The sequence below is a fragment of the Pollicipes pollicipes genome, unplaced genomic scaffold (assembly GCF_011947565.3).
Source record: "Pollicipes pollicipes isolate AB1234 unplaced genomic scaffold, Ppol_2.1 Scaffold_4740;HRSCAF=5597_pilon_pilon_pilon, whole genome shotgun sequence".
Classification (NCBI taxonomy): domain Eukaryota; kingdom Metazoa; phylum Arthropoda; class Thecostraca; order Pollicipedomorpha; family Pollicipedidae; genus Pollicipes; species Pollicipes pollicipes.
Window position 1 is genome coordinate 31,340,359 of NW_023596545.1, and position 69,844 is coordinate 31,410,202.

Here is a 69,844-nt window from a genome sequence, read left to right on the forward strand (position 1 = left end):
ATGAGGATAGAACATTTGAACCAAGCTCATTGCACACACGGTCTGGAGAAGGTATGTACCATGGCAAGAACAGGCACGTCGACAACTGTAATTTTGCCACAACGACATTTTAATAGTCCCAGTTACGTATTTTGCTCTGTATGTCAAACGCACATTCGGTAAAATTCGTCATGAATCAAGTCCAGCGAATACCATGGACGGACCTGCATCCCATGTCTGGAAGACCACTGGCAGCGACTCGACCCCCCCGCATCACGCCTCGGACCCCCCCACCTCCGCCCGTAATCCGCAGCACCAGAGAGGCGAGCCCTGGGAATGCTGGGGCGCCGGACGTTTTCGGAGCATAAGTTTGTTCAAACGCGGACGCCTGGCATTCTGCTCATACGTCCGCGCTTCTGCTTCCTTCATGTAGCTTGGTTTGATCAATAACCGTCGTCTGTTAAGGCCCCACTAACCATCGATGAGTGTCTTAATTGATAACGTTGCCCATTTCTTATAACAAAGCAAAGATCAATCAACACTCCTGGTGTAGTGTCGGACTGAATTGAAGAGTGGGAAACGAAACAGAACTGCAATCAACTCAATTCCAGTAAGCTTTAAGACTTTCGTGACAGTCTGAGTGGGAAATGTCGCACTGCTGCCAAAGCCGCTCGCAATCAACGTACTGTCTGTTCGAGACTTAAAACAATTTTAGAACTCATACCTTCGCCGCCTTTATAAGTGGACGCAACCGACACAATCCAACGCACTTCAGGTACGTTGGCATGTGCCGAAATAACCTGCTTTAAGAATTCAGGCTGCCAACTTTCCGACTGGCTGGTTTTCTGGGTTCGGCCACCCGCGCTGTGCAAGGGATGTGTACGCGTCCCGTGACCTCACATCCGATCACAAAATGCCGGGCCAACGGCAAAACTTCGAGACCAAAGCCTAACGTACCCCGAACGCCCCGCCCTCTGACATCACCTGAACTTTAGCTTGACCACTGCCCCCGGGCTATAGCCCACTCCAGTCAAGGGCGAGAAGCGAGCGCCAAAGCGGCTCGAAGCAACCTCGCCGCCCACGGCTGGGTGCATCGGACAGCGGGCGCACCAACTGACCGAAGACCGACAAAAAACCGCCTATTTTCCTCGCAAAGGAGCTTCTGTGCCACACATTGCTAGCATTGCACATTACCGAGCGGGATTGTGTTTGACTCCATTGCAGACCACGGGATCGATTCCGTTTTGAGCGGAGCGAGATTCGAGTTCAGTTTCGTTTGCACTCAGCTCCATCGGATGCGAAATCGATCCGATTCCTTTGTGACAGGAGCAGAAGTGAATCGCCTTCACTTGACAAATCACAGACTCGCGAACGGATGCAGCCACAATATCTGGGCTGTTTGCATAACAAGTTTGACACGTCATAGGCTGTGGGGTGATGGCTAATGCTTCTGTTGGTGGGAAGCTTGGGGGAGGGGTGGACATCGGAGGCGTCATAGCCTGATCACCTCACAATTTTAGACGTAGATTGGCTTGTTCGATAATCCTGCACCTGACCATGTCTTTGATCTATTTTAAGTACATCATCAACCACGGACCAAGATATTTACTTTTAAAACATCTGTGTGCGCAATCATTGTATATCTACTCTTGAAACAGCTATGTGTAAGGTAATTAATAATACACGAAGGCTTCCGATGCATTGAGAGCCGTGCTTTTCCCATTGTCCTTTGTGAGAACTTTACAAAATGCCGCGACAGTTGGTGCTTTGAAAACATCATATCGCCGGAAGTCGGCTGAAATTGTTGTGAGTTCTGTTTTGGCAGAAGTGACGTTTCGCAAACAGACGTTTCACAAACATAAAGACCACTTTATCGCCCGTGCCAGCGGCGCTTGAGTTGGAGTCCTTCGCGCCATGTTAGTCCAGCAATGACGTCATCACTTCAGCTGCGTCGACAGACAAGGATTTCTGTTTCGCTACTCACGCAATAACGAGACGCCGGCCCCGCTACAGTACAACTGACTGTCAGATTTCAATCGCTGCCAATGTTTGGGATAAAAGCGATTGTCAGGGACGTTGGCACAGCCCGGGTTTTCTGAGGAAACCTTGGATAACAATATCTTACAATAGTGTACAGAGGGCAAATACGGACATATCAATTTGCGGCCAGATGATAACCTGCTGCTGAGCAGTTAAAAAGTCGAAATTGCCAGCGATGCAGCATATGTTCGATTGCTAGCGTTGACCAGTCAAACCTGATACCTGTCTCGCGGTCGTTCGCTGCAGCGAGGACCAATAATCACCTTCCGTATTCCCTTTGTTTGTACGAGCTGTTAGTTCTTTGATGCATGAGCGTATTTGGGCATAATTTGGCTATATATAGGATGTATGGTATGCCTTGCGTCGGCTGGAGGTGGCTGCTGATTCATTGACCAATGTAAGCGTAGTGGCATGCCAAACCATTGTCGCACAGCTGATGTGGGATGACTGTGCTGCGCAGTGCTTCACAATGCATGGGCAGCTGCGTGATGTTTTCCATGCCTGTGATGAGATAGACATGCGCGCGATGGCTGTGAGAAACCTGATGTGCTAAGTGTTTGTCGGCTGGGCAATATTCTGAGTAGAGAGGCTGGAAACGGAATCATAGCGGGCAGTCGATCGAATGCCATTTCCAGAGGAACCAGCAGGACGGGCATCGTCCGTGCTTCATATTTCCTCTGGTGACAAACGTGGTGCACTTGTGTGCGCTTTAAGTCCACGAAGGTTGGGGCTTCAAGTGTTTTGCATTTTTGGGGTAATTTTGCAATTCAATCGTCAAGCATGCGGCTCCAAAATTTCCATTAGAATCATAATCGGAACCATAATCGTAAATCATTGGAGAAAGGCAAGTAATTTCGTTTCCCACATTAAACCCCGCGCTCAATAACTTATCACGGCAAAGCACATTTAGCCATTAGCAATAATGCTAATACGAGACTACATTGCATGCCAGCATGACCATTATTCTGCGTAAGCCTCAGTAGCAGAAAATATGTTTTCTGATTGCCAACATAGTCGCGGTGGTAATGTCCTGCTTCACATAGCATGCCACTCCGTCTCCGTCAGTGACTCTAACTGAAGTGCCGTTGACGTGGGCCATAAAGACAACTGCCTGGCAGCCAAGCAAGCACACGCCAAACCGTGGCACCGAAAGGACATCTAGAATATACAGAAATAATCACCAATTTTCGGCAGGGTGACAGCCGTTCAAGATATCGACTATCGCGTCATTTTGGAAATGTGTACTAAAGGCAATGGAAAAACACGGTTTCCACCATCTCGGAGATTCTAAATGCCCTTCGGACCATCATAATGCACGTGCATAGCATCAGGCCGACAATGCTGCCTGTTACAACCATCTGAGAGGCGAATGCCTGGATGTGCTTACTGAGTTCTCTATCCTGAAAACCCTGATTCAGACTAGAAGCAAACGTTTTGAGCATTTATAAGCTATAAATGCGTCGGAGTAAAACTGATTGGCTTGTATTTTTCAGCAGTAATCTTGAATCACACTCGGGTTTAGCTCCATTCACCTTGACGCGGATTCGGAACCAAGTGGAATCAACCCCAAGCCCATTCCACCCCAGGCATCATTATGAGTTACGCTGTCAGTCGAGGGGAGGACGTCACCCCTACACAAACGCAGCAGCTCACACCTGCCACCCTGGTGCCGGCGGGCTCACCTGGAGACCTCGCGCAGGTAGACGGTCTTCAGGGCGGCCTTGAGGTGGGGCTCCACGTGGCGCCAGAGGCGGCGGGCGTCGCCGGCGTCCACCTCCCCCGCCAGCACCGGCTCTCTGTAGCGGGCGAAGTTGGCGCGGGCCTGCGGTCGACCGGCGACGCCATGAGCACACACGGCACATCGCCATCGGTAGACATCAGCGGAACAACAGCTTACTATCAAGGCTAGTTGAAGCAAAGCAGACGAGGGCGAGACATACCGCCCATGACGTACATTCAAATCTTATGTGTTCTATCTGCTCGCGCTCCCTTCAGTCAGACTACGGCCATTCAGACCAGACACGAGCGCTGCGAAATGGTAACTGTCTTAACACGCGAGGCGAGCAGGCGGACCCCGGCGGGCGGCGCCCCAGGCAGCACACCGCCGGTAGGGGCAGCGGCGTACCGAGGTACAGCAGTACTGGCGGCGCGAGCAGGGGCGGACTCAGGCGCACGCCAGTAACATCACGATGCAATGTATAATACTGAATATAACAGACGTACATGCATTTGTTTTCCCCCAAATTCGGTCAGTTCAATACATGATAGTGAAAAATGAGACACATGTACCATGTTCTCGACTCTCGCCCAGCTCGTCAGTATGATGCGGATCGGTTATCACCTGATGTTCAAGACAGAGCACGGAACAGTGAGCTAAATATGCCGTTAGCTCCCACCTCGCGGGGGACCGACGACGCGAGCCGGGGCGCGTGGTCGCATCGTGGCCTAAATACGAGGAGAGGAACTACTCGCGTAGCACGGCTGAGAAAATCGCAGCACATCCCGCTTGCGTGAGCCGAGCTCTCTCGGCCCGGTGATTAAATGGAAACCAAAGCCGACTGAAATATGGCAGAGAACTACGAAATGTAACCAAGTGTGCGATGTAGTGTGTCTATGGATCATCATACAAGATGGTAGCAGACGATACGCGACAGGCGTTTTCTTTTCATGTGCATTTCTAACTGACGTTATTTGTTACGACAGGCACCGAATGCGACGGAATAATTGCAGTGATTCGCACGAGAAGTTTGGTTAGGTGGTCAAATAAACAGAGCGCAGCAATTGCGCCTCATGCGGATGTGTTCGCCTTCTGAAGCCATATCATTTGCTCAATCGTCAAAGACGTCAGCGTAGTCTGAACGCCACACTTTAATGGCAATGATTTGCTGTGAACTTGTAAAATTCTACGTACTTTTAATAGGGAAGTTTCAATAACTCTCGCGCCGTCCGTCCACCTGTGGATATCCTGCGCGGGCACCGCATGGGTCTATGTGGGGCGCGGGCGTTCAGACTGACCAGGTAGCGCAGCTCGCGCAGGTTGCGACAGGGTGCCAGAAACACGGCCAGTAGCAGGCTGAGGAAACCACGGTAGAAATGTTCATCCACCTCAGCCGGCCGGTCCAGCGCCAGGATCTCCAGCAGCGCCCCTGGCGGCGATACGGCGAACCAGGTCACCACGACCGCCACGACCGCCGCTCCTCCCGGGGACAGCGCGGACCGGTCGGCACACAGTCGGCGGCACGGGGCGCTAGATCACGCCCTCCACAAGTCTCGACCGGGCTCCGAGCGGCGATAGACTGAGAGTTACGGCACTGGGATCGTGCCGTCGAACAGGGCCAGGAAGACTCGCGCGTCCCGCACGAGGCCCGCGTGACAGAGCACATGTCGCCATTGTCACTGGCCCACCAGCAACCGGCTTCCTCCGGTGAGCCTACCGCCCCATTGGCCATTACCGTATTTATGCAGTCTCTGTCCCTAGACCGTCGTATACACAGGCCTCCTCGCCCCCCCCCCCCCCCCCCCGAATGCTGACTGCAGTCCAACCCGCGCCCGCGTGCCGGTAAACCAAGGGGTGTCACGCGCAGGGGGAGGGGGGTGTCACACGCAGGGGGAGGGGGGGGGCACACGTGACGTGACGGTCCTCACCGCGGCTGTACTGCGGGAAATGCACCAGCAGCGGCTGCGGCAGGCCGCCCGGTGTCAGGAACTTGTCCCAGATGATGTTGGAGACGAGCACGAGGCACACGGGGCGGGCGGCCAGCTCCTGCAGCCGCAGCAGGGTCGGCAGCAGCGACGCGTCCTGGTCCCGCAGCCGCTCAGCGTCCTTCAGCACCTGACCGTCCGGCCGAACGGCGAGCACACAGGTCACAAACAGGTGGGTAGAGATCACACGCGATGGGTAGAGGTCACACGCGGCGAGTGTAGAGGTCAAAAGGGATGGGTGTAGAGGTCACAAGAGCCGAGCAGACGTCACAGACAGCGGGAGGAAGACGGGCGAATAGGTCACAAGCGGCGGGCAGAGGGGATCGAAAGCCACGGGCAGTACACTTGCCAGATGCACACTAGGTGCGTGGGGCGTAGCAGGCTCGTGGGCACTCACAGCTGACCCGATGAATGGTAGCAGAGTTATGTCTAGGATGGTAGCAAAGTTATGTTCAACTCCAGATGAGCAGAGCGGACTCTCACCCACAGTATGCATAGATTATTACACCTCGGACTCCACGTCATTTAGAGGCTGAACTTGATTTTACACCTGACACCGGCTGTCAAAAGCGAAGGTATTCGACTCCGACTCTGTTTCACAAATATCCTGCGCGGATTCGAATCTGACGTTAGTAGAATCGGATCCAATAGTCTGTTTTACGAATTGTCTGACTACATCACTTTACATTGTTAAGCAAGTGCGTCAAGTAGTTGGATACCTGAAAGCAGAGTAAAAACACACGGGTATGATCACCATCAGCTTGAGTGAAGCACGCTTCCAAAAGTTTGCTACCATTGGAGAGTGAGCATCTAGCACTTAAGATGTGCGATCACCAGGAGTGAGTGAATCCGAACACCGGTCCACTAACCAAACGAGCTCCCGGAACAGACGGCACACAGTTTAGAAGAATCACATCAGCACAATACCAAAGACAAAACAAAGCCACTCACAATGGCGATATTTTCTTCAGGGTGTTCATCCGCAATGCGCTGCAGTGTTGATACAAAACTGCTCACACTGTCACACCTTTGATCCTCGCCTGGAATGTAAAACATGTGGCATTACACAACAGGTACGCTGCTTAACCGAAAATATATCGGATGCTAGCCTGGATACTACCAAAGGGGAAGACAAAAATAGGATAGGACAAGGAATAAAGAGATAGACAAGGACAAGAGATAAAGTAAGCATGAGATGAAGTGATTAACTTAACAAGACAACCATGCACTAAAACACCATGACACCAAATATCGCTCAAACCACGCTGGCATCATCCAAAGCTCATTTCATCTGCAGAAGTACTGAAATGTTGACGATGCCCGAAGAGGAGGATGTTAGACAAAATACCACGTTTTGGGTCCGCGGAATCAAACCATAAATGTGTCATCTGCATAAATTGTGGTGTTAAACGTGTTTAACACGGCTAACCGATCACGAAACCGTACTAAGGAAACCCCTACAGTAGTCACTGACGGCGATTATCAGCCTGCCTTAGAACGACCATATCGACAACGTATCTGGAACGAAACGTTCGTAATAGCTTGCCAACACAAGCGCCGACGCGCTACAGAAGCGCCACGAAGAGACTGCAACTAAAACAATCACAAGAAAAGATCCACGTGACTGACGGGCCAGCTCTCCGAAGCTAAAAAAAACAAACAAGCGAATCATTCGCAAACCAACAGGAAGCGCTTGACCTCAGCGTCCAACATACCAACACCCAGCCTGGCCGGCGCCGCTGAGTTTCTCTCCACCGCACGCCTCTCTCCCCGCCCCGCGTGTCGCGATGGGCCGGTGTCGCAAGCGGGGCCGGCGCGGTGCGTGCCTCTGCCCGGGCGGCTGCTGCGACTGCTGCGCGCGCGACCCGTGCGGCGAGCCCGAGCCCGTCGATCCGTGCACGCCGGCCGGCCGCTGGTCCGAGTGGCTCTGGCCCGGCCCCGGTGGCGGCGCCTGCGACGACGACAGCAGCTGCGACTCGGAGGCGCAGGCCGGCCGCCTGGCCTGCGCCCTCTCCGAGTTCAAGCGCTGCGTGCTGGGCACAGTGCCGGCGCGGATCGTGCTCTGCGTGGCCGGCGCCCGCTTCATCCTCTGGCTGTTCGACATCGATGTGTTCGTGGTGCAGGTGTGACGGCGTGGTAATATAAAGCGTCGTTGGTGTGTTGTGGCACTCGGTAACGGCCACAGAAACGAACGGCCAAGATGAGGCGAGGAATGCAGATGTCACGTCATATGCCCGCGAAGTTTTGAAATGATGGGCACCAGGTAACGTTTGTGGTCCCAAAGATCGACCTGCGTATCAGTCCACTGTCCTTGGGATCAAAGACGAAATGGTTTGCGTACCACTAGTCTACAGCTTTTGGATGTTTTTCGAGCTCTTACCAAAAATGTATTGCACTGGTCACGGAAAAGGAAAATCGGAACAAATCAGACAAGACCAATTACAGGCAAAGGTCAAAGCAAATGTACAAGAAATATCCGTAAGACTGAAACCGCTACCGCTTTTTCGGAGAACAGATTCGTCTACTACCACTCTTGCATCGCACTCTTCTTTTACGCCATATCATGCGTCTTGGAGCGACATTCAATCCAAGTATACTGAAAGACGAATTTGGCGGAACATATCTACCCAATTCATGCATATAAAACACCACATTGAAGACTTTGTCACCATATTCATAGATAACTTGTTTATGAGTAATAGTTGATGGTTGGATTAGCCTGTTCACGTACGGAGCTCCGCCATAAAGCAGCTTTAGATAAACTATAGACACCACACTAGATATCTCACAGAATTAGACGAACCTACAGCATACCGATCTACCCCGAAAAGTAAGATTAGTTGCTGAACCTCGCTCTGTTTCAGAACTTGGCTTTTGTCTCACATAATGGACACGAACATCAAGTACTTTGTCACATACACACACGCACGTACGCACGCACGCACGCACGCACACACGCACGCGCGCGCGCACACCCACCCACACCCACACCCACACGCACGCGCACGCACGCACGCACGCACGCACACACACACACACACACACACACACACACACACACACACACACACACACACACACACACACACACACACACACACACACACACACACACATCAAGCGCAGCACTTCAGGGGACAATTGCCCGTCGTGAAACACCATTCACAGATATAGCACCTCTAATATCCAGAGCAAAGCTGTTTTGCCTCGCGCGAGAGGCACGCGTTTGTACGTCTACCGGCACGATTGTCCGAGCTCACATGGCATGTCTTTTACATCGGCCAGCGGCCATCGTGGGCAGACCGGGGAATGATCTTCGTCATGACTGCACGCGTACTGCAGTCGTCGCGTCCGTCCGCGACGCTCAGGCGTCGTATGCTACGGACAAGCAGTCTGAGGAGCCCGGACGGCGGGTCGGGTGCTCTGGAGCGGCCGACCGAGCCTGGTCCCCGCGCGCACCACGGGCGAAGCCACGGCTGGTCGGCGAGGACAAGCAAGCCAGCGAAGCGGCGGGCAAGGCCGGGCACAGGGCGCCAGCGGCAGTCGCATCGTATCCAGCTACACCGGCCCGGCCGGAGTGTGGGTGCAGTCTCCCCCGCTCCTTCCCTCGCCCCCCCCCCCCCCCGCTCCCCCCAAAAGCCGTAGAAAGGCGTCACGTCAAGCTCGTCGTGCCGGTGCCGGTCCAACTCCAGCTGGCCGGCAGGAGGACCAGGCCGCAGCTGTATTTGCCATCCGCCGGCTGGTCAGTACCATCGCGGCCCGAGCCGCCACTTCCAGCCCGCCCACGCCACGAGCAGGTCAGCACGCGACGCAGTCCGCAAAGGCGGCACCTTGTGCGGGTCACGGACCACGTCGCATCATGCAAGAGAGGACGCACACCGCGCTGTCGCCACACGCAAGACACAGCCGCTACGGTCCCGCCACCTGGCGCAGGACGCGGACAACACAGCGACTGACCGACCGTCACACGCAAGACGCGAAGCTGCAGAGCAGCCCGAGGCGGGGCGCGCGCACGACAGCAACTGACCGGCCAGCTGGCGCAGGACGAGCTGGAAGAGCAGCGCGGGCGTGTAACACTCCACGCAGCTGACCACGGCGCTGAGGCCGGCGAACTGGGACAGCACGTGGGTGAGAGCCGTCGTCTTGCCCGTGCTCGGGTGGCCGTACAGGAACACGGCCGGAGGTACGCACTCATATGGCTGCAAGGCAAACAGCATATGCTCGGTCACTGGTGTCCAATGGACTGGGGGGCACAAACCTTGGGTTATGTGTGGTTTGATGGGACATGAAACTGTGCACTCTGAGTTAAGTATGCCACGTGTGCAAAAACGCATTCCAACACATCGCACTCCCGCAACACACCATGGTAAACTGCACATGTCAGGCCTTGAACATACATGCCATTGCAGCCAATGATGCAATATGAATGTGTTATCATAGCTCTCACAGTCCGGACTCCAGGCAACGTGAGGGTGGCAAGCTCTATTTCAGTTGATACCAAAGCACTGAATGTAAATTACCAGCATCTGCATGAAACTGCAGGATACTAACACTGATAAAAACTCAAAATTGGCAGTCAGATTTACTGTGTCAAAGAAAGAGGCACAGCAATAAAAAGTCTGCTTACCACCAACAGAAGGCTCTTGATTGTGTTGATCTGTTCCTCCAACAGCTCCATGTGGAACTCTTGAGAAAACTGAACAGCTTAGAAAGATCAAAGTTTAGGGAAATGGCAGTCTAGTACAGCTTGCCTGGATGGGATGGTGACAACATGTGAGAAAGCAACTGACAGCTGACATTTTGGTCATGTTCAGACTTATGTCCTAAAACCTAAAACTTTAAACATCTGCAAAGAAATGCATCAAACTTTCATATAATCAGCTTGATTGCAGCACATACCCAAAATTTCCACTAATCATGGTGATATTCCCTCAATCTGTGGATCCAGTCAACATTTCTGTACCTAAGAGGAGTGTCAGCAACTTGATGCATATTCCTGAAATAAATTCAAAAGCAATTCTTTTAAGAAACAAATTGACTGCAGCAAATAAAGTTCATGCCTAAACATACAACAATTGGCTATAAGACTCATGAAAAGGTAACATTTCACTGAAAAGACTTCTAGATGCAACTCCATGTAATTTTGAAGGATTGGCTCTCATTCCAGTGTGATAAGGACCACTGCCAGCTTTCCCAGCAGCACCCTGCTGAGTTATCATATCACTAGCATGTTGGTCTCCTTTATCATTTTGCTTTGATCTGGGGTCCTGCCGTGTATTACACTGCAAGCACCATAAAGGTATACAAAGTAATTTCCACTCCAGACATGGTTCTCAAGTATTAAACTAAAGAAGATCCTTTAGCAGGGTTAATTCAAGAATGGCAAAAGCAGGGTTAATTCAAGAATGCTTGAATTTCCAGGCATGGATATCAAAGCATGTTTAACTTGTCACACTCATGAGGAATCTTCATGTTCATCATAACTCTGAGGGTTGATAAAACACTTGTGACTGCTCTTTAGCACTTGCACTATAAATTGCTTGCATACATAGCAATGAGGTGGTAGTATCAAACCATGCACCCACCCACCTAAATAAAACACAACAGTGACTTCTTGTTCTCCTAGATTCCTTGTTCCATAATCCCCCATTAATAGTGACCAGGCCACTTATCTTCAAAACAAAGTTCTAGATAAAACTGCGCTTCAGTGAAAAAATGAGGGCATGGCCACTGTTAAGGAGAATACAACAAGTAGGCTGCACCATTCTGAGACAGTGCACATTCAATTTAGCTGGTGGCATCCAGGTCACTTGCCGAAAGCCCCCTACAAGTTTCAGCGCACTCCTATTTTTTCGATTTTCTTCAAGTACTGCCCATCCTTTTAAGAGCAAGAAAAATCGCCCCCGAGAGCATCATACGCACATACCGTAGCAAAGACAGCCACAACATGCAACACAGGCACAGCGGGTCTTTACAGGGTTTTGTACTGGCGCCGAAAACAATGTATTGGCTGCGTACAGACCGCAAATCGCTCTGCATGATGGCGCACATGAGCCAATGCGTCACTATACCGAAACAGCTGATCAGCTATAGCAGCTGATAGGGCAAGAATCGTGTGAAATTTGGGGATTCGCTGCAGACAGGGCCATGTGCTGAAGGTGTGTTACAAACTTGTTAGCCCGGCTGCTGCAATTGCTTTTCGCGTGACGTTCGGTCCATATTCCATACGGCGCGAATGAAACAAGTCAGGCTCATCAGGCCGGATTTTAGAGTCCTGTACAGTCCATGATTATTCAACTGTGCTGTGCGGTAGGGTGCTACCTTCGATCCAAGGTGCCGTCGGTAATTGAGAGGAAATAGTAAGGCAAACCTAATAATGTTGACAGTGGTCTGCTTAGGGACGTTTTTCGCGCCTGCTTCTTCGATGGAAGGGCAGCCATCATTTTTTTATTTTTGCACAATCACTCCTGAAATTGTATTTTTCTCTACTTTATTTCAGCCCCTGAACAAAATGGCAGATCACAATGCTGTGGTCAGCCCCCAATCATATAGTTACTTGCAGTATTTGACAGAGGCATTGGAGCTGTTGTGAATGTATATTAGCTGTTAGTAAATAGGGGAAGTAAAACCATGCCACTGAAAACTACATATTAAGTCCATCATAATTCAGCGACAAATGAGTTCATTCAAGGTCAGCTGTTAGGTAACAACAACAATATGAAGAAATGTTTGTCACACTAAAGCATAACTAAATCATAGTATATAAACAAAAGATGGCACATTTAACAAGTGGGAATTTATGTGGCCTATCAAATACTTGCAGTTCATTTATCTGACATGCTTGGAGCCAAAAACTTATTTTATTTTATCAAAAATTGGTGTGCAAAAAGGTACTAAAAGTATACAAATACCACACACCATTCAGGACCTTTTGAAATATCACAGAGTTGGTTACTTGCCATGTGCACCACTGAGTGTGAGGATAGGCATCGAGTTTTTTGGCAGGATGACATTGCTCACAATCAAAATATGAGCTACTAAAGGAAAATAATCATTGTTTTGCAATGTTCTTGGGTATGGTCATCTTTGGCTAAATTTTGCCATCATGATAGAAGTTTTCATACACTTTATTGGATGTTTTATAAGGATAGCTGTTCTTGTGTTTGGTTGTGGAAGAGGATGGGAGTTTGTCCTGGCAGTCATTTCTTGTTCAAGTCCTGGCAGTGCCTTTTCTTGTGGCTGGCAATGTTTTTGATGTTGGTCTTATGTAGAAGTTTTCAGTTAGCATTATTACACAGCCAGCATGTTGTGCTATACCAGGCCTAATCTCACACATATTGCAGTCAGATACCTGTGACAGCATTGAATGCCCATGCTGTGCTCACATCTTGTGGGCTCTACATGGTGCATGGCAACTGATAGCAAGGTAGATTTGGGATCTGCAGTGGCTTGATAAGGTTCATAGAAAAGTCATGAGCACAAGCTCATTTTCTAAACTCTCATGTTTTTTGGTTGTGCAAAAAATGGTCTGAACCCTCTAGCAATATAGTGCACCCCTAATGTCACAAAAGCATTAGAACTTCATTTAAACAACTCCACCAAATTGTACATGTGAGAGGAGTATGAAAGACCAGTTGAGCTTGATATATTATTACTCATAGGAAAATGTGCTCTTGTAAGGCTGTAGCACTCAAACATGCTTAAGGATGTCATGACTGCTGTTCATGCTTGCCTTCATAGCAAGCATTGTTGGTGCATGCTTAACACCCAGCATGCATGTCAGTTTCCAGATCAATCACATTTTGACACATGTCATGGCCAGACCACTGTGTTTGTCCCACCAGGTGGTGTGCTTGAGCGTCGTCGCCTGGTGAGACGAGAGCTGAGCAGCCGCCCCTGCAGCCATGGGCCGGCTTGACACCAAGGCAGCCATTGCCCGGCTGGCCGCCCAGCCAGACCGGGACCAGCTGCTGGCCACCCTGGCCGAGGTGCGACGCCGCGTGATCGCCACCAGGCCCGGCCTGGAGCGGTTCGTGGAGCTCGGCGGCCTGGCGGAGCTGACGCGGCTGCTGCGCGAGCCGCAGCCGGCGGACGTCTTCAACTTGGTGCTCAGCATACTGGGCAACTGCACCACCAGACCGGCCGGGCGACAGCACTTCGTTCGTCACGGCGGACTCCACGCTGTCCTCAATGTGGTACGGCCTGCGAACTGTGGTAGCATGCTGTCGGGAGGTGCCGGCACAGGGCACATTTATTTATTTTATTTATTCAACAGTCATGCATTCGGACACAGGCTATCAGGGAAGAAGGATGAGCATAGTTGTTTGCACCTCACATGCATTGGTAAGAAAGTCAATACATTGGGTGTGGGCATACCAGCGTTGATATAGTGGCTCGATGTGTTGAGGAGTATTTGTATTGTTTCGATGCAAGCGCATGTGGGCTGCGCCGCCACGGAAGAGAGCCAACGTCCGTGCGGCGTCGGACAGTCATGTGACGCGTCCGTGCGGCGTCGGGCAGTCGTGTGACGCGTCCGTGCGGCGTCGGGCAGTCGCGTGACGCGTCCGTGCAGCGTCGGGCAGTTGCGTGACGCGTCCGTCGGCGTCGAGCAGTCGTGTGACGCGTCCGTGTGGCGTCGGGCAGTCGCGTGACGCCTCGGCGCTACGGCCTCGCTGTGCTGCAGATCCAGATCGTGGCCGACCCGCACGTAGCCAACCGTGGCTGCCGGACACTGGCAAACCTGGCGCAGGAGCCATCGCTGTGCCGCACGCTGCACCAGGAGGACACGCTGGATGTGGTGGCGGCGCTGCTGGCGGCCGAGCCGGGTCAGGCACCACCCTCCGACCATCTACGCATCACTATATTCCGCCTGTGGAGGTGCGGCCGGGGGCTGGCCACCGCGTCAAGCCGGCCAGCGAGTCCTCGCGTCCAGGCGGGCGTTCTCCCGTAGACGGATCCTCACTGAAGGCTCTGCGGTGGGATCCGAGATTTCCTTTGGGATCCAGGAGTATCACTGTCGGGATCTATGACGAAGTAACGCTCGGGCATGCTGTCTTGCCGTAGGCGACACATGTATAATCGGCAGGTGTTGAATGTTTCCCCACACACGCCTGGTTCGGTTCACTAAACATGCGGCAACAACTTGTGTGTCCTGGCGGCGCGCGTCCGTCGCGGCAGGAACCTGACGGCGTCGTGGCGTGCCACCCCTACTGACCCGCCGACTGCCTGCGCCTGCTGACCGGGCGATGTGTTCCGGCAGGAACATGGCGGACACGAGCAGCCACCAGCGCCGGCTGCTGCGCACCGAGTGCCTGGTGACGGTGGCGGCCGGTCTCGGCTCCGGCAACGGCCAGCTGGCGCGCGAAGCTCTCAAGACGCTGGCACACTTCGCCGACCAGGCCGCCCGCGAGACCGGTGCTCAGGTGAGCTCGCGGCCGTTTGTGGCGCCAGTGTTTTGTTCCCGTGCAGGTATGCTATCGCATCGCCCTCAGAAGCAGTCATACCCGGGCGCGGCGACGAATGGCGGCGGTGTCTATGTCTGGCCGGCAGATGCGGCCGTGTTTGCGTGTGACCGGCAGATGCAGCAGGGTTTGTGTATGACCGAGAGATGCAGCAATGTGCGTGTGATCGACGTGTGCAGTAGTGTTTGTGTGTGACCGACAGATACAGCAGTGTTTGTGTGATCGGCGGGAGCAGCAGTGTTTGTGTGTGACCGACGGATGCAGCAGTGTTTGTGTGTGACCGACGGGTGCAGCAGTGCTTGTGTGTGATCGACAGATACAGCAGTGTTTGTGTGTGTTGGGCGCTGCATGACCTTCAGCAGTCGATACGCCCTAAAACCCCAAATCATCATCATCATCAGCAGCAGTGTTTGTGTGATCGGCGGGTGCAGCAGTGTTTGTGTGTGACCGACGGATGCAGCAGTGTTTGTGTGTGACCGACAGATACAGCAGTGTTTGTGTGATCGGCGGGTGCAGCAGTGTTTGTGTGCGCCCGACGGGTGCAGCAGTGTTTGTGTGTGACCGACGGATGCAGCAGTGTTTGTGTGTGACCGACGGATGCAGCGGTGTTTGTGTGTGACCGACGGATGCAGCAGTGTTTGTGTGTGACCGACGGGTGTAGCAGCGTTTGTGTGTGACCGACGGGTGCAGCAGTATTTGTGTGACTGACGGATGCAGCAGTGTTTGTGTGTGACCGACGGGTGCAGCAGTGTTTGTGTGTGACCGACGGATGCAGCAGTGTTTGTGTGTGACCGACGGATGCAGCAGTGTGTATGTGTGATCGGCGGGTGCAGCGGTGTTTGTGTGTGACCGACAGATGCAGCAGGGTGTATGTGTGACCGACGGATGCAGCAGTGTTTGTGTGTGACCGGCAGATGCAGCAGTGCAGCGAGGCGCTACCGGCGCTGCTGCGGCTGTGCGGAGCCGGCGCGTCGCCGGACCCTCAGCTGGGGTCGGCCGCGCTCCGCCTGGTGCTGGTGCTAGCCCGCGAGTCGTCGCTGCGGCCGCCGCTCGGCCAGCTGGGCTTGCTCCAGATGCTGTACGACGGCGCCCGACGGCGGGACGAGAGACCAGGCCAGGGCGGGGGCCAGGAGGCAGGCCAGGGCACAGACGAGAAGCCGGGCCAAGGTGCGGACCAGCAGCCGGACCAGGGTGCGGACCAGAAGTCGAGCCAAGTCCGGCAGCCAGCGGCCGGGACGGTACCAGATTCTGACTTAGAAGACGGCGCGTCGGAGGTGGTCAGCGTTAGCTCCCTTGCTAGTGCGTGGAGTAAGGGGCGAAAACGAGAGGCGCGGTGCATAACGTAACGCTATGAATGTGCGCGAAGCAAAGGTCGCTGTTCCATGGTCAATTATGTTGGGACGCGAAACGGTACGGCGGTTATGTTGCGTAAGATTGCAACGGACCCGACAACAGCCGTTTGTCGCCTCTCGGATCCCTTTGACTGCTCCCCCCTCCCCCCCCCCTCCCCCTCCTCCCCTTCTCCGGAAGGGTGGCAAAGCAATACTGTCATGAGCTATGCATAATCTCCGCCTGTCCTTGTGCGTTAATGTTGCTGCTGTAATCTACTCACAGGTGTAATTTCATGGTGTCAGTGCTTTGACCACTGGCTGACAGAAGCACCACCTGTTCCATTCAGGCGCTGCCGTCACTCCAGCACGTCTGTGTGACGCACGGCGTGCATGTTTCAGACCGTAGCTGCCTGGTCAGCGCGCTGTGTCTGTTCTGCTGGGAGTCGGTGAACCGGGCGAGGCTGCGCGCGCTGGGCTGCCTGCCCTGGCTGGTGTCGCTGCTCGGCTCGGAGCGCGAGCCGGAGCCGCTCCGGCGCCGCGTGCTGCACGCCCTCTTCCAGTTCGTGTACGACGAGGCGGGCTTCGCGCAGATGAAGGCGGCCGGCCTGCTGGAGGTGTTGGTGCGCCGGCTGCAGGCGCTCGTGTCGGGCTGGCGCGACGGCTCTCCCGAGCGGGCCGAGCGGCCCAGCTCGCCGGGCACGTTCCGCGCCGACAGCCCCACCTACCAGCAAGTGGAGCGCGAGATCGCGGCCTACCTGCGCCAGGTGCGCGCCGCCGGCGAGCCGCCCGAGCGCCTGTACAAGTCGTTCAGTCCCACCGACAGCCTGGCGAGCTCGCCGCAGTGCTCGCCCGATGGCAGCCCGCCCTCGTGGGCCGGTCCCGGCTCGCCTGCCTCGTCCTTGGCCAGCTCGCGTCTCTCGGCGTCAACCTCGCCCGACGGCTCGCGATTCTCGCCATTCGCGTTATCCGGAGGCTCGGAGTTCTCACCGTCAGCCTCTCCCGGAAGCTCACAATTCTCGCCGCCCGCCATGCCCGGCGGGTCCCGGCTCTCACCGGACGCTTCGCTCGGAGGCTCGCAGTTCTCACCTCCAGTCTGGCCAGGTGGGTCGCGGTGGTCGCCGCCTGCCCCGAGGAAAGGACCCCGGTACTCCCCAGCCGCCTCTCCGCCGGCCGAATCGCCCGGCGGAGCGGCCAAACGGTGCCCGAGCGCCGAGTCTGCCGACGGTGCGTCACGCTCGCCGCCGCGCTCGCCGCCCGGCAAGCGATGCCGCGGCTCGCCGGACGGCCGGCGGCGCGGCGGCGACGAGGAGACCTGGCTGCTGCTGCTGCTGTCGCGCGAGTCGCAGGCTGAGCGGCCCGACCGCCAGCTGAGCGCGCCGCCCAGCTGCGCTGCACTTCTCGACTACCTGCGCCACGCGCCGCGGCCGCAGGCGCGCGCCTCGCGCATTCTAGCACGCCTCTGCAGGTGAGAGGGAAGGCGTAGAGCAGCACTCTCCGCTCTTTGCTACTGCGCTGCAGCCACGGGACTGGCGTGAATTCAATCTGCGATGGTACTTGACGCGTCAGTTATTTTTGAGGTGGCCCGCGGCGTCATGAGAAATCTCTGTTACCGGCGACCCATTTCGTTCGCCAGCATTGGCTTTATGGTTAGGAGCGCCATCGCTGTGTGCCTCAGCCCAACTGTGCCGTTAGTGACCAGAACTACTTGGCCCTGCGCCGCGCGCTCTGTCAGTGGCAAGTTCTTTGTGCTAGGGCCGCTCGCGTCGCCAGGGGTGTACTCTGTGTGCCGGCCCGGCTGGCGGCGAGTCAGGAGGCTGTGAGTGCGCCAGCGCCGCCTGTGCCGGCAGGAACCCGTCCTGCTTCCGCTCGCTGGTGAGGCAGCGGTTGGCGTGGCTGTGCGTCAGCCGACTGTCCGCGGCGCAGGCCGAACTGCCGCTGGACGCGCTGCGCGCCGTGGCCGAGACCGGGTACGGGCAGGGCGTGCTCGAGTCACTGCTGGAGCTGGGCGACGCCGAGGCCATGGCAGCCGTCACCACCGCCGCCATCGTCGTCCGGTGAGGGGACGCCCGGCCGGGTTTTCGTGTGCGCTGGTGCTGATGTCCACGTGAGCCGGTCATGGCAGTCGTGCGCAAGTGCTCGTTGTGCTGTTAGTCTTTCCCTAAGCTGTATTTGCTCTTTGGTGAGCTCGACATCGACGCGTTTAAGAGAAACACGTCAAGCACTGCGCAGGACTGAAGATTTCCACCGCTTTGCTTTTCGTCCCGTCGGTGTACTCCATGGTGTCGTAGTCCGGTCAGTCCCCGCTAATAGTCGGCGTCTTACAGCCTGCAGACGAGCCTGCGTCGGCTGTTACTGCGCCGGCGCGGTCTGGAGCTGCTGCTGACCGCAGCCGGCGGCGGCGGCGAGTGGGCCGAGCCGGCGGCCGGCGCGCTGCTGGCGCTGGGCGAGCACTTGGTGCCAGCCTGGCCAGCGGCACCGCCAGCCGCGCCACCCCAGCCGTGCCTCTACCTCGCCGACCCGGGCCCGACCGACTTGACACTGGTGCTGTCCGACGGCGAGGTGGCGGCGCGCCGCGCGCCGCTGGCCGCCGGCGGGCCAGTGCTGGCCGCCCTGCTGACCGGCGGCTTCCGCGAGGCCAGCAGCCGACGCGTGCCGCTGGGCGAGCTGGAGCGCGCTGTGGCGGCGCCGCTGGTGCACCTGGCGTACGGCTGCCGCGGCGGCTGTCGCCTGCTGGACCACTTGCCGCCACGGCTGTGGCTGCCGCTGCTGGCCGCCGCCGACCGCTTCATGCTGACCGAGCCCGCCGAGCTGCTGGGCGGCCGCGTGCTGACGGCGCGGCAGGCGGCGCCACTGGCTGCGCTGTACCGCAGCGCCCGGCAGCTGCCGCTGCAGCTGGAGGGCACCGGACGGCTGGATCTGCTGCTGCTGGGCCGGCTGCTGGCCGCCGGGCCGCACCAGGCCGACGACGAGCTGCGCCACCTGCTGCAGGAGGAGGGCGACACGTTGCGTGCCGACCTCCGTGCCGCCGTCACGCAGCTGTTGGAGCCGGGCGGCTGCTGAAGCGGCTGCCGAGGCTGGTGGCGTCCTGTGGCTGCCGAGGCTGGTGGCGTCCTGTGGCTGCCGAGATTGCGTCTCGTGGCTGCTGAGGCTGATGGCGTCCTGTGGCTACCGAGACTGGTGGCGTCCTGTGGCTACCGAGACTGGCGGTGTCCTGTGGCTGCCGAGTCGGCTTCGAGGCTGATAGTGTCAGGCGCTGCTGAAGTGATGGAGGACTACCAACGGCTGCATTCCACGCGTGATTGCACTTCGTCGCACACCTAATTGAACCAATTGGTAGATAGTAAATGGTAATCTTCAGGGATTTGTAATCGCTTGGACGCGGTATTTCTTTGGTGGCTGCATTTGTGTTCACTTACCAGACTATGCCACTAGTGTATTGAGGTTTCACAATGTGTGGAATTATCTGTCTCGGTTGTGTTTTCCGTGCGTGTGATATTGACCTGGTGTCTTGAAGAGCTGTATCATACTCAGTCTCTTGAGCTTGACGAATGGCGCACGTTCGTCGATTGTGGGCTATCGTATAAAAAGCGTTTTCAATACCACGTTATTGAATGACTTGATTTCTCCTTTGCTGGGTTTGCATGGGTCGATGTGCAGGGTGTCAAAAGCGTCGTTTACGCTTGCTATTACGCTAAAAGCACTCAGGTAATCCACTCCCCTATGCATCAGAAGAGGAGACACGCCGTCCGGACTTTCAGAGGATGCTGTGTGATGTTTTCCGAGGCCAGCGTATTGTTCACGCTCGTTACGGATCATAAAAGGCTGATGGTAGCGAAGCCGGGCGCAGGCTTCTACTTGGCCCAATACAATAAGCTGAAGATAACTGCATGGCCGAATATGTTCGGATAAGCGGCGTTGGCTGGGGGCATTTGCAGTTGGAAGCGGGCCAAATTTTCGGAGTGTGTCAATATGCGGTATTTGTTGCATATTGTAATTGTATAACAGCTGAAGGTGTCGCACGCGCTGTTCCCTGTGCTAGATGCCAGACGTCAGCTGGAGAGAAGGCTTGCTACAGGCACTTTGTGATGTGGCACGGTCAAAAAGGTGTATAGCAAGTCATACATCCGCCCACATTCTAAAATGATGTGTTGCTTTACGTTCATATCGTCTCAGGGCCGTTGCATAGCGCACGCGTGTGAACCAGTTGTGACGCGCTGCGGCAACACATTTAGGCATGCAAAAGCCTAGCATGCGTTGTGTGCATCCCTCCTCGGATCTCTGGGTATGAGGCATGTAAATTATGATGTTAGCGAGAATGACTGCACACCCTGTGACTGAGGACAATAAAATGTGTGCGGGGACTCGCTGTTTTCCGGCACGGAGCTCACAATGTTCAAAATGGCGGCCGGAACCTTCACCGTCGGGCGGCCGGGCCAGACCGGGTGCTGAAAAGGCAGGCATACGGGGCCAGGTTTTATTAGCAAAGGTGTATTTCACCGAAAACTTCATTTTTGAAACATTTCTAGCGGTACCTTGGTGTCGTTCCTGCGAACGGGAACCCGACGCCCGGACCAAGAGGACCACAGTTCGCGCAATGGCCTCTCGACTGATTCAAGCCGCTTCCATCGTTAAGTTGAAGTATTGGGAGGACGGTGCCGCTTTACAATAGGCGGCCACCCGTATATCGTCATCATGTGGCAAAACATCGAAGGCCCCAGGGAAAGGGTTGATGTGTTACAACGCGCGGCAGGTGTTTTCTTCTACTATTTTATCGGTGCGGCGTTTTAAAATGCGAGGCGTGGAAGAGAAAGGCTCCTGTAGAAGATCCGGAACAACGGCGTTCAGCGGCGTGTAGCTTCACATGAAGGTTGCAGTGGGGTGGGGGTGAGAACGGGGCCAAGCAGTAAAAGATGGCGAAACTACTCCTGAAATACGTCAACAGATGGATTTTTCTCCGGATTCAGCCTATTGTCTTCCCAAGCATGAGCAGGGAGCCCGCCCTGCCCCTTCCGATTGAAAAGAAACTTATGCTCTAACCTAACTGTTCAAACCTGACTATCCATATCTATTTCTTCCGGAACATTGGCAATGAAGGTGGCATCCAGGTCTGGCCGCGCATATTTGAATAGAACCAATAAACGGAGGCTGAAGATTTGGAATAATTGTTTGCGAGCCCGATGTATAATTTCGCAAGTTGAGAAAAACCTTGAAGATCTGTCGTAGGCGCTGCGCTGGCAGCTACAAACCGCCAGGAAGCCTTGCAGCAAAAGAGCGGAGTACCAAACAGGGGTGTAGTCTTATATTAAACTAGGGGGGTTAACCCCCGAGCACCCTGCCGCCCCCCTCCCCCCCACTTGGCCGTCAGCCCCTTGCCCCAACTTTGAGAAGGAAGTGGGCAAATTCCGGGGAGAAATCTGCTTGTTGGCATGTTTTCAGCGCTGGTTGGGTCATTTTTACCGTTCAGTCCCAAACTCGCATTGCAAAACTACGCCTCTGCTGCCAGAGCCTCCTGTTAAGATAAGATATTGGCCTCTATAGGCTTTTTATGCGGCACATAATTCTACTGTTTTTGCGCTGGATTTTCCATAGCGATGGATGGCAGCACCGTTGCTAAGCAATCTTCAACAACAAATTTTGCGGCGAACTCGATGCGCTGAACATACGCGAAGCGCGCAAGGCAAAATCCAAGCCATGTAATTAGGCATAATGGGGCTAAGCGGCGGGGTGCGAATAACGACGTTGATGCATAGCGCAGCGGGATAATCTGTCAGTCGGCACCTTTGAAACGGATGAAGGTTGCATCAACGGTATATGATTGGGTCTTGAGGTATTTTGTGGATTCCAGCTTTGTTTAAATGTGTGCTATTGGCTGGATGTAGATATTTAGTGGATTTCGGCGTTGCCTATGTCTGGTATAATTAAACTATAGGTGGTGCTAAATGCCTGTTAGCGATTTCTCATAGGTCTGTGGGTGGCTGACTGAAGATAATAATAAGACACTCACAGGTGAATGGATGGGTGGACTGTGACCCAACTGATTTCCATGGAAATTTAATATTGAAATGGATACACACACAGACAAGACTACCTTTTTCTGTAGTATGAGCCAGAAACTGTGATTCGAAAAGGCAGCTTCCAAACCATAACCAATTTTGAACAAGGTAAATATGGTTAGTTTTGTTTGTTTTGCTGCTTTACATACTTTTTGGAAATACCTTGAGCAGCAATGCAACTGTCCATGCTCTGCCATGATGCACTGCCCCGTTATCATGTAAGGCAATGTGAAGACCAACAAAAAATTATACGAGGACTAGAAGTATAAAAAAGACTCCAAGGAAGGTGATGTGGCACCCTCCAAAATGTGGCACCCTTGGCACCCTCCAAAAGGAGGGTGCCAAGGAATTGATTCAATGTGCTCAAACATTTCACATAGATATTCTAGGGGCAGTGGAGCCCACCTACCTTTGCTTGTAAGTTTGAAAGTGGCTTTTGACTCAGGTGTCAATTTCTCATGATGATTGTGGGGCCAGTCTTGGGAGTCACCATAAAAGGAGTTGTTGCTGATTGGAGTTTTAGGGCATGCAGACTACTGTGGTCATTTTGCTCCCCTGTAAAAGGAGTTGCCATAAGGGTATGTTTATATGCACATCATATAAATGTACATGCATATATATGTATATATATATATATATATATATATATATATATATATATATATATATATGCAAAATGTGCTTACTACATATTTTTAATGTTGATGTATGTAACCATGGCAATCACATATGGCAGCTTGGCAGTTTGCGTGAGCTTTCTACAGACACACTTGATTTGTGAAGCCGAATGGCTGCGGTTGCATCTCTCTCTTGTATACTGGAAAGGGAAATCTGTTCACATTCAGCTGTGTGTTACTTCAATATTTTTGTGTATTTATCACTGTATTTGTCAGAAAAGGGTCTACAATATGTCTGGCATCACATGCCATCTCCTCAAAGGTTACTATCAAACCAAAATTTAATCAGCAGAGCACATGCCTTTTAGTTCTTGTAAAACAAGACATCCGTACTTCTCTACACATCATTTTAAAAGATGATTCTCGATCTTTTCCCAAAATGCCCTATGCCCTCCACTTGAGAATACCTTTCCCCCTCATTTCATCACACGCACTGCGAGCAAGCTGTAGTTCTGGGAGGCACCGTTCCAAGCTACTGTGCCACTGAAGGGGAAAGCGACCCCAACTCGCTTTGGTTCAAATGCCAATTAAAATGAACGGCAATGGAAAAATACGATAACACAGCTTTGACCATGCGAGCTCTCAGTCCCCGATACCCGGCGTAGTCTCCGTGGGCCACGCGTCGTCGGCCCCTTGCTGGTATAAGACGGTGATCATTAAAAAGTAGTGCTGGAACATGGTCCACCATCGCAATCTGTATATTTATAAAAAGAACGGATTAGCATTCACAGCACTGCGAACAGAGCCCGGACTGCGGGGCCGTTAGACATTCAGAGATAGAATCCCCTTTTTCGTGTTGCTGGTGTTTTTTTTATCATTTCATCATTATCATCATAACATTTGATCGGTCAGTAAATATGGTCCTTGATACGTCTGCTTGATTACGGCATCATACCTTGCACAACATTGATTGAGAACCAATTGACGGGCGTCGCATCTGGAAATCGTACTCACAAACGCTAGCCATGAACGACTCGACAGACATATTTATGTTGGTCTCGATCGCCGCATCTCTAGTGGAATGGTAAGATTTGAATGGCATTATTATGTCGTCATGGATACCTGGGTGACCTTGAAATAGTTCGCGCATCTTCGTGGACGTATAGCTCAGAAACTAGAGTGGTTACGGTCTTAAGAAGGTCAGGGGTTTGAACCACACCGAATGATATTCACCACTGCTATTTCAGTTCAAAGCTCCATACAAATGTTGAGCACTCCCTTAAAAGAGAGTGCCCCGTTGCACCCCCCGGATTTTAGAAAGTTTTCGCTACCGCTTGTTTAGAATGTTCTGATATTTCCAAACAAAATGTATCATGAGACGTAGTTTTTTTCTTGAGCATCGTAGTTATTGAGTTCATAAGTGATTTTCATGCGGTCATAATCAACAGTACTAATCTAGTAATGATTCTGACTACTTTGATATTTGTGTGTTCGTAAGTCTTGACCATAAGCATTTGACGTTGTTACCTGGGAAGTGGCTGTTCACCCACTCAGCTTGGATATCACACTGCCTCCCAGAATTGTCAGTTGTATCCCCTTGGCCAAAAGTACGGTGGCAACTTGTGTGTCATCTTCACGTGAGTGGTTTTCTTGTCCGTTCCGCCGTATCGCCAGGTGTGAAGTCCAGCTGCCGGCCGGGATGCAGCGCTGACATGGTGCCTCCGCGCCGTGCCAATGAGGAGGAGAAAGAGGACGCGGCCGATGGTCCGCGACTGGTGCACATCACGGCCGCCACCGAGCTGAGCGAGCTGCAGCGCCAGCTGGGCACGGCGCGGCTGGAGGCGGTGCGTGCCGTCTCGCTGACCAGCGAGCCCGAGTCGGCCGGCGGCCTCAGCTGGGCGCTGCAGCGGCTGCCGCGGCTGCAGGAGCTGCGCCTGCTGCGCACCGCGCTGCCCGGCGGCCTGCGAGCCTTCGGGTCGGGCTTGTTCCAGCTGCGCGTGCTCTGGATGGTCGGCTGCCAGCTGACCACGCTGGACGGCGTGTGTGCGCTGCCGCGGCTGCGCGAGCTGTACGTGGCCAGGAACCAGCTTGACGACGTGTCCGTCTGCAGCTGTCTGGAGCAGCTGCAGGTGAGGTCTGGCCGGGAGCGGGCAGCGGCCGTCGCCCACCACTGCCCGTCTGTGTTGCCGGACCGCGAGCAATCGCCGCGTTTACTGGCGGCGGATGGTAGTCATGTGTTTTAAAAGGTGGTAGCTCCCCGCGGCCATGTCATAGAGTTGCATCATTCAGTGGAGATCCTTCTGTTTAGTCCGTTTGTGACTGGCCCGTTAGTTTTTTGCGAAATGATAATGTTTTTGGTTTTCTGCGCGCCGATAGGAACGTAGGGTGTCAAAAGTTGATGTTTCTCTGTGCACAAAATAAGCGTGGTTTCCGTTTCTCTCCAGATTGCTGTCCATTACGCATCTAGGTTTGGACAGCCTGGCAGTGTAGAGAGCCTGACCAGAATTTTCGCTGCTTGACAGGTGCTCGATGTCGAGGACAACCAGCTGTCAGAGTCGGTGTCGCTGATGTTCCTGCGCGCCTGTTCCGAGCTGTGCACGCTGGAGCTGCGCGGCAACCCACTGTGCTCGGACCGGACGCAGCTGCAGCAGCTGCCTGACTGGCTGCCACAGCTCCAGACCCTCAACGGCGAGCTGACGGAGACCGGCCGGAAGCTGCTGCGTCGGCTGCAGCGGCCGGCGGCCGACCTGCTGCCGCCGGTGGCGGCGCCACCGTCGCCGTCACGGGCCGCCGCCGCGCCGCCGGCCGTGCCGCGTCTGGTGGCCGTGTCACGGGCTCGGCCCACCCTTCCCGGCGCTGGCCGGGCGGCGCGGCCAGCGGCGCGGCCCACCCTGCCCGGCGCCGGCCCGGCGGCGCGGCCAGCGGGGCGACCAGCGGTGCGACCAGCGGCGGCGGCCGGCGTGACGGCGCCGGCCGCCGGCCGCGCCGCCTCGCACCAGTCGACCAGCAGCGACTCGTCTGCCAGCCTTCCTGCCATTGAGTCGACGGCTGGCTCGGCCGGCGACGTACCGCCTTGGCCGACTCCGGCGCCGGTGCCTTCCCGCCAGCTCAAGGTCAACACGTGGATGGCGGCCGCAGCCGCGGCCAACGCCGGTTTGGAGAGGAAGCGCACTGGAGAGTGCACGTAGTCCATGAACGGTGGGACGACGGCGGCTGAGCGTGGGCCTCCACGCCGAACAACGACACAGGGTTGCAGCCTTCCAGCAGGGGGCGGCGCGCCGTACTGGATGTACTGTATTAACATTGCCGACGTTACACAGGAAATACGACCAAAGCGTTCCATTCTGAAAATATGCATCTATCTCGTTAATATATACAGCGTTGCTGCACAGCAGTTACTTTGACGGAAAGATGGAACGTGGCACAAAGGACGATACGCGCTGCCAAAAACAAGTCACCTGGCACAACACGGCGGTGCTAGGGCGCGTGTCGACAGAGCTGCCGTCCGCACGAGCGAACATACCACTCGTCTGCCGTGCCTTCCTTCCAATGCCATCCCTGCCCAAGCTCTCTGAGACGTTCATTGTGGCGCGCACGGGACAAAAACCAGTCGCGTCATGGCTCATGGTCATAAGTGGTGGCAGTAACATAGCTGCTTCCTGCAGTGCGCACACCTGTTTTGCTTCTAGCTGCTGCCGTCTTTCAGTGATGCGTGTACCCGGCTGGCACGCAGTTTTCTAGCTTCTGCGTCCGGCCCGGATTCCGCCTTATCCCAGCGGCACGCGTCCTGTTAGCTTGCTACTCGGAAGCGTGATGCGACATGCCCTGACTTGGAGAACTGCACTGCGACTGATTAGTTCAGGTGCGGTGGGCTACCAGCCCCAGATGTCTTGCCTCGAATTCGGGGAAGAAAACTTTTGTGGCACATTACGGTTGGGTTTTTCACCTCAGACTCAATGGGGGAAGGGGACATCACCAGAATCGATAACAGCTTGCAAGCGTTTCCGTTCCGTGCTCGGTGTGGGTGGACACCGCTGAGGTGCATCGTTCTTCCTGATGTGGGGCACGGCAACAACGTAAGGTTGCAAATGTATCGCGACCATGTCGGGGGCTTGCACGACTGCTGATAGGCATGGCATGTCGATGAAGCAGCCGTCACCGTGGCAGTGTATGGACTTATCCCAACCTGGTTGTTTCTCGCGCGCGGACGGCATGGGCCATGGGCCATTACAGCCGAAGGCCGAGGCGCGACCACTACGCTTCTTGCACCGACACTGGCGCGTCTCTTGTCGCAGCGACCGGAGCTACACGGAGGCGATGCCTCGAACCTGGCCGATATAGATAGTTTGGCACGCGACTGTGACGTCACGCGGTGGGAGCTATGATCCCCGATGCGGCGATCAGTCACACGTAAAGCGACGCGACGGGCCTGCGGGCGTTCCTGCGTAAACACAAGGCAGGCGACCGTCATGACAGTGAGCAGCGCGCCACACGGCTTCACACCAACTAGTGGAGAACTAGACGGCTTTGCACCAACGAGTAGAGCTCCACATATCACTACACAAGCGAGCATAGCTCCATATATCACTACACCAGCGAGCAGATCTCCAGATAACACTACATTGGCGAGCAGAGCCCCCAGATGGCTATGGTGGCCGGTGGAGCGTCGGACTGCTCTACATCGGCGAGCAGAGCCCTCAGATGACTATGGCGGCTGTTACAGCGTCAGACGGCTCTACATCAGCGAGCAGAACCCCCAGATAACCATGGCGGCCGTTATAGCGTCAGACGGCTCTACATCAGCGAGCAGAGCCCTCAGATGACCATGGCGGTCGTTAGAGCGTCAGACGGCTCTACATCAGCGAGCAGAGCCCCCAGATGACCACGGCGACCGATGGAGCGTCAAACGACTCTACATCAGCGAGCAGAACGCCAGGCCGTCGGTCAGGACGTCTTGCATCAGCATCGGAGTCGCCATCGGCAAGGCGGTATCATCGTTCATCTGCTGGTACAGCTCGCGGTATCGTTCCTGGGGTCGACAAGGCATACCATGAAGAAGGCGCAGCATATTTATACGTAAACGCAACCCTGAAGCTACAAATATCATCATGACACATGTGCGTAGAGAGACGAAGCTCGATCGTAGATCGGTCAGAAATCCCACCCGTGGCAATTTGCGCAATTTGATTAACAATGTTTCAGCTGTGGATTGCTGAGCTCCTATTTCAGAGCCTAAAGGATTTTCTTGGGTGTTTTGCTTACAAGGGCTCTTCCCTAGCATGAACGTTCCTTCTGTTAAACGTTTTTAGCTCCCCAGAAGTGTGTTATTAATATGTAATGGACTTGGATTTATGATTTCTTTCTCGCACTTACCTAGCATCGCCTTTACTGGAGATGTAAATATTGTGTATTCAGTTTTGGCGCTATCGTGTCATACAATTCACGGAATGCAACTCACGAAACATGCCGATAATGGTGCTTGGTGTAGTTAGCTAAAATCGTCAACGGCCAAACGTCTAGAACACATAATTTTGCTGTTCTTTGAGAGAGTGATTCTTGGTGACTGATGGCATATTGGGGGAGGTGGTTAAGGCGAACGTTTGCGGAAGACAAAGTCTCTCAGAAATGGCGATACCTCATCCATGTACAAACTTGCCTAAAACCACGTCGCCCTCATATCACAATTATGTTTTTCATTGTAGCGGCACTTAACACAGCAGACGACATCATATGACACTTTTCCACTGACCTATACATCATGTCCGCTTTGAAACGCATCGTTCACTCAGTTCACTACGCTTTGTCACTCACAATTCGGGGTCACTAGCGCATTCATGTCAATGTAAATAATATTATAGGTCCTGACATTCTGAGCTTGCGATAAGAACTCGAGGAATGTGATTGTTCAATAGGTTTTCGGGATCGCCAAGTCCTCCAATTCTTCAGTCTGTGACAATTTCCAGCGCGGTGAGCATGCCCCGTCAGTATCTAGACCAGCCCATCGGGTTATTCCTGGTGATCGCCGTGTCCTCTCACATGTGACTGTGAGATATTTGCAATTATTCGCTCCCTTTGGAATGAGTCGAGTGTGCGCCTTGTCTGCCAGTTCATCCTTCGAGTGTGACCACGCGTCGTTCGTCCCAACGGTTGAGAAGAGACATCACCAACCCAACGTCGGTGCCATGGCCGTTCGCTTTATCACGTATCGATCCTGTCCCGGCTTGACGGCCGGCAGCCTGGTGGTCGCCAGAACTGCCCGCAACCCTCGCCGCAGCGGCGGAGCAGCAGCTGGTGGAGTGCCGCCAGGCTCCGGCCGCTGTTCAGCTGCAGCGCTCGGTCGCTCCCCCTCCCCCTCCCCCCCCCCCCCCCCCCGTACGCCACGGGCCAGTGGTCGAGTTCACCGCACGCGTGTACTGTTCTAACCTCGCCCAGGGGGCACAGGTCAACTGTATGTACTGGTCGGCGGAGATAGGATCCCAGCTGCAGGTCATCGCAAACCGAGAACTGCGGGGCTAGGCTACGCTGGCCACCCCTCACCCCGCCGTGCCTCATTGGTGGTGAGCGGTGCGATGTGACAATAACGGTGGCTCGGCTCTGCCTGGTGAGAGAACCCGTACGTGGATGTGGGCACCTTGGAAGAGCACCAAGGGCGGAAAAACGTATTTTAGGGGATTTACCGTGTGGATGTCAGTGATAGATTATAGTGGGCATATTCGCTGCATTTCTGTGAATAAGCGATCATATGCTGTTTCCTGGCCTGTCCGATCCAGTCCCGCACACACCGGTGCTACTTGCCATACGGCGCTCATACGTTAACACCCGAATCCGAGGTAAAACACACTACCTGTCGCACTACTCCACTCACCTCATGGACCCCGCTCCCACTGCATAGCTCCCCAAACGATCCCAACTAGCGTCAGGAGCTAACACCAACGAACTATGTAGTGTTACCCGCCAGAACTGGCCGTCCGCCTCACCTGGCACCTAGCGCAAGGGCATATTTGTTCATCGATGCTCTGGTACTGGTCCGCTAGCCGCGCAAAGTCGCGCTGCTCCAGCTCGGCCCGCCCGCAGCCGCAGCTGGGCTCGCAGCCGCGAGATTCGGCGACCGGCGCCGCCGCCAGCGTCGCGCCTGCGGCTGTAGGCTGCGCCGCATGACGGCTCCGGCCCCCGTGAACGTCATCGTAGCTCGGCAGCACGTGCTGTTTAGGAGGAGCTCGGTTAAAATGTGGTGGATTTTATTCCAGATTAAGCTGAACTTAATACAGCCCAAGCCCCAATGAGACCTACGCCTTAAGATCGGGTCGACAATTGCCTGTCTTTGCGAAAAGGCCAAGGGCCATTTTTAAAAAAGAAGATGGTGCGTGTGTAACTACAGGACAGATGAGAATCACGGAACAATGTAAAACAAACAGCTTTACGCAAGTTGTCGCGGCTGCTCACATGGAGATCAAGAGTCATCCTCTGCTTGATAGGCTGAGCACGCATAGCTAGACTAAACAAGCCTTTTTCGCTGCACACTTGCAGCGAAGTATCCAACTCTCTTCCTCACCCCCTAATTGTCTCTCGTCTTACGACGGAGATGCATGTAACTGCGCAGTTTAAGTGGAATCCCTCAACACACAGCACAACGAAAAGCATTGCTTTTTCGACGCCACCACCGTACATGATTCTGATCCATCAACAGAGTGTTGAAGGCCCCTCTCCCGACGACCGGCCGGCGAGCCGGCTCATGGCGGCCAACTGACCGAGCTGCTGACGCTGTGGTAGGACGGCGGCGGGCTGGTGGAGAGGGCGGCCGGGTCCAGGCACTCGGTGCTGGTCTGGCGCTGCACCGGGCGCCGGCAGTACAGCGGCGGCGGCAGGTCTGGGGACCGCGCCGGCTCAGGTCAACCGCCGACGACACCACGACAGGCACGGATCACAGCCACCACACACATGGGTGTGGGAACAGGCGGCCAGGGGAGTCATGCCCCCCACTTCTTGAGATGATGGGGAGCAGTAATGATAACTGCCCCACACTTTTTCAGATTTAATTTGCGTTCAGTTTACTTTTGTGCTACCTCAAACAAACGTGCCGACTTACATGGTTCGGCAGGCATCTTCCCCAAACCGCATTGAACAAAAACGCTTCACTCGGCAGCATATCATAGCAGCATATGATTTTGTCATGTACGGCAAACGGAGATAGTTACGGGGCAAGTCCTAGTACCAAAGGCTCCGTACTGACCTTTTGTATAGGCTTGGTTCCTCTGCCTGACCGTTTAGCACCCTCAGCAAAAGTTCATGGAACTTAAAACGGATTTTTCGTAAGCGTTTGGCGTAGTCCAGCATGTCAGAGAACTAACTCTAGGTTTTTATATTATGTCGGAGCTTCACATAGCTTTCACGAAATTACCGCCATTACGTTCTCTGCCTGAAAATTTTAAGCATCACTTGAATGTCTTGATTTTTTCCATGGGCAACATTGTTACCCTATTTTCCCGAGCCATGGCTCATTTTTAGGCATTTTATGAAACGTTTGAAGAACGTTGAGCGTTTCAAGAGAACCCTGACTAAACCGAGCATGAATTATGTTGTGTTGCTATTTTATGTTTTCTGTTTGATTGGACCGTCCGTATTGTGCATTGTGCCTTCGCCTTACAGGATATAATTAACTACATTAACTCTCACGCACGGGGGCAGCACCACCGGGCGACGGGGGACCGGGAACGCGTTCCTCTCTATCGTCGGAAAGGAAGGGGACAATTCCCTTATCGTAACACATTTCTTGCAAAAGGAAAAATTTTCTTCGCACAGACTTTCGCTAAGGAGCCCCTACTCCCAATTTCACCATACTAAAATTCCTTAAGCAGGAAGGATTGCACTGCTACAAATATAGTGCGATGCTACTATGACTCCAAAAGATCACTCTACGGCATTCCCCTACATGAGCCGAGCATATTAAATGCCTTCCGTGCTTAGAATTTAAAGCAAGATCAGGAGGTGATTGGAGCATCCCTGTCTGCAACTTTTGAATATGAGGCATTCTGGATGAGAACTGGAGGGATAGGTAAAAGCTGATATTGAATTGCAGTGTAGGTGGTGCGATGCATTATTTTGAGCTACACAGATACGAATGCTGTTTTTGTACGCTGTGGGTAAATGATCACGTGTCGTCATTATTTGCACCGGCATGTCTGCCCTGAAGCTCTGGAACACAAATGGATGCGGTCCTGGAATTCTGCGCACCTCTTCCGTTGATCGCCCACCTTGAAACGTTCAGAATATAGGTGGCAGCATGATAGCGAATATAGGTGATAGTCTTGCATGATAGCGTCATGGTATAATATTTTCGTGGGTCATCATTGTACTCCTGGTATGACTATACTAAATGACAATTTGAGGGACAATTGTGATGAATTTGCATGATAAGCTTATTCTACTGCAGGATTATTACTGTCTCCGAACAGTCGTCTCTTCAACAGTTTTGGATCATTGTGTTTCCAAAATGTGTCATGTGAGTTAAGGGCACACAAAAAGATCATACAAGGTCCCTCATTCCTATCCCTCCCCTCTTCCTCTCGGTCGCCGGGTTTGCCCCCAGGTAAAGTTCCTCGATTGTGCCTTGAGCCTGTTCCCCGTTTCATACACACAATTTGAAGCGTTCCTAGGCCCATGACCACACATGCTCGTCAAGCACACGACAGAAACGTGATGAACACGGCAGATACATTATGGGAACACGGAAAACACGATGAGCATAAGACGGACACATGGAAGATACACCGCAGGTACACGGAAGATACATGACAGATACCCTGAAGATGCATTGCAGATAAACGAAAGATAGACCGCGGATACATGGAAGATGCAACGCAAATACATGATGGACACGTAAGATACACCGCACGATAACGTCAAACACCATTTGCAACCGACCGCAGTGCAATTAAAACTGACACACAGGGCAGTGGCAGCACACATTGCGACTAGTTCAAGGAACAGCCTAATATGCAGTGGGACGAGGTGCAGAGCTGCAGCTTTGCATCGATTCCTGTGTGTGCATGTCAGATTAAGACGCCGACAGAGGTAATAACTTACATCAATGACTGGGTCTGAGGCGGGCCTTTTGGTAGTGCGAGTGGAGGATCGAGGCAAGGGACTACTAATGCATCGTTCCAACGCCACCCCTTGGCGCCAGTGACGGCTATATTGTCCCATCGGTTGGCTCCGTAATCTATGGTCTTTGTCTCCTGGGAACCATTTTACTCCCCAGGAATTGGGTTGCCATCCCATGCGTCAAATCATGGCGACGCATCTGGCCTGGAAGGCACCCAAAACGCGGCCATTTTGAAAACACTGCTCATTTGATATCATTGGTGAAACAATAGCGCTGACCACTGGCCCATGTCGACAATGAGAAATGTGTGTGCTGCTACCTGCCAGATAAGAGTCATGGAGCAATATAAATACAAAACTTTACACAAATTGCCGCGACTGCTAACAGGGAGATGAAGACGTCGCAGCGACACGGCCTGCGGCTGATCGATGTAGCCTCTCCGCAGGGCCTACGGAAAACCCATCAGCCGCAGCGTCTGTAGCTGATGGGGTTTCGTCGGCCATGCGGCGTCTCGTCCACTCTTTATGATCCGGCGCGTCTGGACAGCTCTCCGCCGGGCGGGATTGGCCTCCGGGGGAGTAGGCGTTCATGGTGGGCGTGACTTCGATCCCAGTCGTCACGAGTAGGGGATGCGGACTGCGCAGGAGAGGGGGGGGGGGGGCGGGGGGCAGACAGGAGAGAGAAGTGCAGATGGAACCCAAACAGGTATATGATTAGAACCCGCAAGCAAACGATAGATGCACACAGTTTCCATGAAATGTTTCCAAGCGCGTTGGTTGTTTCCGTGACCCACCGCATGTAGCATTTCCCAACCGATTTGTTGGTGAATTGAAGGAAAAAGCGGTAGCGATTTGTGAACAGAGTTGAGTGGGTTACCGCGTACAACTGAACCAAACAGACAATGAGTAGCACTGAACTTTACAGTACTTAGGATGGATATCGGTAAAAGTTGGCTTAAGCCTATGCCGTTTTGACATCCCAGATAATTTCGACTTGGATCACAGCACTTCGCATTTCAGGCCAGTTTCGGAGATAATGGCATTGATATTTCTGACAACATTGAGTTATATTAGGTAACGGCGCACCCGTGGGTCAAACGCTGTTAAGATCGATTACTGAATTGCTTACTGTTCGACTTGAATTAAATTTTTGAAATGGTAACGTTCGCCTGCATTGTACAATTGATTTCACGTCTTTTCCTGATCTAGTTGTCAGGATACAACATCAGTCCTGAAGAACGTCGAAGATGCGCGCACCTGCGGCTTGTGCACCGCTGCGTGTGGAAGTCTGTGTACATATTTGCTCCGTCCATCCACATGTTTGCCGGAGTGATTGGTCTGTCTTTTCCTTCGCCAGTATTGATTGAACCATGGCGCTGCGACGTCTGGTAGCTGAGATCTCGACCCGTTTCCGACCTGTATCCTTCAGCTTTTTGACGAGATGAGCGCTTCACCACCTTTCCTGTTTCAAATCACACGGATAGGTGAAGTAGTGCCGATATTGCACCTTTCGGAGAATTTCGCTGCCTTAATGCCATGAAGCCCTCACAGCAGAGTTCACGAGTTACCCTAAGCCCATGGGTACTATAAAATGGTAATCGGTTGGGTTGGGCGTATATTTTGGGTAATTTGCTGGCGTGGGTGCGTATATGGGTAAGGCGTTGACCAAATGCCGGTTACGTACTTCATGAAATGCTACACACTATTACTGTTGTTGCTTCTGTATGTTATATGTAGCTTCATTCACAGTATGAACGCAAAAAGGAAGGTTTGGGTGTAAACTTTCCTGAAATTTGTATAGTCCATAACTCAAGTTGTGTCAAATAGCACACGAATGGGTACCGGATGGGCACAGCTTATAAGAGATAACTAGTGAGTGGGTGTGGTTACAGCCCTATAAGGAGCGGGTGGATTGGATAAAGGAAATCCTATATGTAAAGGTCTCTATACTACAGCCTGGATTTAAAGAGAGTGTTCTACATTTGTATGGCAGCCCTGACCTCCTCAAAACATAACCCTTCTAATTTCAAGATGTACGCGCTCCAAGATGACCAGACCATGTTGGAAAGACCATTTCAAAGTCACTCGGGCATCAATGACGCCATAGTGGCGTCATTCAAATCCTGTCACTCCACTGGCTATGCGACGATCAAGACAAATAAAAATAAAATTGTCCAGTCGCTCATATCTGGCGTTCGTAGGCGTGATTTCCAGGTATAGCAGCCATTAATCGGCTCTTAATTGATAACAACCGTAAGATAATGCCTCTGAATATTTTTCAAAACCAATTCGTATAGTTCAACGATTACACTGGGCAAATTTTGTAACGACATAGAGGCTGTCCTCTTAACAGATTAAGTTACAGCACCACGAAAATAAAGATTCTACCTTTGCCCTTCCAGTTCCACCACCAGGTTTCAGTACCACTTAGTCGTGCTGTAAAGGCCAATCCGTTATTATCATCAACCTAAGAATCTGAGGTGAAACATATGCCCAAAATATCTCTGAATGTACGATTTTAGGCCTCAAAACATCCAAGGGTGTTTTTCCAGAAGCGTTTTCATCTTCGTTCACCTGTTGGCTACAGATGTGTATTAGCCGCGGGACCGACGATGCGCGACCTATGGAGACTGCAACGTCTGGTGTCGGGTTTTTTGTTGCTAAGATATGCGCGCGCGCATGCTCAAAACTGCGTTATATCAGTTGCATCACTAATCGATTATGACTGAAAGTTGAACATCTTCCGGGCAAACGTGGCATGGTCATGCTAATGCAAGCTGCTGACCCTCTTTGATCTGCAGTTTACATTCGCGAGGTTCTTGATATCTGTGTACAATCCAGATAGAAATTTGACAAAGTATCTGAGTTCTATCAGCTTGAAGGCAGTCCACCGGATCTTTGTTCATTTAAGGGCGCCGGAGATCAATTTCATAAAGTCGTAAACGTACTAATTTTTCAGTTTATTGACTGCTTATTTCAGGCAGAATCGATCTCACGATAGCTTCTGGGTTCTATTCCAGCCATGGGAGAAAAAAATGAAAAAAACATGAAACAACAAACAAACATGAAACAGACAAACAAAAACAAACACGGCTCAATGAAAAAACGTCCTCATCAGCAAATGGGGACCAAAACCAGACTTTCTTACAAGGTGTTTTTACTATCAGAGGCCCTTTGTCAGCGATGTGCCCCCCTCCCCCTCCCTCTTACTCCGTCTCTGGCTGCGCGACTAATATCGGCGGTAATACAGCAGTTTTTAAAAGACCGTGCTATTTGGCTCTGAAAACCATGAAAGCATGTTCCTTGGTTCCACAAATATGACCGCCAAATGCGTTACTGGCCTGGTCGGACCAGATAAACAGCTGAAGCTACAGCATTTTCGGTAAGATGGCATACAGGAGCACTCTACCTGCAGCCACACACATAATCTCTATGTTGCTGAGATAGAAACCTCATTTCCCTGCTTAAATATCCTCTATTCATACTTACCGCTCCCTCTGCAACTCAGGTGTCCTGCCTGCCTCCCTTATTGCCATTAATCCTTCACGCGTCGATCATCGCATTTCAGATAGAATCATGCAATGCATAATGTCGTGATTCAAACCTGGCCTTCAGGGTCAGGAGGGAATTCCACGGTCCTGATTCAAACCCTGAGCATGAAAACGTGACCAAACGACATTACAATGCGATGCAAACAAGTTGAGGTGCCAGGAAAAAGGGCTGCACGTCACCGACATTGCATATGCTGTCAATGCATCCGACATCAATTTTACAGCCGTTGTTTGCTTTGTCAGGTTACTGCGTGCCAGTTTGGGTCTTGTTTACGCTGGTCATTTCGCAAAGCAAAAAGCGGCTATCTGTCTTAGTCTGCGCTGTCGGCTTTCGCCGGAAATGAAAGTGACTCGAGGTGTCGCAAAAACCGACCTCCATTTGATGACAAGTCTCCCCTCTTGGGTTTGATGGTGTCCAGCGGATTTGTGTAGCTAGGTTCGGCCACTGCCAAACGGTGTGTCGTAATTAACGAAATTGAGTCTGTTATCCAATTGTTGAGTTTGCTGCAGTGTTGTGATCTCATTGCTGTGCCGAAACCCTCGATAATCAGAACAACTTGATTCGTGTTGCAACAGCGAAACACGCTCCAACAAGCTTCGCCATTAATGTTACCAACCTTATGCAGATCGAACTAAGACAGTGGTTTATTCTCAACTCCTGCCCTGAGAGCCACCATCTTACTGTCATTGACATGTTGCCACATTCGTCACCTGGAGCCTCCGCTACACGCACGACATTATGCCAGTGAGCCTGCCGCGGTAGCCGACCGATGCACCGATGCGAAGCCTGCTCGAGAAGGCCGTCAGAGATGACGCCCGAGGCTGAACGGCCGCACTCGCCTGCCGCCGGGAGACGCTGCTCGAGATCGGCCGTTAGAGATGATGCCGGGGATGACCGGCCGCGCTCGCCCGCCGCTGGGAGACGCTGCTCGAGACTGGCCGTCAGGGATGATGCCGGGGATGACCGGCCGCACTCGCCCGCCGCCGGGAGACGCTGCTCGAGACTGGCCGTCAGGGATGATGCCGGGGATGACCGGCCGCGCTCGCCCGCCGCCGGGAGACGCTGCTCGAGATCGGCCGTCAGAGATGATGCCGGGGATGACCGGCCGCACTCGCCCGCCGCCGGGGAGCGCTGCTCGAGACTGGCCGCCAGGGATGATGCCGGGGATGACCGGCCGCGCTCGCCCGCCGCCGGGAGACGCTGCTCGAGACTGGCCGTCAGGGATGATGCCGGGGATGACCGGCCGCTCTCGCCCGCCGCCGGGGAGCGCTGCTCGGGACTGGCCGTCAGAGATGACGCCCGAGGCTGACCGGCCCCGCTCGCCCGCCGCCGGGAGACGCTGCTCGAGCTGGCCGCGGGGGATGACGCCCTGGGCTGACCGGCCCCGCTCGCCCGCCGCCGGGTAACGCCGCGCGTCGTCAGCTACCCAGCAATATATGCAGATGGGCTTGGGTCGGGACGATGGCGAGGGTGAGGTGAGACCAAGCGCGGAGGAATGACGTCACGCGGCCGCAGCCAGTCGTGGTGAACAGTGCTGGCGATTCGGGACCGCCGTACAAGCTGCCCAGCGCGCTCGCAGCCAGTCGTGGTGAACAGTGCTGGCGATTCAGGACCGCCGTACAAGCTGCCCAGCGCGCTCGCAGCCAGTCATAATGAACGGTGCTGGCGACTTGGGACCGCTGTACCACCTGCCCAGCCCGGTCGGTTAGGAGGCGCTTCCATATGGGAGCACACCCACCAAGAGAACATATCCACCGAGGTCATGAGTGGGTAGCTGGTGGTAAAATGCCGCGCGAATGAAATGTCACGCAAAATTATTCGGAGCAGCTCGACCTAACAGCTAACGGATGCATCCCAAGCTATTTGACAAACTTAAGAGCCTTCCAAGGAGTAAGGCTTGTCAAAACGCCATTTTTGACTTAAAAAAACAGCACAGTTAAGATTTACTGCACGGCTGGCATATTTTCTTCAGATCCCAGAAGTCCCGGGAAAGACCAAAAATTTGGTACGCCTACACAGCCAAAAGCATGTGTGCCATGTCTCAAAGCAAAGCTGCGAGTAAGCAAGCAGCCAGCGTTCCACATGCTCACGCGTAAGTTTTTCTATGTCGCGGAGAGGTGGTCTGGAAATAGAAGCAATCAAGATCTGAAGCTCATTGCTGCTGAAAAAAAGATTTAACCTCATAAAATAAAGCAAAATTTTCAGCAAGTATGCTTGCATCATATGTAAGAAATACGTATTCATTCATTGATCAAGTATTTGTCGCCGGTGTCAGTGTTCTTTCCAGTGTCAGCGGTGAGAGCAGTGCTCTAACATTTAACAGCGTTTGACACGCACAAGTATTGACCAATGCTGTGGGATGGGGTCGTCGAATTCCCCCTTGTTAATTGGCTAAAAATCTCGCTTCCTGACCAGCGGCTGTGACTAGTGATTGTGTGCTGACTTCTAAAAGCAGATGGTACCAGTGCCCTGACTTGCTGTGAAAGTGAACAGTGTCAGTGTGCTGATCTGCAGCGGTGACCAGTGACGGGGTGCTGACCTGCAGCAGTGACCAGTGGCGGGTGCTGACCTGCAGCAGTGACCAGTGACGGTTGCTGACCCGCAGCGGTGACCAGTGACGGGTGCTGATCTGCAGCAGTGACCAGTGACGCTTGCTGACCTGCAGCAGTGACCAGTGACGGGGTGCTGACCTGCAGCAGTGACCAGTGACGTTTGCTGACCTGCAGCAGTGACCAGTGACGGGTGCTGACCTGCAGCAGTGACCAGTGACGCTTGCTGACCTGCAGCAGTGACCAGTGACGGGGTGCTGACCTGCAGCAGTGACCAGTGGCGGGTGCTGACCTGCAGCAGTGACCAGTGACGCTTGCTGACCTGCAGCAGTGACCAGTGACGGGTGCTGACCTGCAGCAGTGACCAGTGACGCTTGCTGACCTGCAGCAGTGATCAGTGACGCTTGCTGACCTGCAGCAGTGACCAGTGACGGGGTGCTGACCTGCGGCGGGTGCTGACCTGCAGCAGTGACCAGTGACGGGGTGCTGACCTGCAGCAGTGACCAGTGACGGGTGCTGACCTGTGAGTCGGCACCCGTGCAGCCGCTCCTCACTGCGACTCCGGCCGGTGTGCCCCAGTTCCGCCGGTGAGCCTTCTCTGCCCGCTCTGTCGGCTGTGGCCGTGTCGAACGACCCCTGCGGCCTCAGGGGGTATTTGGTCTTGGTGTGACACACCGGACACCGTCCTGAAACCCACCGCACGAGGTAATTCTCAGGCAGTGGCGTGCCAACGGGAATTGTCCCGTTCAGCGTACGTTCATTTAGTTCGCTCAGTTCACTTCTGTTCGGCGCATTTGGCGCACGCTCACGACCCATAGGTCGAATGACGATGCTTTCCGATCCATGATCCGACCAAGAGACTTTCTGTGGTAACACTCAGGGGAAACCAGCGTCCAGCGGAGCAAGGCGTCCAGGACGCGTAGCGACCGGTGGCTCGCCAGGCTGTGGCGGCCCTGAGGCGAATCAAGAGAAACCGTACGTTTAGGGCGTCAATTCTCATGTGATCCAATCAATGTAGCACGTTTTCCAAGCGTTTGCAGCCAGCAAAGGAGGTTCTTAAGCATTCGTCATACCCTAAATCAGTCAATACCTGAAAAACATACACACATCAAAGCACAAAAGCTTGTATTGAATGCCAACTGAATCTTACTATACAACGTGCACATAAGTATTGGTTATTACCATAAAAAAGTGATCCGCACTACTAGTACCGTGGACACCGTAGGCAGTCCACAAATACTGCGTTACTTAATGACCAGTCTCCAGACATCGAGGTAGCCTTGATAGGGCATGAGACTTTCATAGCAGCGCTGATGTCATATCACCACGTGGTGTACATGTAAACAGCATCACGGAAACCAGACAGTGTGAGAACTTTCCCACAGTAAGAGAACCTATCTCTTGTCAATGTCTGCTATCAATTGGTATATCCTACTTGTAAAATACTATCACTTGCAATAAGTACTTCTGTACCTAGATACGTTCCTGCACATCTAGGTAGGTAGAGTCTGTCGGCTCTCACCAAGTTGGTAAACTCATACTCTTTTTCATGCTAACATAGTTGAACTGCATATCAAGTCATGTAAGTTGTTCAGTGCATTAGCGAGGCGCTTTATTCATATAGATAAGACGGTAGTAATAGCCTAATTCCTCGGATAAAAACCAGGAGAACGGAGATATAGCTGGGCTGCTATTTCGGCAACATGCCTTTATCAAAATAATAGCATAAGTGAAGTATGGCATTCACTTATACGATATTTATATTGAATAGAAGTGAATTAATGAAGAATCTACTTCTGCTATTGCTTCCATAAAGTCACGTTGCCGAAATATCAGCCCAACTATGTCTCCAGCCCCCTGGCTTTTCTCCGAGGAATGAGGCTATTACTACTATCTTAAACATAAAGGCTGCGATAGCAGCCGGTATGTTGATTTGAGCATACCTATGCCACCCACCTGCAAACCACTTCCTCTTCTTTTCGTCTTGAGATAGCCCACACGCGCAGCTGTATTTGGGCGAATCCGAGCCCGGCATCGCTGTTGCTGGTAAGCGTCTGAAAACACGCATTTATTATTTGCGTGTTTTATGATATAAACGGGATTTATTTATATACGTTATTATCTTATAATATATATATATATATATATATATATATTATTTATACAATATTATATATATATATGTATTATTTATACAATATTATATATATATATATTTATATACGTTTATAAACGATAAACGTTATTATTATAAACGGGATACAGTTACTGATATCCCAACACCACTCAAACCCATTTTATCATATTGGTCGGACGTGTATCACTGCACTGCACTGGGAAGGCGTCATACAATCGTGGAAGTTTAATGAACTTCCGTGAACCCTATGCTGTCATGTACGGTAACATGTCTGGGCACGGTGTTTTTGACCTGGGGCTAGAAGACCATCATTGCGTCTTCATAAGACATCGGTCGGAACCAAGTTTTCTAAAACTCCAAAAGCAGAACTCCATCCATTCCAAACTCGCGTTTTAACACACTTAGGGCCACACCCAGAACTTGCTGAGTAGGGGATGCCGTCGCGGCTTCAGGAATTGTTCAGGCGATCGCCCTTGTCTGGTATGTTTGTATAGGCATAACGTTTTGTCAAGTTAGTTCTCCATCCATCGTCAGGTGTTCTTGTGCCCTGAGCAGTCCTGGATGGTATTCGATTTTCAGCCATGTACGCGTCGCATTCCCGGTTTGAATCCCAGCACTCACCAGCAATTTCGTGGCGAAAATTCGGATTGTGACGTGTACATGGCTGAAAGTCCGTTTCACCACTCAAGAACACCTGGCGACGACCAGGTAATGAAATGGGTTAAACGTTGCGTGCGTACTAACATACAAGACGCGGACCATGGCATGAACGAGTGTTTCAACCGCACTATTTATGCCTGATCTCAAACGGTTCGTAAAACTATACACCACGCTGCATGGCAGACGCAGACGTGCGGATTGAATTCCAAATTCTGGAAAATCGAAAACTTTACAATTTACCCAATGTGGAAATTGGACAGACAGGGTTCAAATATGTCTGGATTTTTTGGACAGCCGATAAGCCTACTTAATGCCCTCTTTTTCAACATAATTTGATTCTGGAACATAAGCAAGCTGTTGAAAGAGCGAGCCAGAATATACCACATATATTCAGTAGTCCATATCGTGAGATAAGGACTACGTGATGTTAAGTTGTCCACACTTGAGATATGAGATAATGAAACATAATATAACCTGCTGGTGGTTAGGGACAATATGGAACTCCCGTGAGCTCTATCCAATCACTGCGTACCATTAGCACGAAGCAGTGTGCGCAGATTGCAGTTCTGATTGTCGACCACGTTGTCATCGTCGGGCTTAAAGATAATCAAGCTTAGCGGGCATCGATGTAAATGTCTTTTATCCTCACGGCAGCCTGTGACACACTTAACTTACTTAGATTCATTAGAACCTTACCACACCATCCAAACAAGTTGCTGTCATCGAGCTTATCGGACATCCATGCCAATGGCTTCAGGGGGGGGGGGGGGGGGGGGGTGGTTGTAATACTCATGACTTACCTAGATACGATTTGTTTCCACTCACCATCCGACTAAGCTGTCATCGTCGAGCTTAGTGGTATTCAAGCTCAGCGGACGTCGGCGTGAATAGTGAATTGTGGACATCGTCACGAAAGCCTGTGATACCCACCATTATCCTACGATCATTTTCTTTCCTTTCATTTGATTTGAGAGGGCCAATGCAATGACGCTAGTAACTAACTTAGTATTTTCCCGTTTACGCAAGAGATACAATAAAACGGGTCTCATGTTGATGTTCGTGATGTCTGCTTTTCTCACCGAAGCAAAAAGCTAACTCTTAATGTCATAGGTCTAGGTCACACAAAACGCGGCACTCTGACGTTCATAAGTTTACTTAAGAAAAGCAATAAATTGGTATCATAGCTATGCTTATGACGTCCACCCTCGCCACATCTAGAAATAACTCCTTTCAAGGTCAAAGGTCAAGGTCATAAAGCCGCAGTACTCTACTATTTGTTTCTTAAAAAACAATGACAATACAGTCATGCTTTGTTGATGCTCGTGATGTCTGTTCTCGTCACGCGTGAAAAACTAACTCTTAAGGTCGAAAGTCGAGGTCATACACAACGGGTTCCCCGGCATTTATATGGATACTTCAATGATGCCACAAAAAGTAGCATATAATCCTCAGGATGTTCGCTTTCATCGCTCTTGAAAAATATCAAGGCCATAGGTCAAGGCCCCATGAAACGCAGTAACCTGACATTCATTTATTCGCTTAAAAATATGACCAAATTCGTGCCTTACTGATGTCCGTGATGTCTGCTTTCGTCACACTTAAAAACTAACTTTTAAAGTCAAATAGCAAGCTAACAAAAAAGGGCTCCCTAACATTCATTCGTTTCCTGAAGGAAGACAACAAAATGGGTATCAAGTGGTGCTCGTGATCTCTACTTTGACTGATGTAGGAAGCGCAACTAGCGCCCTCCGTAACGAGTTAGCAAACAAGCTGTACCGGCAACCAGGTGGAGGCCGGTCGCTGGCCGGTAGGCGGGCCGACGAAGCGGCGGCAAGCTACACCCGAGCAGGGGCGGAATGCCGTTAACAAAGACACGCTGCGTAAATGAAGAATCTCTGCGGAGAGCAAACGACGCCCGAAAGTCCAAACATAAATAGAGACCAGAGTAGAACCAGTGCTCCCGCAATAGCAGCTGAGACCGTCCTGTCGCGTTGCAGTCTAAACTTCCACTTCTAAACGAGGTCTGAGCAACAGACGGCCGGTCGGTCGATGATTGGCCCAAGTCCAACAGCGGACCTCTCGCCGAGTTAGGTCCAAGACCGCCTAAACTGGTAAAATCGTAGCACGTATCCATGTGTGTGAAAGTGGCAGAGCTGTACAGACCATCTCAACGCTTTTGGGTACGAAATCACCCATTATGAAACCGCAACTTCGCCTTGTGTACTCCAAGTCCAGTCACGGACCTCCCTGCAGCCTAGATGAAATCCAGCCGAAACGACACAGACGTGGCACGTGCGTACGCATGTGAAATATGAAGACATGTATTGATCCAGTGGCGGCGTTAACGGGGTGGGGGATAGGTTCCCCTTCGTCGTTAGGTGGGAGGGGACAATTCCTCTAACCTAATACCCTTCTTGCAGGCGAAAATGTATTGTTCGCGCAGGTTGTTGCTAAGGAGTCACTATTGAAATTTTTACCATAAAGAAGTACAATCACATAGACAGGATATACTGCTGCAAATACTAGTGCGATGCTCCTGGGACTCCAAAAAGCCACTCGGCGATGCTGCCCTATACTAGCCGAGCATATTCAAATATATTCCGTGTCTAGAGCCTGAACCAGATTAGGTGGTTATTGGAGCATTTCGAGCCAGCAAGGTACGAATGTTAGACATTTCTGAAGGGATAGGCGAAAGGTGATATTTAATTGCAGTATATATGATGCAACGCAGGTAGCTTCCCAGGTAGGACAGCTACTTTCGTACGCTCTCGGTCCATGACCACCACGTGTGATCACCATTTCCAGCGTCATGTTTTTGTCATAGCTTTAGAACGTAAATGGATGCGGTCCTGGAATTTGAGCACCCTTTCTGTTGACGGCGCACCTTCAAGCATATGGAATATAGGTGCCCTGCATGGTAGTGTCATTATGTAATATTTTCGTTGCCCATTACTTTGCTACAGCAAATACAAGTTTACGTGAAAATTTGCCGGACAATTGCAATTAATTTTGCCCTAATGAATATATTCCATCGCAGGGTCATTATGTCTTCGAACAATCATCTTTTCAACAGATTTGGCGTGATTAAGCTTCGATTTGAACTAAAGACAGGGTATGAACGGCCTGGACCAGGGGATAAATGTCCGTTCCCTTATGTGTCCGGGGCTTTAAAAAAAGAAACAGTCAAAAGGGTGACGCGAAACACAGGACGTTTTTCTGCACCATTTTGTGCCCGGATAAACTGCAAGGTTTTAAGCAGGTCGCTGCGCTGGACAATGTCAGCCTAAGCTCAACGTCTAAAAATTAGAGGCCTCATTTTGTGTTTTGATATGGACGTTTTGCTGAATATTGCAGAAGTGTCCTGTTGCGTACTAAATGTGCATTTACTGGCTTAGTTTAATCTTTCAGCATTCTGTGGTTTTGCAACTTGTAGCGGAATGGCTCTCAACGCTATTCCAGCACTGGCTGGCCGAGCTGGCAGAAACCGTCTTCAGAGTTATTGCCACTGATTGACTGGGACCATATTCTCTGCATCACTGTCCATCAAACTCATTCGTAATTCATTTTATATATTTTGGTTATGAAACTTTTTTACTTTACTTAGTATCGGTAGTTGGTTATCATAGTTGAAATAAACGATGAGATAAAGTTCAGCACATCAATTTATAAGTGAACATTTTTTATTACACCACTTGACCTAGCTTATGTCAATGATTTCACCAGTAATGATGGTTAAAATTGAGGACAATATGGAAAGCATATGGAAGAAAATTTCGGGGCTTAGCCAGGGATGGACCTAAGGGGAACATACCATCCTGAGCCAAAGGGTTTACGCTAAACAAAAGACAATTGACAATTTTTTATCTTCAAATTTGCAGAATTTTGGAGGACATTTGACATTTCGCGCAGCGAGAAAGATTTTAAATACGTGCCGGCAAGAATGCTACTTAAAATTTATCATGCATCGTTTCTTTTCATTTTCACGGTGCGCTGGAAGTGGTCATGCATGGCCCCAGCCGGTCACGCACGAGTATGAACCTCGCACAGCATACGAGAGTATAACACTTAAGATGCATGTTGCTTTGAGTCGGGTACGTTATAACATGGCTCATGCAGCCTGAAGAGACCCCCTTTCACTCACTTCTTTCCTTTTTCGAGCTCGTAGCATTTCTATTCCTGGCCGCGCAGAAGCTGCGTATACCAACACTTCGGAGACGCTCAGGGACAGCGTCACCAGAGCCGGGGAGGGCAACCGTCCTCTTGTCATTTTCAGAGCCGACAAATACAGTCCCTCTCTGTCAGTTCTCCGCAATGAGAGGTACCACGCGCAGGAGCACATCCCTGAAGCCGTCAGAGTTGACCGTCTTACCATGGCCCGGCACGCCAGTTCAGTCACAGCTGCATGCAGATTTAGCTCGCGCCAGGGGCTGAAAGTTTGCTTCGCTTAATGACGATATAAAGGAAGATCAACACAGCAGCAGTGTGTTGCATGCATCTCCTTCGCCTGGGTCGATTGATCCAGCTCATGCCGCGGCCACCTTTGAGAGTCTAAACGCGTCATGTCAGAGAACGTTTAACTGCGCCGAAGGCCGCGCCGCAAACGGCAGTGGGACTCCGGGAGAAAAGTCATTGGGATGCTTTTAAGGGTAGCTTAATAAGTAGCCGAGCTTACTCCCTGATGCCATTTTTCCATGCAAAGCAAAAACATTGGAATCAGGCGTCCAAGCTATATAATAGCTGCGGGACAAAGAATGCATCAAATTTCCCACTGTGAAGCTTTGTCACTGTACATACACACGTTTATACACTGATAACTCATCTGGACAGGTGGTCAAGATGATAATGTGCACTGTACTGATTGCTGATAAGAGGTTACGAAACTGCGACAATATTTTTTTTTTAAAAACCGGAATGGGGAAACGGACGTCCTTTCACCTTGAGAGGCGATCGGAATGGCAATAATTTAGATTATTTCCTTCCTCTCAACATTTACAGTGCCAATGTTGAAGTTTTGAGAAACTGTGCAGGTATCAGCCCTTGCCCCCATCCCCAGTTCCCGCTACCCGTGCCTTACCGTAGTGCAGCATAAGGCATGTGCAGAATTTGTATGGTACTGATTATTTACGAAAACGCCAGCTTTTGAACGTATGGTTTTCCACACATTTTTTTATTCAAGTGTCGTCATAGTTTTGGAATCTTATCGTCTCTATAAAAAAAAAATGGTGGCGCTGCCCCCGTGTCCACCATTCTATCGCTGCCGAGAATGACATTGTTAAGTTTTTCATTGCATAAAGGCTCTGAGTGAGAGACGCGGCCGACAATCATCCCCTGTTCACCAACGCACCTCCGATGTAGATTAGCTGCAATACCACCCAACCAGTTACAAGCGTGACAGCTGTAAATGTATGTAGAAATACCAGAGCTGAACCGACCGTCTCATCGCTTTCGGGCCCGAAATGGACATGGGACACCTACTTCTGTATGGTTGGTCCAAGCCCAGTAGCGGACCTCCCTGCAGGCTACACGCAAGACCGACCAAAGCGACACAGCAGTGGCATGTGCAGGCATGGGCAAAATGGAGACATGTGGCGACCATCCTGGTGCCATAAAACCTGAAAAAGAGGCTACTGCGGCTGGCACACAGGGTGCCAACAGCTGTCCATGGAGGCATGCGCCTGACTCTTCGCCAAATCACTGACAACTTCTTCTGGTTTGACCTGAGACGGGGTATCAAGCGCCTGAGTTGTTCATGTTCTTTGTGCCTTACTCACAACTCAAAGAGGACAGCGTGTGGGCAAAGACAAGGAGCGGTTCCGGTGGAAGGTAGACCTTTTCCGCGGTACGCGGCTAACATCAAGAAGATGACGCACACAGAAGATGGGCATAGGCACGTTCTGGTGGCAAAGGATATGTTTACCTAGCTGGTCGAGTTGTTTGCACTCAAGATTCAAGGAGTTGAAGATGTCGCCGAATGCCTCCAGTGATTTTTCGGTATGGTGTCATGAAGTCACTGTTAACACGCGCTCGGATGGGGTGGGGGTCAAATGGACCCCCCCCCCCGAAGGTTTTTCCAGAATGGTTTCCGAACGGCGCGGCACAGCCGCGCCAAATTTTACACAGCTGTAGACAGTTGAATAGCGGATCGTTTCTCATAACAAATTTAGATGTACCTTGTACGGTCGCTGACCTATGGCAGGTCAAAGTCAGACCATGGTTTCAGCGAAGACGATTTCTAGGGAATCCTTCAATCTGATCCAACGACGGAGTGTTAGACGAAGCCATGTATCTCTGAGACGCTTTCTTTGGCAACACAACAGTTAAATGAGCAAATTAAATTGATCTAAGGTCAGCTATAAATGTCACACCAAGGTCAAATCAACCTATTTTGTTACTGTAGGGCTTGCTGTATGGGAAAATTTTTGATGCTCATTTCTAATTTATTGATGGCAGGAACCGCATTATGTATCTTCCATGGACTTTTTCGAGGTCAGAATAGGTCAATGACCTAAAATGACCCAGGTCAACATTTTGTTTTAGGAACATACTGCTTAGCGTAAACTTTGTCGCCTAGTCAAATGCAAAACTCAAAGCAATCTCGTATAATTTTGGTCATCTTGACCTTTAAAAGGTCAAACAAGGCCACTGACCTTGAATGAGCATGTGACCTTTTGCTTAGAAACGGTTATCTAGGTTCTGGGGGCCCTTTAGACACCAACCTGGAACTTGACCTTGTTTGACCTTTTTTGACCCGAAGGCCATGACCTAGGAATCTCAGTCTTCTAAGTGAGTTCACGCACATGTCAGCACACCCTGTAAATTTGGTGTCTCTGGTTTTCTTAGCTCGCGAGATCTCAGGCGGGGTCAAATTGACCCCCCCCCCACCCGAGCGAAGGGTATCTAGCCGGCCACCCGGGCACGTGTTAACAGACGAGCGGAAAGCCTTCGAGACCGGCCTGGTGCAAGAGATCTGCCGCAGAATGAAGATCAAGCAGCTGAGAACGTCCGTGTTCTGACCATGTTGCAACGAAATCACCGAGCGTTTCAACAGGGTCTTGCGTGAGATGCTGGCTCACTTCACGCCAGACCGAGACTGGCCACAACTACTTCCCCTGGTGGTCTCGGCATACAACACCGGCCCCCATCTACGACAGGCTTTACGCCGTCCGAGCTTGATGTTGAGACGGAGCTTTACTTAGTGCAACTACAGCGGCGTTCGTATCAGGGTCTTCTAGCGGCCCGTGGCATCGGTTCGCCAAGATCCAGTGCCTGGCAACTGACAGGATTCATCTGGAGTAACGACTGGATTATATGAATGGTGAATGGCCGGATGACCACCTCATAGGATGAGGCGGCCGGAACGTTTCAGAAGGGAGGTACAGTATGGTATGGTACAGTAATTTTCCTGCAGAGAAGGGCGTAAAATGCAGGCTCCAACCGAAATTCGAAGGACCGTACGAAGTGCTGGAGTGGAAACCACCGGACCACATAATCAAGGAAGGGCGACAACTGAGGCTCATGCATGGAGTCACTTGAGGAAAGAAGATGCTCACCTCAATCCGTGCCCTGTCCGCCTCTGACAGCGCTGTCTCGCGCTGCTCACCTGAGTCCGTGCCCTGTCCGCCTCTGACGGCGCCGTCTCCCGCTGCTCACCTGAGTCCGTGCCCTGCCCGCCTCTGACAGTGTCGTCTCCCGCTGCTCACCTGAGTCCGTGCCCTGTCCACCTCTGACGGCGCCGTCTCCCGCTGCTCACCTGAGTCCGTGCCCCGTCCGCCTCTGACGGCGCCGTCTCCCGCTGCTCACCTGAGTCCGTGCCCCGTCCGCCTCTGACGGCGCCGTCTCCCGCTGCTCACCTGAGTCCGTGCCCTGTCCGCCTCTGACGGCGCCGTCTCCCGCTGCTCACCTGAGTCCGTGCCCTGTCCGCCTCTGACAGCGTCGTCTCCCGCTGCTCACCTGAGTCCGTGCCCTGTCCGCCTCTGACGGCGCCGTCTCCCGCTGCTCACCTGAGTCCGTGCCCTGCCCTCCGCCGCCGCTCCACCTCTGACTGGGAAGGCCGGCGAGTCGACGCGGCCGACGGTCGGCGCAGATCGATCCAGAGGGCAGCCGGCCAGGCCCGGGCCCCTCGCGGCTGTGACGGGCGTTGGCCGCTGAGGACGAACGCGATCTGCTGATCCGTCAGAGGACCGCGCGGAGAGGAGAGGAGAGCGGAAGGGGAAGGAGAAGGATGGATGAGTTGGGACATGGAGGGAAAGGGAAATAATGATAAGGAGCGATGTGCATGAGTTTTTATATATATATATATATATATATATATATATATATACATATACACATATTTATATATGCATATATATATATATATATATATATATATATATATACGTAACTCTACTACCTGCCCGAACCTTAATTTGTTGCCATGACTTTGGCTGGAATTCTTTGCGGGCGAGCGTCCAATTTCACCCCATTCTGACGCATGGTAATCTGCTGCAACTATGTTGGTGTGTCAGATCTTAAATGATCATCCTAGCTTGAAGACTTTGTTGACCTAGAATTTGCTGACCCTCGCTATAATTTGCCGTTTTGCATAACACGGACTGCTTGGGGGAAGAGGAACCGGCGATGCAACCCCCCTGTTCCGATTCCAAACTAAGAAACATAGAGCTTGGCAAAACATTAATGGATTAGACCTCACGAGATCTCACGGTTGGTAATAAGTTTATGGTGTTATATCTCAATAGGTGACCCCATTATTCAAGATCAAAGCCCAAAGCTTTTCGAAAATACAATTTTTTCGGGTTTTTATACTCATATGTACCAAACTATGCCTCGCAAGGACACAAACGGGCGTGAGCCCGGTTTGATTCTGAGCACAACGGGGTACAGTGTTATGAGTTTTGACCGTACATTTATAATGCATCCAGAACTTCGTCAAGGATGGGGGTGGGGGAGGGCGGAATATTGTTGTGTACCTTTCCCTCCAAAATCATCGTATTTCGGCCATGACATTTTAGGATTCTTACCCCTGTTTTCATTCGGGGACTCATCCCACTGCGCGCAGCCCTAGAAAACTAGTGATCTAATTATGCGCATGCGTGGCGTTCGTCCGTTTTCTCCAGACCATTGCGGGTTCTGTCATTTTGAGGCTAAGAATTTCGGAGACATCATGACAAAATAAACTATAGATGGCTGCTAAATGCCATCATAATCAAGCACAAACTGGATTCCTGGCTTATTTACGGCTAGCTGGTTAGTGGATGTATCAGCAGATGGCTGATGACTATTGTAGAACTTTTGCTTCGGCTGTTATGTAGTACACATTATCCTAACATAAAAAATGCACTAATAGCGTGATGTACAACGATAGTGGTTGTCACAAATTCAATAACCAACGGAGACATATGACGAAAGCGGCACGAAAACTTATAATCGACAATGCTGCGTAAGAGTTCATCGGATCATCAATTCAACGATTCAATGCCTCTTTCATCGTTTTCCCTCTCATTCGTTTTCCCTCCATTCAAGCTCTTAACCACCTTGACCATCCTGGTGGCGCAAAAACTGTGCATACCGACCCTACGGAGGCGCTAGGATGCGGGAACCGGGGGGTAATGAGGGCAGCTTACCCCCCACCCCCCACCCCCCACCCCCACCTTGAAAGTTGGGGAGCGCTCTCATTCTCCCTAACTTGGGGGGGGGGGGGGTCTGTGGAGGACCTATCTTGATATGATAAGGGCCAAGTATGATGTGCAAATGGATTTTGTAGCCTGTAAAATTCCATTCTGATCGGTCGCGAACTTATTCTGGCCTATTTAGAGTACATTCTGACCAGGGGGACACTTTTGAGCCTGGAGGGGGCCCATTATTAACTGTGGTGACCCATTCAGGACTGTAAAGGCCCATGCTGATCTGCAGACGTCCATTATTGTCTGGAGAACTCATTCTGACCTGTTGACGACCCATTGTACCCATAAAAGGATCCATTCCGGCGGTTTAATGGCTCATTCTGGCCTGTAGAGGGCCCGTTATGACCTGTAGATGACCCGTCATGAGCTACAGCGGGTCGGTCCATCACTGACTGGCGAGGGCCTATCCTGGCCTGGACATGGTTCCTTCCGACTTGCATAGGAACCGATTCAGGCTTGTAGAGCGCCCAGTATCAACTAGCTTCCATTAGTCCCGTTTGTGGAGGACCCATTCTAGCCTGTAGAGGGGCCCGTTATTCACTGTTGAGGGCCAGTTTTTGCCTGTGGAGAGCCGGTTCTGACCTGTAGAGGGCCCATTCTGACCTGTTTAAGACCTATTGAATGTGGAGGGTCCATTCTGGTATGTACAGGGGACCATCCAGGTTTAAAGAGGTCCATTATTTATTGTAGAGCGTCCATAATTTCTTGTAGAGGATATCCATATCCATATATTTCGTAACTTTCCACAAGATCCAGTGGCTTTTTAGAAGTTACACGTCATCATTGATAAAAACGAGCCTAAAAGAAACAATGTGAAACCTAATAAAAATAGCCAACACATCACACATCGGTCAAGGGATCATCTCGGTGAATCACACTACTTCATTCACATCGTAGCATCACACAATCGAATTCACACACGCACCCACCCATGTGCCAACATTCGCCTCCCTCAGTAGCAACTTCATAAGTTGGCGCTTGAAGCGGCCTAGACTCTGAACATTGCGCAAGTCGGGCGGCAGGCAGTTAAACAAATCCGATGCTCTGTAGCTAAATCGGCGAGTGCCAGAGTTGCTCACCGCTCGGGGGCGCCTCAGCTGGTTAGCCTGTCGCGTTTCATGAGTGTGCTCAGCACGTGTGAACATCGCGGCTATATCTGGTGGCTGACCCGTGAGTAAGACTTTTTTGAGCAGGCACAACATATGATATCTGACGAGCTGATCAGCACTAAGATATCGTAGATCCCTGACAACATCCGATATATGGTCACACCTTCTCCTTCCTCCGCATGACCCGGCCCGCCAGTTCAGCCTCCAGTGAAGGCAGATTCTCTATGCCTCCGCATGACCCGGCCCGCCAGGTCAGCCACAGCTGAAGGCAGATTCTCTGTGCCTCCGCATGGCCCGGCCCGCCAGTTCAGCCTCTAGTGAAGGCAGATTCTCTATGCCTCCGCATGACCCGGCCCGCCAGGTCAGCCACAGCTGAAGGCAGGCTCAGCGCGCGAGAGCAGCTGTAACCTACCAGAGAATATTTAGCTGCGCCTAGGGCCGTTCCATAAAGGTAGTGATGTAAATCTGGAAGGATTATGAAAGTTATGTGGTCCGCAAGCGGCGTTCAATTGGGATACTTTTATTGACACTGTTGTAAATGGTCCAATTTACTCTCTGTTAATAGTTCTCAAAAAGCAGACAAAATCTTATTAAATCGAGTGGTCAGTCCATAGCGTAGCTCCAGGGTAAAACGCACCAAATTTCCTCAAGCGAAGCTTTTGCCAGTGGACATGCCATGGTTATCCACTGTTGTGGTTAGCTGGCCTTGGACGATATCATGCAATGTGCATAAAACAAGCTACGATTTTGTTAAAAGATAGTTCTACTGGCTTGGAGCAAGTGGTGTGGTTTTAAGCCGGGGGATGGGGAGATAGCAATTTTGATTTTTTTTGTTCATCCAACGCCCACAGGGTAAATGTTAAGCTTTCATAAAGTTATAAGGGTTTCAGTTCCTGCCCCGCTCCCTGATTTTCCTGCCCCTTTGCCTTACGGTAGTGCAGCGCAAGGCGAGAGGAAAGTTGCAAAGAAATAATTTTTTTAGGAGAACGCAATAGTGTGCCCCCTAGTGTTCTATCCAAAAGATGCCCTTTCCCGGAAAGAAAAAAGGGTCTTCATTCGTGATGCAAACAGCGGGTCGAAATGGGTTAAAAAGGAGCAAGGCCAACCATACTTGCCTGAGAATGCTCGTTCTTTTGCAAAATTGGCTGATAAATAAATCACATCAAATGGTTCGCGCCTGCACGCTTACAATCTCGGGAGCAAAGACAGCGATGGTCGGGATTGCAGTCTGCGCAAAATCCAACGGCATTGGCTACTGCAGGTAACACCAGGCGGCGGGAGCCGTGCAAACCAGAGCGACAGTCGCGATATCTCTTTCCAAACGTCTTTCGAAATTAATGAGACCAATTCATAGATATGACTGGGCGTATCCCTTTTTAAAACCTTCAGGCAGTCCTTTGGACATGTCAATAGAAACAGCAATTCAAAGCTACGACATGCTGCCTTTACTCTTCCAGTTCCACCACCAGATTCCAGGAATGCTTCACGGAGCTTTTAAGGCTCTTATCTGTTCTTGTCATCCATTTTACAATCGCGGAGGTAAAATTTACGCCGGGACTGCCTATAAAATACGCGAATTGATGCCCTAAAGCGCGCAAAGGTACTTATTTCAGATCCACCATCATTTTCGCATGCACATTGGACATGACTTACTGTTAGCCGCGGCCAGACGCTACGTGGCCTACGGAAACAGCAACGTTTGGTAGCCAGGTAGCCATACAGGTTGCGACATGAAACCAAAACAAACATATTACCGGTCTAATGATGAGTGCTATGATAAGCATTTGCTTGTGTTTGAGTATCAATCTTCATTAAGAGCTCCGTTTACGTAATCGTGCCAACCCACCCGCGGGTTCATTGGTTGCCGCCCGCCGCCCACGCCGGTCACGGATCAGTGTACCAGTGCCCACAGTGCACCTAAAAAAGATCGTCTCCACTCCGAATCCAGAAAGGCTGCAGGTAATTTTTGATGTCAACACACACGCAACCTAAAGGTCTTCGAAAATTTAGGCGCACCTCCCCGACAACGCGGCGAGATATCCCCAAAAAACGTCGAGTGATGAGGCATGAGCCATCCATCACGCCGAGCATCAAGGAAGCAATGTTTGACATTTGCAGATATTGAAGGAAGCACAATATGTGATGAAATATGCTCACTTACAATTATTGGTATACTTTAAGTAGAAAAGACTGGACTGTTCTACACAACATAATGCCGCTATTTAGCAAAGATGCTCCCAGTGCATCATTGTTTAACTGTCATGAAACGTTTATATGACTTTGGGTTTTAAGTCTCAAGAAGAGCGGCATGTGGACTGAACCGAGTGATCTCAAAATGGCTATTTTAGTTCAAAACCCCATACAAATCTGGAACACACCCTTTAAGGTTTTGTAATCTTATACACGGCGTGGGTCACAACCTCCTGGCTTAGTCGCCCGTGTTTTGTGCAACCCTTCGCATAGAACTTTGTCAGTGCGTGAGTTCATGGGGGCTCGGATTGATTTGGGCATCCTTTTTGTGGCAGTGTCGGCACATTTTGGAGTACTAACCAGATTCACGTGTCTTTGTTTTTAAATGCATTTTTTGTATATTTGGTTTACCCGTGATAACGATCACCGCTTGCAACGTCGAGTATTAACAACATACTGCATTGCCAATACTTGACCCGCCATATTGTCAACGCTCAAACCAAACCAACGTCATTCCAGTGCCGCCATGCGTATGAAAGGTCGATGACTGCCAGTGTAAAAACCCTGGACCCACAATGGTAATTTTTGGCGTAGTTTGCATGTGTATACCTGTAATGGCCCAAAACAATAAGAACGCGTTCGTTTGTGGCCTTTTCGAACGCACACCAACAACTGAATTTGACAGCGAATCTTATTTCTGAACGTCTGCCTCGTTACCTCACCATGCATCAGCTTCTGTGCGTGGCACGTCTGCCCCGCCCTCCCCCACCAATGCCCCTCTATCACCACCAAAAAACTCCAAGCGATATCCTCGCCGAGGTTTCTTATATTTCAGCGGATGCAGAGCAATGCGGATATCGAAGAGCAGCTAAACTACATACATGTACACCTTGTTTACCGCCGCCACACAGCTGGCAGCGTGCGACGTGCAAACACACAATCTATGAATGCCTCACTGTTCGCTGGAAGGGAACACACCAGACACATGTTGTAGCGCAGTGAGCGTGCACGCGAACACCTACACAAAAACCAGTCGTACAAAATCGGCAGCTTTGTCTCACCCATTCGAATTTGCAACGACGAGCGATAAGCGAAAATAAGCTTTGTTGTTCTACCGGCGTGCTAATACGGCAGACGACTTATTCAAGGGACCCATGAATGACATTCCACATGCTTTGGTCCCATGATGTTCCGTTTGGAGCCACTGGCAGGAGCTCCAACAGCTTCGTCCAGAATACCATGACACACATTGGTACCAGTGTAAATGCGGCCAAATGACACACGACATATCCTCGGAGGACCAGCACGCACTTCGGTAAAAAAGATTCTCGCGCAGAACCGCACATAAACACACGCCTCGAAAACATGTACCTACTTGCGACTATCACATCAATGTCGGTACAAAGGTAAGAAACCAGAGGCCTCCGCATCACAAAACACACATACCGCACCGATACCACACACAGTTAGCCCACCGAAGTAACGCGGCGCTTTTGTGGGCCCGACCGCGTCGGCCGACACTACGAAAACTGAATGGACTAGACCGGAGCACTGTGAAAGACGGCCGTCCGCGGACCGGCGGCTGGTCGGCTGCTCCGCGCCGCCGCCAGTCCCGTGCCGTCCTCGCCGAACCGCGGCCAGCGCGGCGCGGCGCGGCGCGCGCGCCACCCCGCCGGCCGCGCGTCGGCGGCCGTGTCCAGAGTCCACCCACCGGCCGGGACGCCACGCCTCGACCGGCGCACGCCGCGCGGTCCACGACTGAGATCGGCGCCCGTCGCTCCGCGGTGTCACCGGCCGCGTCGCGGTCGCTCCTGCGCCACGAGACGGCGCGGAACCAGGTCTGCGCCGGCGGCGGCCCGCCCCGACTCGGGCGGCAGACGGCCGGTCACGCGGCGCTCCGGAACCGGCCGAGGCTACTCGGGGGCCTCCCGGTACGGCGCCTCGCCGCTGCAGTCGAAGTCCTCCAGGTACTGCACCAGGAACTCGAAGGTGGGCCGCGACATGGGCTCCAGGTTCCATGCTTTCAGCATGATTTCGTACATAGCTTCCGGGCAGTCGGTAGGCCGCGGCATGCGGTAGCCACGGATCAGTTGCATTACCAGGTCCCGATTGGTTATACCTGCAACCAACAGCTCGCTGGTACATGGCCACCGGACCATGCGCCTCCACACCGTGCTGACATGCTAAAATATGACAGCAACGGCTAGCGCGTGTACAGAGATCAAGCAGCAATGAGAAGCACCGTTGCAGATCGAAGCAGGCTGCCAGACACTGGAGAAACGGGCGGTCGGGGCCCCATCTGAGAAGCTTGTGACTCACCTAGTCCTGCACCTCCCTGCACAGCAGCTAAGGGCTCACCTGGTCCTGCACCTCCCTGCGCGGCAGCTAAGGACTCACCTGGTCCTGCACCTCCCCGCGCGGCAGCTCAGGACTCACCTAGTCCCGCACCTCCCTGTGCGGCAGCTCAAGGACTCACCTAGTCCTGCACCTCCCTGTACGGCAGCTCAGGACTCACCTTGTCCTGCATCTCCCTGTACGGCAGCTCGGGACTCACCTAGTCCTGCACCTCCCTGTACGGCAGCTCAGGACTCACCTTGCCCTGCATCTCCCTGTACGGCAGCTCGGGACTCACCTAGTCCTGCACCTCCCTGTACGGCAGCTCGGGACTCACCTAGTCCTGCACCTCCCTGTACGGCAGCTCAGGACTCACCTAGTCCTGCACCTCCCTGTACGGCAGCTCAGGACTCACCGAGTCCTGCACCTCCCTGTACGGCAGCTCGGGACTCACCTAGTCCTGCACCTCCCTGTACGGCAGCTCAGACGAGATGGAGAAGTCGTCCAGGAAGTGGAAGGTGTACTCGAATGTAGGCCGACGCTCTGGCTCGCCGTGCCAACACTGCGCCATCAGGCCGTAAATGGCGTCCGGACAGAACGTCGACGTCGGCTTGGGCATGCGGTAGCCACGCTCGATGTGCTCAATCACCTCCCTGTTGTGCATGCCTGGCGATGGCGCGGGGCCGGTCAGCTGGCGGACGGCGGCCGGGCGCCAGGCAGAAGCCGGGGGCGGCGAGCGCGGCCGCTCGAGGCGTGAAGCGGAGACGGCACTGAGCAGGACCTGATCCCCCCGCCCCGCACTGGTCGGTGAAGCGGCGACGGCACTGGGCACGACCTGATCCCCCGCCCCGCACTGCTCGGTGAAGGGGAAGCGGCACTGGCCACGACCTGATCTCCCCGCCCCGCACTGGTCGGTGAAGCGGAGGCGGCACTGGGCACGACCTGATCCCCCGTCCCGCACTGCTCGGTGAAGCGGAGATGGCGCTGGGCATAACCTGATCCCCCGCCCCGCACTGGTCGGTGAAGCGGAGGCGGCACTGGGCAGGACCTGATCCCCCCGCCCCGCACTGCTCGGTGAAGCGGAGGCGGCATGCCAATTCATGGTCTTGGATAATTCCCCTTTGCTCGGAGAGTACCTTGCTATGACCGGGGCCTTATGTGTCAGCGTAACGGGGCACTACCGATCGTTTAGGGGCCCACCACGTTGGTCTTACGCTCTTTTTGTTTGCTCTGACGGCTCTATACTTGTTGAAGAGAGCCACTTATGTATATATATATATATATATATATATATATATATATATATATATATATATATATATATATATCTGCATATATATTACGTACGACTCGTCTTAAAATGTAATGAATGAACTGCAAATACATCTTTATGGAGGGGCCCCAAACTCCAAGGGCCCCACAATGTCCCGCGGCCCCCCTTGACGAAATCCTAGATCCGCCCCTGTCATCATGCAAGTCAAGATGAACAATGCCAGTCGGGAACACCAGATAACCCGCTGGTCCATCACTTCGACCACATACATTACACGAACGTACTCCTGAATCCTTGCGGGGGCGCTGGAGTCAGTCGGCCCAACAACTGGCGCAAAGCAAAGCCTTTCACGCGTTGCAGCGCATTGCCGATAAGAATATTTTCCGACCGAGCGCGCAAGCCTGGGGTTGGCCACGGCGCTGCGCCGCCGCGTCCGGACCATGGCACGGCAGCGAGTCTGCGCGCAAGCAGGTGCCGCGCGACGCCGCCTGTCGGCAAATTTGTCAGGTTCAGCTGCACCCGACGGCCGGGCGAGGGGGCGGGCGATGCAAGGCCACTGACCTGGATACGGCACGGCGCCGTACGTCACGATCTCCATCAGCAGCACACCAAACGACCAGACGTCGGACTTTATGGTGAACTTGTTGTACATGATGGCTTCAGGTGCAGTCCACTTGACCGGAAACTTGGCCCCTGAGCGAAGACGACGCCTGGGTCACACAGGTTCTCACAGGAGAATTATACCCCTACCCATACCCATAACCATACCAATTTTCCAGTCACAAAGTTGATATATCCGACTCTCTCCTCCTCTTTATGGCCTCACCCTGCATCATCGCGACGCCCCGCTTGTCCGGGGCAGGCTGCATGCGCCAGCCACGAGTGGGCCGAGAGGCCATGTATGAGGATCCAGACCCGGTACCCAGCACACACCCCGCAGAGGGGTCTGTGTGCGGGCCAAAGCCCGGCGGTTGCCCCCCCCCCCCTCCCCCTACAGGCGCATGTAGTCCTACCCCACCGTCATCCAGTCTCCTTCATCCCATAACCCCAAAATGATCCATACGGGTCGAAAGGGCTCAAACCCAAATAACCGAGTAATTAACTAACGAAGCTTATATGAACAAACAGTATCACTGAAATGGTAAGGGAACATTTGGAAATCAACACACGGTGTGAACATATAAGAAAGGTCTCGCCACCAAGGGCCGTAATGTATCCAGTACATAGGACATCGCTTGGCATAGGTCAAATCAGTACTGGCCTTCCAACAAAACTGAAACGCACGGTAGCTCGGGCAGCGGCTGCCTTATTGCTGCCAATAGGCAGGCAGCATATGCAGCAGCCAGGGGCGAGCTGTCGGGCGGCAGCGTGGAGGCCTGCACCACCCGCGACTCACCCTGCTTCGGGCAGTACTCGTTGTCTTCAATCGCCCTGGCCAGGCCAAAGTCGCAGATCTTGACCTCGTTGCCCTCCCCGACGAGAATGTTGCGCGCCGCCAGGTCGCGGTGGATGAGCCGCTTCTTCTCGAGGTACGCCATGCCACTCGCCACCTGGTGAACAGCGGGGGATGAGCCTGGACCGTGATCTAAACCTAAAACACCTAAGCCTTGCGGTGCAACGCAACAAAGTTCTCACAGGCGGGCCAATGACGACAGCGCCCTGAAATTTCACGCCCAGCGGTTCATTCTCCATTGTATTGAGTCCAGCCCGGGGGAGCTAGCACAATCGAAGCCACTGTGCCGGCAGCTCAGATGGGAAGGCTCAACGGCTCCGACGCGGCTTCGGAGCGCGCCCGACAGCGCGCGCCACCGACCTGTGACGACACGTAGAGCAGGTCGGGGAACCCGAACTGCTGGCCCTCGGGGCTACGCAGGAAGTCCAGCAGGCTGCCGCGGCTCATGTACTCGGTCACGATCAGGATCGGCTCCTCCGACGAGCAGACGGCGTAGAGCGCCAGCAGCCGCTCGTGCCTGAGGACGGGGCTCACGTCAGTACCGACTGAACAGGATCGGCTCCTCCGACCAACAGACGGCGTAGAGCGCCAGCAGCCGCTCGTGCCTGAGGACGGGGCCCGCGTCAGTACTGACAGAACATCGCGAGGACAGGCCCAGACCAGACGGCCTTCTCTGTCAAGTCTTGCTTACATGACGCGTGTGAAAAAGGAAACACAAAAAGGGGGGAGAATAAAAGCTGGCGGATGAATGTTGACGCCTGCAATAAACAGATCACAAAAGCTACGAAATTGGCATGGCAACTGCTAAACGGTGCGCGAAAAGAGAAATGACTTACGGGGGGGGGGGGGGGGGGAGGACAGGTAGCTCATACATATTACGCAGCGCACCCACGAGCTACGGAGGACAACGCGAGGGAAAGTATGCAACGTGTGCCGACAGAGGCATAACGCCTTTATCAACAAACTGAACAGATTCGTGGGCGTCACTCATAAGGATCTCCCAGTGTGGGGTTGGTTGGGGGCTTGGGGTTTAAGGGGAGGGGCTACCTCCTCCGCAAGGGGCGTCAGAGCTCAACAGCGCCACTGGCACTGCCAGGCGGAGCGGACCTCGGGGCCACTCCTCCTCCGACCGACCTGAACGACTTCATGATCTGCGCCTCCTCCAGGAAGGCCTGCGGCGACATGGAGCCGGGCTTGAGCTTCTTCACGGCCACCTCCGTCTTGTCCCGCCAGAGTCCTGCGGCGCGGCGGTCGTCAGCAGGGCGAGGCGGTTCTGCCGCACGTGGCACGAACTACCGCCCCAGCTGGCCACCGAGCCTGGGCACGCACACAGGTCTGCACAGCTCACACCGTCTGACGTCCCCCATGGCAAGAGGTGACTGATAGCCTATCTTCGCGACTGTACGAAGGCCAGAGGTGGGGGTGGGGTGGGGTGGGGTAGTGGGTGGTGGGGAGAAACCGATGCTTACCATACCACACTTCGCCGAAATTGCCTGAGCCAAGCACCCTCTTCATTGTAATCTCCGATTTGTCGATCTCCATCCAGTGGTTCTTCGTTTCTAGCGAGAGGTCCCACATTTGAGGTTTTCGCCTTGGACATGGTTGCGTCAGCACATGACAAAGTCCCTTGGAGTCCTCTGAAAAACACGTCAAAATTCATTATACTTCATGAACTTCGCAGACCAGATTGGGTTAGCCAGATGTTGGCAATCAACATTCAATTTCAACGTAAAATAAGCTTCATAAATACCGTCTCTCAACCACGATCCTCATCACTGTTTTTGATCAGCTTTGTGTTTTCCACGTCTTTTAAAGATCGCTAAAAAACCGGAGGCCACTCACTTATCGCCTTCAGAGAAACACACTGACAAACACACCTTCACACTGACTGCCTTAGCAAGGCTGGCACTCACAGCCCGTGCCCTCGCCCCACAGTCCAACCACGCCAACAAGAGAGACTCGATGACAGGCCGCACTAAAGGCGCTGGTGAAGCCCATCGGCTGGCCTGGTGCACGGGACTCACGGCTGTAAGCGTCGATGAGAGCCAGGAGTGAGGGGTAGCTGTTCCGCACGGAGATGTAGTAGCCGCCCTCGTCCAGCACTCTGACCTTGTAATGCTTGACGTGCTTCCCTCGATGGGGCTCCCAGTCCTGTGGAGACGCGCGGTCAGCTGACCGCCGTGCCCAATCACAGCTCAGCAAGGCAGCCACTCCCGGCCACGCCCGACCACAAACACGGAACCCGCCGACTGGCACACCCGGCCAGAAACACAGAACCCGCCGACTAGCGCTCCCGACCTCAAGCACAGAACCCGCCGACTAGGGCACCCGGCCACAAACACAGAAGCCGCCGACTAGCGCACCCGACCTCAAACCTGCCGACTGGCACACCTGGCCACAAACACAGATCCCGCCGACTAGCGCTCCCGACCTCAAGCACAGAACCCGCCGGCTAGCACACCCGACCACAATCACGGAACCTAGTAACCGCGACACTCAACCATAGTAGAACCTGCTGCAGCAGCGTACCTCCCATCGGAACTACATGCTCTCAAACACTCTGATGACTAGGAGAGCAGGCCCCACAAACGCCTTCCAGGGCCGCAAGTCAGTTGGTGACATTGTAACAGTAGCTATATCTTCATGTCCCGCGAAAAAAGCCCGAAACAGGCAACATAAATGCGGGGCACATACACATACTCGGCAAACATTATCACCCTACATAATACTGCAATATTCATGCAGCTGACAGCCCAGGTACAAGCCAACAACCCGCCCCGCGGCCAGACATGTCACTTGATAACCAGGACAAGAACTGTAAACAGGAGCCAGTCGGCGGCTGACGGCTTTGCAAAACCAACGCAACGTAACCTGTTCTCATTTTATTTTGACAGAATTAGACGAACGCCACGGAGACGGGTCACCCCGCGGTAGATTTAGCAGCTCTTAATGGTAGGACTGACAGAAATACGATCAAAACGTCCATCGGGGCGACCATCTAAGTCAAGTGAAAATCGTGACGGACGGGAAGAAAACTACTGTTTCAAGAATGTTGAAAAACTGAACATAACTAAAAGAGGTCGAGGCTAGATTCCCTGGTAAGGAATATATTCATCTGCACAGCGGCTGCACAATGCGAACCACCACAGCCGGAGAATGGAGAGAAAACACGCGAATATAAAATAACTTCCTGACAAAACGAGTAACAGGGAAATGTCTGTATCTGTTACCAACAATACAAAGTTATATTGTTGGTACCAGATACAACAATACAACTTTGTATTGGTGGTAACAGATACAGCACAGCAACAACCTTGGTACAACAACAACCAACAACAACAGGTACAACAATACAGTTGTATTGTTGTACCAACAATACAAAGCTGTATTGTTGGTAACAGATGCAGCACAGCAACGCCCGCACCACGATAGTCCGTATCCTAAAAGCTCATTTCGAGTTGGTGGTTATGCCTTGGTAAGGGTCGCTGACCTGTACTGAAAGTGAATAGAGGCCTCCGACGCGCTCGGACTGCCGGATCAGGAACGTTCCGCGGGGGTTCTCCGGCATCAGCAGCAGCGTCTCCGACTCCTTCCGCGATATCCGGGGGAAGAACCAGCTGCCACGGCCGGGAGGCCCATCAAACATGCAGCCGGGGCAGGCTCCAAGACACGACGACATAGGCTTCGAACGGGAGGCCTGCACACGAGCTCGGACAGCCCCTGCGCGACAACAGCACGGCAACCCAGACCCGTGCTGGCTTCTCACTAACCGGGTGGGTAGGACGGTCGCCCCACGAAGAAACAGCTCTGGTAGGGCCAACGAAACGAACGCACAGTTCGTGGGTAGGAGCCAAGGGCATTACTGTACATAGCTGGAATACGAGCCCACGACACAACAGCACAGTCCTTGCAGAGGAGGCGGAGGAAAAAACACACACAACCGCTTGTTTATAGCCGCGACGTGTCTGCACAGATGTTGAATAAGAAACCACCACAGCACGAACAGTGAACTCGCATCCACAACATGCCTACGACTTTACGCGAAAACAGCTGAGCCAGCGTCCACGCCGAGCGAGCACAAGCCACCGGTAACCGTGCTGACAGTTCTGGCGCCGGCCAGCCGAGGGGTCACTCACTCCTGACTCTCCACCGACTCTTCGGTGGCCACATAGGTGCGGGGCACGAATCCGGTCAGCCCCGTGGCCAGGTGATGCACGTTGAGCCAGTCCGGGTCCGTGTTGCCCTCGGCCACCGGCTGCATGCGGTCGCCCTTCCTGAAGCTGATGTCGGAGCTGACGCGGCTGTCGTAGTTGTAGAGGGCGCGCACCACCATGGGGCTGCCGCGAGTCGGTGTGCCCCCGCCGCCTGAACGCGGGCCCTGCGGCGAGGCTGCAACGGTGGGCACGGTGTCACAGCAAGGTCAACCATCTGACCGTGGGCCCCTGCGGCGAGGCTGCAGCGGTGGGCAGTGTCACAGCAAGGTCAACCATCGGTCAGTGCGACCAGCGGCCTGGATCTAGTGCAGAGACCCACGCCGGTAACATTTCCGTCACCCAATCCACAAGCTATCCATGGGGCTGTACCCATGGCTACCCCTACCCATTCCTGATCACTCATACCTACCCGTTACCTACGCGTTTGCATTGCTCCAGCACTCAGGTTCTATATTATGGACAGGTTTCAGGAGACTTTATACGCAAACTTATAGTGGGTGCCGGGGCAGCATCGCCCCGTATACCGGCGGACCGAAGTAACGCCAATTTAATGTTAACGCACCGCAGAAGAGGACTGCGCTGCTGATTTCAATAAGTCCAACGGTAGCTGCCTGCTGGCGTAATGATGAGCGATGCAATCGTCTGACACGGTAGTCGTGCACGCAGGCATTGCCAGGGTGCAATGTCTCGTCACAAGCTCAACGTAACCGTAGCCACGGCACGCAAACACATATCAAGCGCAACAGAAAAACAGGCACGCATATGCAAGCGTCGTAGTGAGATGAGGCCCAGATGTGTGATGGCCCACTCACAGTGCAGGAGAAGGCAGGACAGCACACGTCTTGGGAAAAAAAAGTATTTACAACGCTCGCGACGGTCCAGCGGCAGGCATAAGTGCTGACAAACTAAACACAGCCTCCATGCATCCCTGCGTTGCAAACGATGGTGCTTTCCCGACCCGTATCGTCCCGACATCCCCAGCTATGGCTCGAAGCGCAACAAAACAGAGCGACGGACTCTCAAAAATGAGCAACCAAAAAACCTCGCGCGGCACAACCGAAGCGGGCTGGCCCGGAGCGGCCGCCTTAGGCTGCCCAGGGCGGCAGGCTCACACTGGGCGACAACACAACAGGCAGGCGCCGGCGGCCGGCGCCGCCTTACCCCGCGAGCCCTTCCGGTTCGTCCTGAGGGAGGCGGCCGAGCCCATTCGGCAGCAGCTCGGGTGGCGCAGTCCGACTGCAACACGGGCGCACGTGGCAGCGCCGGCTCCGCGTGCTCGGGCCGGGCCAGCCGTACGGCGCGGCCGGCCCGACGGCACCGTGACTAAGCGGCGCGGTGGAAAGGAACGCACATGCGGCCAGGCAGCTCAACCGAGGCCAGGAAACATCGCGGGCAAGACGTGCTGCTGCAGCTGATTGCATCCGCCCTACTCGGGGCCTAGTGGCCACGGTCAGAGGCGTCAGTGGCTCATCAGCGCCCCCGGAGCTGATCAGTGAACCCGGCTGGCTGCACCCTGTGGACGCCAGGGCTGGCACAGGACGCAGCCCCGAGGGCTGTGGGTGTCGGGCGACCACGCGGTGGTTCACACCAGGACCGACACTGTCCCGTGCAGCAAGGCCGGCGCAGTGGATCCAATCTAAGAACCGCGGCAGGACACAAGCCAAACGCGTCGCGATGCCTCTCCGATGGGACTTTCAGGAACACTGGAGAGACGCGACGCAAAAAGCGCCTGTACGGCTACGTCAGGCCCGACAAAAAGGCACACGGGTCACCAGCGGTTGTTTTTCTGGCCACGCTCGAGAGATTCCCAGTCGAAAAAGACGGCGAGCCTCTCGGCGGCCCGGCGCCCTGTCACGGCGACACGGAATAATGGAACAATGGCAATGAAGCGAATGTACCGCCGGTGTCGTACACCCATTAAGATACAGGACCCGGCGATTTTTCACGGAGGCATGGGAGGAGGAGGTGGAAGGGGGAGGGGCGTCGGCGGCAGCGTCTGCCGTGCCGCACCGTCACGGCCGCACAGCTGCAGACGCGGCGCGCTCCGCCCGCACGGCACGACCACCCTCAAGCCCAGGCGCGTGGGCCCTCCCAACCGAGCTCACGGCACCGGCCGGCCGTGAATACTCGCTCTGCAAGGGAGTGTGGGGGGGGGGGGGGGTCAAATGAGGTCGACCGCGGGCAGTCGAGCTGAGCCCTGTTAGGTGCAGGATGTTGAAAATGTAACATGAAAGCAATATGCTGTGTTGTACAATCTTGTTTGTTGCAGTGTACAAGATGTTGCAGTATGCTGCAGTGTACAGTCTTGTCGAAGTTCGGCTATTGGTACGGGAAAAGCAGTTGGCAAAGGTTGCCGGGCCCTGTGACGGACTATAAGCATGACCTGGTTAGTATAATCAGTATGAAAACGTCGCCGTCATTCACGGCTTTCGGCTCAATAGCAGACACGAAAGCTGCCACCTCTGCCCAGCTCATGTACTCTGCTGCCATTACCACACATCACGCTCCAGGTGGGTGTAGCACCATGACCCGTCTAGACCTCTGAGTGCCTCGCGTCCGACGATTCACATGCGCTGCTGCAGCCATCAGCCGTTACGAGAAGTGAGTATGCCAGACCCACCGCGTGGCAACAGCGGCTAGCCCTGTTTGAAATGCTGCAGGCCCGGCGCGGTGAGAACCGGTTATAGGTGGTGTCTGATATTAGCAGGTGGTGTTCGATATTAGCAGGCGGGCGGCGCCAGCGGCATGCAATGCCCTGAGCGCGGTCCGTCCAGCTCCCAATGACTCGGTTATGCCATGAGTTGGACGACGCCGTAGCTTGTATACAGAGCCTGCGTCATTTTCAGCGCCCGCTTTGTTCCGACCAGCCACGGACAGCGGTCCAGCACGTCACACAAGGGATGCAGGACTGGGCTCGGGCCAGGTGCCGTTCTGAGGCGGTCAGGACTGTGGGCCTCAAATGTTGCCAAAGCGGTGTAGCACGTTTAGTCCAACTCGCCTAATCTAAATCCTAAATCCTAAGGCAACTTTGATCACGAGTGGGTAGTAAATGTACAAGCTCTTGGTCACTGTGCTTCCAGTAAGATAGAGCTGGAAAGAGTACAGCGAAAAGCAACTGGGATGATAAATGGGATAGGAGACTTAGGATGATGACTAGACTAGACTAGATGACATAAGGATAGACTTAAGGCCTTGGATTTGTATTCACTGAAATATCGTAGACTTAGAGGAAATTTGATAGAGACATTCAACTGTGAAAGGGATATACATGGTAGATATACACGGAGCACTGGAGATTGGGCCGAGGCGTAGAGGAAACCAGCTTCGTTTAGCAAAAGGCAGGAGTGGAAGTATTAAGAAGCAGATCTCATTAAGTCAAAGAGTAGCGAATCATTGAAATGGACCGTCAAACGAAGTTAACCGAACGACGAAGTTGTAAGAAGTACCTCTCTAGCAACATTTAAAAGTTGCTTGGACATCGGTCTAAGGATCTCATTTCTAGCTAAATTTAGGAGGTCAGGTGGAAAGATAAGTTCCGGGGATGTGTGCGGACCTGAGGCAGGCCAAACTCAATAGGCCCTTTTGGCTCTCTGTTGGCTGGGTGTCGGTTATGCCTTCTATGTCTTAATGTCTAAGTCACCACCCGAGATGGTTATACGTCCTTGGAACCAATTTTGCACGCTGTTGATACACGCGGTATCGTATATGCCGCACCGCACCCAATGGCGATCAGGAATGTCCAAAAAAGTGTGTAATGGGGCGGGGGGGCTGCTTCTCAAGACGATTCCTTCCACACATCTCCAAAGGGTCATCATTCTACTTGCGCGAGACGTAATCGTGCCACGTCACCCTCCCTCTCCCGACAGCTTCTTCGCCACTAATGTCCGGCTTTTGCGCACCTTTGAAGGATACGGAAACGGTGATGATATTAACAATAACAAAGGACGACAACATAGCACTAATACTGCAAATCCTTCAACACATCTGTCACATTCAAAAAGGAATTTCACTCACTGTTACTTTACCGTCCTTACAACATTTATGAGGTGAGAGTGGCGGAAGAAGCACGCACATTCCCGCGTTAACAGCTGACTGCTTCAGCACAAAACTGAGTGCCGTCCGACGCGCGCCGGGCCCTAACGCCACTGTTGAGCAGGAGGGCGCACCTCTGCCTATGTGGCGCCTGACCTCACCTGAGCTGGCGGTACGAATGACGTCACTGCGCACGTGACCACCGCCGGCCGGGCCGCCATTTCTGGATGGCGTCTGGTGGCTGGGGGGCGTCACTCCACGTTGCACATCTGCGGACGGCCAGAACGGGACGTCACGCGCGGTGACAGAGCACGGCCAGAACAGGTCGCTCACGGCAACACAGCGCGGTCGGTGACATGTCACGCACGGCGACAGAGCGCGTTCAGTGACATGTCACGCACGGCGACAGAGCGCGTTCAGTGACATGCCACACACGACATCACAGAGCACGGTTAACCGATCGATTCGAAGCATTCGCGAATTGAGTGCGTGACCACGACTTGACCTGCAAATCATCTAGAGCTGGTAACCTCAAACCACCATCCATTTCAAAGCCAAAATAAATTACAAATCACCTTAGCGCATAGTTATCCGAATTCCGAAATCAAAGGAGCCATCGCCTCAAAACCTTTACGACTTGACAGAGCGCCTAGGATTGCATCAGCTGGACTGAAACCGGTGACCTCAAGTCAACGTCTTGACTTTCAGAAACCCATATAAGCCCCTTTGGACGTTGTAGTCACGTTCGCGCTCGAGAGTAAGGCTGCCCAAAGATTAGCAAAGGTTTCGAGCTAGTTAACCGTTGCCAATCTACGGCGAAAGGTTGCGAGTTGATGGGAAATCGATTCACAAAGTTTGGAAGCCACCAACGAGGCGAGTTTCCAAGCTGGACGTTGTTGCGATACCAAAAGTGTCTTATGCGGTTTATGAACATGTAAGTAGTGGTATAAGGTCGTCAGTTTCGGATTGGCCTCAAAACTGTATATCTGACTTGGGGCGCTGTTACTTTAAAGAAAATTGGTCCAGCGGCCACTCAATTTTAAGTTGGGCGCGTGGATGACGAAAATGTTATGTTCTCCCCAGCTTTCATCCCAAAGCCATCAACCCACCGAGTTAATTTTGCAGGGATTCCAGTGGATGGTGGTCACGTAAGAAGTATGACAAATACGTCATACTAAATAATACGTACTGGCCTTTGCAATCTCCGCTTTAAGAAAACATTGGGACACATTGCTCCTCAACGCAAGAGCATGGGGGGGGGGGGGCACAATGTATTTTGTCCTAATTTGTACATAGTTCGAGGAAACAAGTCCAAAATATGGTACACTGATGGCCAATGTCAAGTCATATGCCATGACCCTTACGCAGTCATAT

General features: G+C 52.8%; 5 protein-coding genes across 6 annotated transcripts in view; 2 read left to right on the plus strand and 3 right to left on the minus strand.

Annotated features, from left to right (window-relative positions):
• Positions 1-3,697: 3,697 nt before the first annotated feature.
• Positions 3,698-11,713, minus strand: LOC119098201 (origin recognition complex subunit 5). The gene is made up of 7 exons (XM_037221127.1): positions 11,648-11,713; positions 10,349-10,472; positions 9,749-9,920; positions 6,673-6,761; positions 5,665-5,851; positions 5,035-5,165; positions 3,698-3,841 (listed from the first exon to the last, which is right to left on the minus strand). The coding sequence occupies exons 2-7, from the start codon at positions 10,397-10,399 to the stop codon at positions 3,698-3,700; spliced, it is 774 nt and encodes a 257-aa protein (XP_037077022.1). The 5' UTR covers positions 10,400-10,472; positions 11,648-11,713.
• Positions 11,714-11,818: 105 nt separating this feature from the next.
• Positions 11,819-19,573, plus strand: LOC119098202 (armadillo repeat-containing protein 5). Its single transcript, XM_037221128.1, has 10 exons — positions 11,819-11,879; positions 13,566-13,916; positions 14,405-14,598; positions 14,981-15,143; positions 16,097-16,481; positions 16,913-17,726; positions 17,898-17,978; positions 18,361-18,567; positions 18,838-19,072; positions 19,502-19,573. The coding sequence occupies exons 2-10, from the start codon at positions 13,626-13,628 to the stop codon at positions 19,571-19,573; spliced, it is 2,442 nt and encodes an 813-aa protein (XP_037077023.1). The 5' UTR covers positions 11,819-11,879; positions 13,566-13,625.
• Positions 19,574-23,290: 3,717 nt separating this feature from the next.
• On the plus strand, positions 23,291-26,371 carry LOC119098203 (leucine-rich repeat-containing protein 56). The gene is made up of 4 exons (XM_037221129.1): positions 23,291-24,267; positions 24,858-25,312; positions 25,706-25,924; positions 26,291-26,371. Exons 2-4 carry the CDS (start codon positions 24,896-24,898, stop codon positions 26,369-26,371), a joined length of 717 nt encoding a protein of 238 aa, XP_037077024.1. The 5' UTR covers positions 23,291-24,267; positions 24,858-24,895.
• On the minus strand, positions 26,156-49,898 carry LOC119098797 (uncharacterized). The gene is made up of 6 exons (XM_037221838.1): positions 49,883-49,898; positions 41,342-41,439; positions 39,907-40,071; positions 30,932-31,050; positions 30,161-30,385; positions 26,156-28,212 (listed from the first exon to the last, which is right to left on the minus strand). The coding sequence occupies exons 2-6, from the start codon at positions 41,418-41,420 to the stop codon at positions 28,096-28,098; spliced, it is 705 nt and encodes a 234-aa protein (XP_037077733.1). The 5' UTR covers positions 41,421-41,439; positions 49,883-49,898; the 3' UTR covers positions 26,156-28,095.
• Positions 49,899-56,897: 6,999 nt separating this feature from the next.
• The window catches only part of LOC119098460 (tyrosine-protein kinase Src64B), a 43,676-nt gene continuing 30,729 nt past the window's right edge, over positions 56,898-69,844 (minus strand). Inside the window, exons 3-14 of one of the 2 annotated variants that reach the window (XM_037221382.1) lie at positions 68,632-68,739; positions 65,600-65,674; positions 64,361-64,613; positions 63,715-63,841; positions 62,249-62,375; positions 61,694-61,861; positions 61,359-61,461; positions 60,585-60,741; positions 60,168-60,321; positions 59,333-59,464; positions 57,953-58,164; positions 57,202-57,283 (exon numbers count right to left, since the gene is read on the minus strand). In XM_037221382.1, coding sequence (XP_037077277.1) covers positions 57,953-58,164; positions 59,333-59,464; positions 60,168-60,321; positions 60,585-60,741; positions 61,359-61,461; positions 61,694-61,861; positions 62,249-62,375; positions 63,715-63,841; positions 64,361-64,613; positions 65,600-65,674; positions 68,632-68,739 — 1,616 coding nt within the window. In that variant the 3' untranslated portion in view covers positions 57,202-57,283. Of the gene's footprint in view, positions 57,284-57,952; positions 58,165-59,332; positions 59,465-60,167; positions 60,322-60,584; positions 60,742-61,358; positions 61,462-61,693; positions 61,862-62,248; positions 62,376-63,714; positions 63,842-64,360; positions 64,614-65,599; positions 65,675-68,631; positions 68,740-69,844 lie in introns of both variants that reach the window. The other variant, XM_037221383.1, reaches the window with a different exon arrangement.

Excerpts from the sequence above, each read along its gene's own strand:
- LOC119098202 (XM_037221128.1), top strand. The coding sequence starts at position 13,626 with ATGGGCCGGCTTGACACCAAGGCAGCCATTGCCCGGCTGGCCGCCCAG. Across the intron at positions 14,599-14,980 it reads ACTATATTCCGCCTGTGGAG|GAACATGGCGGACACGAGCA; the intron begins GTGCGGCCGGGG and ends GTGTTCCGGCAG. Across the intron at positions 15,144-16,096 it reads CCCGCGAGACCGGTGCTCAG|ATGCAGCAGTGCAGCGAGGC; the intron begins GTGAGCTCGCGG and ends TGTGACCGGCAG.
- LOC119098201 (XM_037221127.1), bottom strand. The coding sequence starts at position 10,399 with ATGGAGCTGTTGGAGGAACAGATCAACACAATCAAGAGCCTTCTGTTG. Across the intron at positions 6,762-9,748 it reads CGTCCTGCGCCAGCTGGCCG|GCGAGGATCAAAGGTGTGAC; the intron begins GTCAGTTGCTGT and ends TTTACATTCCAG. Across the intron at positions 5,852-6,672 it reads CTGAAGAAAATATCGCCATT|GTGCTGAAGGACGCTGAGCG; the intron begins GTGAGTGGCTTT and ends CCGGACGGTCAG.
- LOC119098203 (XM_037221129.1), top strand. The coding sequence starts at position 24,896 with ATGGTGCCTCCGCGCCGTGCCAATGAGGAGGAGAAAGAGGACGCGGCC. Across the intron at positions 25,313-25,705 it reads GCTGTCTGGAGCAGCTGCAG|GTGCTCGATGTCGAGGACAA; the intron begins GTGAGGTCTGGC and ends GCTGCTTGACAG. Across the intron at positions 25,925-26,290 it reads GTCGGCTGCAGCGGCCGGCG|CTCAAGGTCAACACGTGGAT; the intron begins GCCGACCTGCTG and ends CCTTCCCGCCAG.
- LOC119098797 (XM_037221838.1), bottom strand. The coding sequence starts at position 41,420 with ATGCCGGGCTCGGATTCGCCCAAATACAGCTGCGCGTGTGGGCTATCT. Across the intron at positions 30,386-30,931 it reads ACCACAGCGTCAGCAGCTCG|CACGTGCTGCCGAGCTACGA; the intron begins GTCAGTTGGCCG and ends CCTCCTAAACAG. Across the intron at positions 28,213-30,160 it reads GCCCTTGCGCTAGGTGCCAG|GAACGATACCGCGAGCTGTA; the intron begins GTGAGGCGGACG and ends TGTCGACCCCAG.